Consider the following 72,089-nt stretch of genomic DNA (forward strand, 5'->3'; position numbering starts at 1 on the left):
TTATGTACTCATAAAATAATAAGTCCAACAGTTCCAGGAACTGTTTTCAAACCCTTTTAGTCTGACTCATAAAAGCCGACTTGTACACATCCACTAGATGTGCTCTATTTAAAAAACATTTGACTTTTGAATTTATACAGAAAGCTTTTTCAGTGTGAAAAAGAAGAAATGAAGGAGGGGGCTAGGGGGGGGTTACATTTTCCACAGAATAATTTGAAGTTTAATGCATGAAGAAAACCGTTTATAGTTGTTATATTTGTAATATTTCTACAGCTAATTGTGTTGATTATTAATGATTTTAAGTCAGGAATTGGTAATATATTGTTAAAGAATAGCAAACAGTAGAAGACAAAATGTGTCCTGCTGAGGTACTAGTGGATGAAATCCATCCATTCTGTCCTGTTCAGAGTTTTTGTGAGAGCTGAGTCTATCCCAGCCAGGGTTATAATATATATATTTGTAATGCATTTTGACTTTTGTTTTTGAAATTCAGTTACCGGTAGTTTGAATTCATTTCTAGAGCAGTTTCATAGCGACCGAGAACCCCCCCGCACGAAACTGCTTCATTTTAGTTGAGCGTTTATTAGATATAGTATTAGTTTTAGTTTTTTGATATGGAGTATTTGTTTAGTGCAAGAAAGAAAAAGCCTGTAAGTATTTTGTAGTAAAGTAAACTACAATTTGTCAAATGACTGTTTAATCTTCCATCTTTTGTATGGACATACAGCAATACCAAACACAACTCTGAAAGCTCATGTTTGATATTGACAAAGCTGAAAATAAAGGACATTTTCGCCATAATTATAGTTAGTTGTATAAACATAAAAAAAATGTTGTTAGTTTTCTCTTTTTTTTAAAGGAATTTTAATTGTATAAAATAAAAATCTAAGTCAAACTAAATCTTAAATTTCTAAAACTTACTAAAACTATTTTATTTCGTTAACGAAAATGTGTGTTTGTATGTGTCCCAATTTCCATCGTAGTTATTTATTTGTTTTTTATACTATATTAACCTTGATCCCAGCTGACTTTGGATGAAAGACAGATGCCATCCTTGATTGTTTGCCACTCAGTCACAGAGCACATGCAGAGACAGACAAGCATTCACACTCACGTTCACAGTGTTAAGTGGGAAGTGAACCCATGCTTGCCTCTATAGTAGTTAGGCGAGTAAACAATCATTATATTTCGTTGTCATTTTTCTTACTGTCAGTCACGTAACAGCTTATAATCAAATATCAGTCTATTTCAATCATATAACATGTTGTTGTTTTTTCATTAAACAGTATAAATAATTCTAGTCGACACATGGAACCCACTAACAATCCCTGCAAAACAAGACCTCTTGAGTCTCTCACTTCACGGTTCATTGCCATTACAATATGTACATTTTTGCCAAGGCTCTAAGCATTCTTAGTAATGAATGGATCAAATCCTTATCCCACCTTCACATACAGCTAAGTAGGAACGTTATAGCGACAACTATGTTCTCTGTGTGTTGTCTTTTTCTCCCCTACCTTTTCCGTCAGACTTGGCCAAGATGCCCATATATGTGTTTCTGCAGGTACTTGTTTACTCCCAAATCACCCAAACCGTTTTTTTAAGTTAATTGAAAACTCTAAACTGTCCACTGGAGTGAATGTGAGTTGTTTGTCTATACGATCATCAGTCCAGGGTGTACCACGGCTCAGGCATTTTGGAAGCTGAGATTGACCCAAGTTCTCCGCAAACCCTAATGATGACAAGCTGTATAGAAAATGGATGGGTGTATGTTTTACTGTGAAAAAATATTACTTCCCCCCACTACACACCACCTCTTTGTTAAACCATTTAGCGGAACCAGTTTGAGAGTGATATTTTGAGTGGGAATTATTCCTCCAATTAAAATACCTCAAATCTGTGTTGTTGGTGCCCTGAGACACATTTTTCATTAGCAGACTGAAATGCTGGACGTAAGTGTTTTTCCTCCTCTCTCCTTCTTCTTGTTTAATGATTTCCCTTTCAGGTGGGCTGTCAGCTATTTTAGCGACTCTGCTTTGGCACAAATGCCCCAATGAACACAGATTTTTATTATTTTTATTTTTAGAAGGAATCATCTGTGAAACAAAAGCACGAGTAGCTTACTGTTCTGCCTGAAGATTAGACTACAAGATCATTTATATCTGATGTGTGATTCATGAATGAGATATTTTTGCATTAATGTGATTTCCCAAAGCTTTTTATGCTCGCAAATATTTTTTACTATGATTCACTCTGGCACGAGTCTCCGGGAGGTACTTGGAATCAGTTCAGAAAAGAAGGAGAAAATGTGTGCTTTTGATGGCAAGTTGCAGTTTATTGTAAATTTCTCAGATGTAGTTTACTGGAAACTCAAGGCACTATTTTGGTCAGTAAGTTTACTTGTGCTTTATATTTTTGGAATGGTGTTCATTCTTATCATGTGTTTTATTATTATATTAAGACACAGGTTTTGCCTACCAAATTGTTTGTGTGTAGATATATACCGTTGATCCAGAAAAGTAATTTCGTGACAGATTATCAAAGAGGTGGGTCAGTTTGGATAATTGTTTTTTCAAGACTTCTGATTTATGGGATGATACTGAGCTCAGTAAATAACTAACAAAATCCCCGACCCCATGCCCCAATATGGATGAAAAATACTTCAGGCAAGTTAAGAGCTCTCGTTTCTCCCTCAGTTATTTATACTCATCATTTTCATTTAAGGAACTAATCATATGGAGCAGTTTAAATAATTCCCACAACTTCTGCTTTTTATGAATTTGTTTTGTCGTGCATTGGTGATATTCACCTCAAATGAGTATTTGGATAAAGTTTGCATTCACATCAAAAGCACTGTATTTTTGAAAGTGAAATCACATCAGGGAGTCAGTGCCACCATTTAGTTGAAAACTGGTTTAGCTGCAAATGTCCTAATGTGAGTGCAACTTTAGGATTTGATTTAAAAAAAAAAACTCTATATGTCCACAGGGTAGGAACAACTATTCGTTCATTAGTTTTTCACAGCGCTACTCAAGCATAAACAATTTAAATTAAAGCATTGCAGGATGTATATTACTGTAAACCAGTTCTAGTGGAACACAAACACAAGTCATCACTAACAAGACCCACACACCCGCACATAACCAATTCACACCTGATATTGTACATCACTTAGAAAAATAGACTATAGGCACTTTGCAGTGAGAGGGTATTGTAACCTGTGTTTAATCTCAGATTTTCCCAAAGAAAAAAAATTACAATCCATCTAAGCATGACTCTTGTACAATAACATAAATACTGTTGGAAAAATTCATTCCAAAAATTAGGCCGTTTTTTTTCTCCCCTTAGTCACTTTCTGTAAACATTGAAAAATGCAAATCAAGTCTTCTCATTTCTCAACAAGACAACATCTAAATAACAACAACAGTTCCATCTGTGAGGCTTGGCTGCCACACTCTGCAAAGTCTCCAATGGGCTCAGAGAAAATGTTGAACCTTTTCTTTTTTTTTCTGTTACGTTCACTTTTCTAATGTTAATGTTCAAAGGAGTCAACTTTGCTTTTGATTCAGCAGGGTGTAACCGAGGAAGGGGTGATTGTGGTCAGGCTGGGTCCATCAGAAAAGGCTAGTCAGTGTGGTCTGTGTCGGGCTCCTACACTCGTGGACATCCATGCCGCCTGCCACTGAGGTGAGCACAGAGGTTACTGTGGGCATGGTGGGGTTGGTCAAGTCTGTCAGGGTGGTGGGGGTGCTGGAGGGGCTCATGGAAGCATTTGAGATTTCAGAGGCCGGTCCTGACGGCGTGCCACCCTGCAGTGTGGAGCCGTCGGAGGTCTTGTCTGCACCGGTGCTTTCTTGTCGCAGAAGATTCCTCCGGAATTTGGCACGAGCGTTCTGGAACCAGACCTGCGAAGATGAGGACATTGTTACATAAAATCATTTGGAGGGCAGTCTAGTGTTTTTGATCATCACATTCACACTGGTTCACAATATTACAACGTGCAAACATACACATGAAGGGGATCATAAATTGTGTCTGACTGCAACTACAATTATTTTTAATGACCATATATAATCACAATTGATAGCCTACAACTGAAAAGTGAAAAATATTAAACCAGTTTTCAATTTAAATAAAACATGCATGTGTACATTTTGCAGCAAATAAAATCACATTTGACCAGTCGTGGATATGAAAGCTGATAACCTTGATAGCTGTAACTAGCAAATGAAAATACTTAATTCGATTTTTAACCATGTGTGCTTTTCTTTCAAACAAATAATCACCTTAAAAAACGGTTTGATTTTCACTTACAAAAGTACAAAAATGAAAACCAATTGTTCAAAGAAATTAATGTGTTGCTCAGTGTGTTACTATGCGAGCCAGATGAATGAAAATCCTTTACAGCAAGGGCTGTAATGTAAAATGGCAGACTGTTTATTCAAGTGTGAAAGTGTCTTCATTTTCAACACACGAACCCATTCAACCACTCAATGCATAAAACATCCATAAACAGCAGTATAGTCATGTAAATGTATCTTCAAATAATAGAAACATTTTCATGGCAAAAAAACCACAGACAATTAGCAACTAATTATGAAGCTTTTCAGCATCTCAACATTGTTCAAGTCTTCCATACCAGCTTTGCTTTCAATATACGGTAAGCCTCATCTATATGACTACTCGTCAAACACAAACATAATCAAATGCATGCATACAGTTGGCTAATATTGGACCAATGACATGTTATTGCACACTTGACAATATCGTTGTTCCAGGCCATCTGACTGCAGGCAGAAAACTCTTTGAAAACTGAAAGTCGTACAAACTTAGTCCTTAAATGGGAGTGCTGCCAATTTAAGTCAATTTAAAAAATGGTATTTAAAATAATGTGTTCTATGCAGCTCCACTAGTTTAAGCACAGTATTCTTATTAATATTGTGTTTGTGGAATATGAATTAAGATGCAAAATCCATCTCAGGGAGCGGCCATTTTGACACTTGCTGTCGACTGAAAATTACATTGCAGTTGCTCAGGGATCAGGCAATGACCAATCAAGGCTCAGCTTGTGAATGTCACATGGCCAAATTCAGAAAATAGGTGAACCATGATTTGTCGTTACTAGTGGTGCAATGGATCATCATTGATCCGTGTTCGGTTCGGATCAGGCCGCACGGTTCGGATCACGTTCGATCCGCGGATTGGTTGGTGGAGGAGGGAAAGTGCGCATTCACAGTCGATAGCATTCTGACATGTCAAGGAAGCTGAAACATACTCAAAACACGTTAAGCCTAACTTCAAAATAACGTTTGCCAAATACAGTAATACACTGACGGCAATACAAATATCCTTAGTACACTTTTACTTAAGTTGGCCCACGTCATGACGTGATGGCTAGCTTGACTTCCCTTCTTTTTTTACGTTTCTGTATCGTAGTTGATTGACATTGTAGCTGCGACCAACATCAACACAACGCTATCCCGAACTCATGTTCAATCGCTAATTAAGGACGCCAAGAAACCGCTAATTAATTACACCGTCATTGTATGATACGGCAGAGGTCTCCGACGTAAGTGGCTAGCGACTAGCTGTTAGCATGACCAACGAGTGTCTGGCTGCCGGGTGGTAAGTAAGTTTGACAGCTGGTACCTGGTTTACTTCTTTTTTTCAATATTCTGGACCAAGGCTACTTTGTAATTCACTCTCCATGTTTAAATGAAGGGAATGTGCCTTAAATTGCACGTTGAGGTATTTTCATTATTTAAAAAAAAAAGATGAATAGAACTTTGTCTTCATTTATTTCATAAAACATTTTAGCCCATTAAAAAAGAAAAACATTTAACTCAAAATGTCAAACTTAGCTGTTTAGATTATAGGAACACAACTTTAAGCCATTAATACCTTGTTATTTTACACATGAACTATGTAAAAATAAGAATGTTTCTCATATTGCACTTAATGTTGTGTTCCTACATCCTAAATTCCTATATTCGACATTTTGAATGGATTTTTTTTATTTAATGTTCTGTTCTAACTCAGGTAAACATGAAAAGGGGGAAAAAGCCGTTTTGAGACTTGTAGTATTGCTCTGTTGTGCAGTCCTTTGAAATTCCAACATGACTTTGACAGCCAGTTTTAATATACTAAATCAAAAACACTTGTTTAAAGTGAAAGATGCTGAACTGATTAAAGCTGGGGTTACCATCGTAGTGTCTGTGGGCACAAGGTAACCCCCAAGGACCACATGAGACTTTTCTAAAAAGAGCTCTCCAGATCGGACAATTGTGATTTCCCAGGAATGTTGTAGTAATGATCATTTTAAAATGTGAACAGTGGAAGATATATATAGAAATAAAATGTTGTCTATTGATAATTATTATATGGTCACTCTCGTCACAAACATTAATATCATTAATTGCTAATAATAACATATAATCATAACTAGGGCCCAACCAGTATGATTTTTTTTTTGCCTGCCTGTGACGTTTCGAATAATTGGCAGAATAAAATTCCGATAACAGATTAATCGGACAATTCATTTAAAACAATATATAATTAATTAAAAATACTTGTTTTTTTCTCCCTCGACACTTAGAACAATAAAGATATAAATTACAGGCAGAATGTTTGACTGCTTTACAATACTTTGCCCTTTATTTTTTTAACATTATCACAGAGAGGAAAAATGGCAACAATTGGCCATTTTTTTCTTTTGTCTGGGGGATGTTTGAACATCATTATGTTGTTTCATGTGTTTAAAAATATATATTAAAAAAGGGTAGAATTTTTTTTCAGACTTTTGACTATTTTTACAATAGCTAATATCAGCTGATTAAATCGATCAGGCCCTAATAATGCCATTATTAAAGGTAAATCAAGCAGATTAGTTTTGTCAAAAGTATGTGTAAAAATGGTAGACCTTCACAATAATCAGTACCCAAGAAATAGCTAGCAACTTGAAAATGTTTGCTGACCACTAGATTAAAGACTCAGAAATTATGACTGGTGAAAGGGAGTACATTTCCTCGTCATGGAGCCACAGACTGGATACTTTACACAGTTTAACTACACATGTAAGGTGGAATCTAAATTATTTTGGGACAAAAGGCAGGGTTCACCAACAAAACGTGTAAGAACTCCCTTCAGAAATTGCATGTGAACACTGAGATGTTGCGAAGTGTAAAGTCACATCAAAGACGCATGCAGTTGCATACGCGGAAAGGGTGATTCTCAAAATTCACACATATTTATTTATGCATACACTAGCTAATAAAAACTGTTTTTTGAAAGTAAATGATGTCAATCTTTCCAATGAAATTAAAATTATCTTCCCTTCTTTATTTTTCCTCATCATTTCTCCTAGGCATCAGCCTGTGCGCCGCTGAGTGCAAGTGATGGAATCCTGCTTGCAGCCGTGGGAAACAAGCAGGGGGAGCAGCACATCAGCTGGCGTGAAAACTTGAAAGCATCAAAGCAAAACGACTGCTTTGTCTTCTGCAAGCGTTAATTAAAACAGTAGGATGAATTGTCAAATTGTCTCGTCCCCGTGATGATTTTACTTTACTTGTCTGTGGAATTTGGTTGTAATCTCTCGCTCTTGTTGTATTAAACACTTCTTGTTTTTCATCCCTCAATTCTCATCACATCACTTATTCCCTTGACATATTTCATGCTTCCCCTTACAGAATATTGTTTTATGCTACAAAATGATACTTCAATCTAAATATAACAAACATGATTTGTTTTTTTGTTTGTTTTTTTATGGATGTCGCATCAAATGCTCAGAGTGCAGTTTTCCCCAAATGATGAGTAAATACAATGCTAAAGAGTTCAGATGGTTTTGCTTTTTTTGGGGGCGGGGGGGGCAAAACATTAAGGGCATTCATTAGATTCTCTTTCCCAGTTGATAAACAATTAGGTCCCGAAGTATTAGTAATTTGTTAAATAATCGATTTGTATAATTTTGCTTTTATATACCAACAAAATGGATTTGAAATAAATAGGAAAATCGAGACATAATGGGAGTGAAGACATGGTTTTAATTTAAGAAGTTTCACTTTTTTTTAATTTTTTTTACCATTTATAAATGAAAGCAATGTATGCAGATTATAGTACCTTTTTGGGGACTTTTAAGATAATTTTAAGACTATCTGTAATACTTGAATGGAAATTATTGGCAGCTTTAACTACAAACACAAAGACTGGAAGTCATGCATGGACATGGGCAACTTGTGAGTTTCATGAGTTTCACCTTGGACAGCTTTAACTGCCGAGACCTTCTTTCTGCTTGTCTTTTGCTGCATTCACTTTTTGGCTTCAGTAAGTGAAAAGCATGCTTGCAGGCATCTGAATATGTGGCATTGTATGAAGGTGACATTTTAAATATATATATTTTTTTATCTTCTGGACCTAACAATGTGCATGAATGAGAGTGTCTTCACCTGTAAGACTCGCTTGGTGAGGCCTGTCTTCTGTGCAAGCTGCTTGAGGTCCTTGGCGTCCGGGTTATGGTTGATGGCAAAGTAGGACTTCATGGTTCTCAACTGGTGGTGCTTGAAGGACGTCCTCATGCGCTTTGTCTTCTGACTGGAGCTATACTGGGAGTCGCGGTCCATGGACTCGCTGTCATTCTCATTGCAGCTCAAAGCTGCAGGCCAGCAGGGAACAAGAGGAATAGATTATTACGCAGCGGGAACACTGATCTGATCATTAATCATCGCCATTTGGATTTTTTTTTTATTCCTTTCCAGTGTCTAACTGCAATCTTTTAGTTTTTACTGTGACTGTGGCAGCACTTCTCTCAACAATGGGTGTTTATTCATTGACATCCCCTTAAGATTGGCACATCAGTGAAGTAACAAAAGACTAGAATATACAGTATTATAAAAAAAAAATACTGTATGTACATTCTATTATTTTCGTCTTTATGTAAATGAGAGGGTGGGGGCGACATGCAATTGTTTTTATAATTCGAATTACAGTATTTTTTATTTTCAAAATCAAGCAGCTCCAACTTGACACAGTGGCATTGAGGTTGCTTGCAGCTTCACATCCTCATTTCGGAACCTTGTTAGATGGCATCTTTTGGTCTGTCTTTACCAGGATGAGGTGCTAGCCATGCATGCTTGAGTACACACTCGGCTTATTTGTCCCAGTCTGCAAATTTCTTGGCAATGGCCGAAGTGTTGCTGCGTGCATAACAGTTCGCGTTCAATATCATAACGCTGCAAGATGAATATCAAGTGAAAAGCATCAGAATAACACTTCTCTTAATTAGTGCATACACACCACGCAGAACAAATGTTGCCTTCTAGAAAAAGCATATGCTGCAGTATTTTTGCTTAATCAGGAAGCAATCTGTGAATGTGTTCTGGTTGTCCCTCTAAATTCCTTCTACTGCGAGTGTGTTCAAAATTGAATTCACACGCGCCACGCGTGCCCACGTACGTGCTCTCCTGTACAGGTGAATTTGGATGTAGTTTCTGATTGACAACACAAGAGGGCGCGCTGCATCTGTAATCAAATCGAAGGTTCTGATCTGCCATAGTTTCTTTTGTTTATAGCATTTTTTTTAAGCTTTGTTAATAAGGATAGTCTATGACTGTAGTGTTATGTTATGTTATGTTGCGTTGCATAGCTACTGCACATGGGGAAAAAAAGGCAATAACTTGGAACCTCAAAAGCAAATCGTGCTGCATGAGCCTGGCGTCTCCTCCAGTGAAGAACTCCACAAGCACATCTTTTTGGTAACAAATTTTGTCCTGTCCCAGTTTGTGTGTGGGGGGGGGGGGGGGGGGGGGGGGGTTGGGGGTGGAACCAGACAAGTGGAAAGGGTGAATGCTGGCGGAACATGAAAAAAGTTCCCTTTTTAATCCCAAGGAGAACAAGTTACTCGAAGATGCACACTAAAAGTAAATGCTAACTTTAAAGGATTTCATTTCATATTAAGGTAGCATGAACTGTTCTTTTGAAGTTGCTTATGTCATAAAAATATATCAAATCAGTGTGAAAATGTGTTTTCTAAAATGTGTTTCATATTAATTTTACGTATAGCTATGTTGTAATTTAAACTGTAATCTGGTTCTCTTGATGGTGCATATCATCTATAACTTCCTTCCTCCGTAGACCGTTTAGACAGTTCGTCCATAACGTGACTTCAACATAGGCTGTTGCAATTTAAAAGGCAGAAGATGCCTGTTTGAGCTCGGAAATTGACTGAAAGTGACTTTATGGAAACATGGGCTCCACACAATATCGGAAACACGCCCCCTAATATAGGACGTGTAGCACCGTTATTTGACAAACATTAAAACTGTGATTATATTGCACAAATATAATTGTAATTAAAGAGATAAATAAACAAAACTGTATATATTTTGTTGAGTTGTCAGATTTTATTTCGACAACACCCTAAAAACAGATTGAACAAATTGACAATTTTTTTTTTTAAGTTAAATTTGACCAATCTAGCTGGTAGTTAGTTATGTGTCCCACAGATCCTTTGGTTAAAACGACCAATCTAGAATGGTAGGTGATTGGGCCAACCGATACAAATTGGGTCAGGCTGATATTTTTTCCTGTAACCCGCGGGATTCCCGAAAAAAAGTACCACTAATTGTCACACCCATCTAAGTGGGGCGAAATTCGTTCTCTGCATTTGACCCATCCCCTCAGGGAGCGGTGAGCAGCAGCAGGGGCCACGCTGGGGAATCGTTTAGTGATCTAACCCCTCAATTCTACCCTGTAATGCTGAGTGTCAAGCAAGGAGGCAAATGGACCCCATTTTTATAGTCTTTGGTATGACTCTAGCCAGGGATCGAACCCACAACCTAGTCTCAGGGTAGACACTCTACCACTATAGGCTAATGAGCTGGTTATGCCAAATGACCTATAGACACACATTCCCGTTTTTAAACACTATATTGTAATCACCTATAATAATTAATAAATATATTTAGAATACAATAAATAGATACAGTAAATATATTTCCATATGATCTATCTCGGTTTACTTTCTATTGTGACCAATTTCAGTGTCTGTTTGGCTAACCAATACAATTGGTATGCCCGTAACCTGCACCCGGAATGGTCAATGTCCGACCAATCTATTGGTTAATCAAGCCAATATGAGTTTAGTTTTTTTTTTTTTTTTAACCAATACATTTTTAGAGTGATATACTATACAAAATTAAATCACGTTGCTCCCCCCTAATAACCCCCCCTTCTTCCCACCAAAGCAGACCATGCATGTGCTTACCTGCGTTATACGCTGCCAGCTCTGCTCCGGGCCCAGGACTCTTCCTCTTCCTGGGCCGGCCTTTCTGCACTGTCCCCACGCCGTTGAAGTAGGCTAGTCCGAGCGTGTTGGCCGGGCCCAGGCCCTTGTGTGGAACCACGTCCGCGTGATTAAAATGTGTCTGATAGTCCCCTTGGATGAGAGTCTCAAAGTGCAGCCGACAGTACACCAGATTGTCCTTCATGCCAAAGTGGTCCCCGGTGGTCAGCATTTTGCTGCAGGTAGTGCAGGTGAAGCAGTTGAGGTGGTAGACCAGGTCCCGGGCCCGCATCACCATCTCTGAGGCAGAGATGCCGAGATGGCACCGAGCGCATCTCTGTACTGAAAATCTTCTGCGGGCAACACAGAACCCAATCAGCGGCTGGACATGCACCCGTGCATGCTCAGAGGCCCACTGGTCACCCAACACTCAAAAGTTTTGCGCTTTTTTTCTTGTCTTTAACACGGTAGAAATTTGCAGATTGAGACAAAAACAATTGTTTGGGTTTGAAAACAATAAGAAAATATTCGGGTAGATATTTATTTCTTTCTTTCTTTCTTTCTTTCTTTGTGAGTTTCACTTTCACTTCTGTATTTTTTTTTCTATATTGTATTTTAGACTATAGACCATATACACACATGAATGAATATATAACAGAGGCCAAAATGTTGCTTAAGCAGATGCTGTGCATTTAAAATGAATCGTTCAAATAGCGGTTTTATTTCATGCCGCCTTTCAGTCAAGATAAACTGCATGTGGAGTCTTGTGGGTGCAGAGTGCATGGCCGCAGGGCCCTCCTACCTGTAATAGTCCTCCTTGCAGTAGATGCTGCCGTCTTTGCTGAAGCAGGTAAGCTCCGACTCCAGGTTGAGTTTGCATTCGCAGCACTTGAGGCAGCGCATGTGCCACTGCTTGTCCACAGCCAGCAGGTAGTAGCGGTCTGCGATCTTCCTTCCGCAGCCTGCGCACAGGGCCACGCGCTCGGTTGTCAGGCACGGCATGGCCTGCAGTCAGCGTGGGACACACACCAGGACACAGCACGTCAGAGAGGCCGAGTGCTCTCCTTAAAAACGGACCTGCAGGACAACTACATGGAATCTCGTTCGATGTTCAATTTGCACTATTGTGAATAGATTAAAAAAATAATACATGTTGGTTTTAAAACGGTAATCATTCAGCATTTCAATGTCATAAAAAAGTCAGACGATAATAAACATGCCGTGAATCAATTTAAATACATTAATCATATTTCATAACTGCAGTCAATATTTACTGCTGTCATTATTATTATTATTATTATTATTATTATTATTACTGTCATCAAACAAACAATACACTAGCTCACTTTTCTATATCATTTGGAAATTGGATGCAATTCAATTTAACGTTGATAATTTTACATTTAGTCGTTTTATGAAATTGTTATGGCTATTCTGAAAGAAAAGTTAATGTACACGTAAAGTTAGCTATGTATTTTACCTCTTAGAAAAATTGCACGCACACAAATATATATATTTTTTGTTTCAATTTTGGGCTTGAATTATCTCGTTCGGAAATCTACACATGTAGCATTTCACACATTACTTTACTATTCAGTTATTATTATTATTATTATTATTATTATACATTTGTATTGTTCACTGGCTAATCTTTTAATTTATGTGAGTTATTACTATTATTATTATTATTATTATTATTATTATTATTATTTATTCATTTATTAATTTAGTCATTTTAGATTAGCCTTTCACATTGTTTTCGATGTTGAAGTCCGGGAGGGAGTTTGTTGCTCTCGAACTAAAGCACTACAGCATCAACTATTTATTTTTATTTTTATACCTTCCCCTTATTTATTCTAGATGAAAGTGCTTTTGTAGAGCGTGCAGTCAGGGGCTGCCATACACTGTGCTCTAACAATTGAAAAGAACGAACTTAACAGCTCCTACCGTCTCCGACTCGCCCATGTCGATAGCTGAGCTGATGGCCGCTGACTCGCTCTTTCCTCTCCTGTCGATTTCTTCCACCACGCTGTGGACGTCGCCTCCGGGAAGGCCATGGAAAAGCATCGTTGCCGCCGATGGGAGAATATTATAACTATTCTCTTCGGATCTAAAAGCCAAGATGTCCATCAGAAGAAAAACTCTGCGCAATAAAGCCACTTGCGGTTCTCTCCTTTATTTTCTCAGGTTTTTCCTAGTTGACGTGACAAGTTGAAAATCCAGGGGAAAATGAGGGGGAATTGGACACGTGTTCTCCTCACTACTTATCATCTGCCAATGCAAATTCTTTCCCGGATAGCATTCATTCTAAATAAGACGATTAATTAGCACTCAAACAATTTCTCTCCGTTGTGATATTTTTTATCTATGTGACCAACTGATCTTTCTAAAATTTCTGCCATAAATTAAACGTACCAAACGGTCAGGCTAGCTACGTTGCTCTTGGTTCCGATGTCTCCTCCACCATGCCAGTGAGTGAGATTTCATCAGTTTTCGACTGTCTCAAAATTTCTCTTTGTTCCAGAATACAAAATTACTCTGTGCAAGCGTAGACTCATCTCCCAATTAAAAAAATAAAAATAAAAATCCCAATGATCTGACAGTCTGCGTGAAGATTCCTCCTCGCTTCCTTCCTTTCGTTAGTCCATGATGTTATGTCAAGCAGCATGTAGGTGACATATTGGAATTTAAAATAAAAATGATTTGCATTGTCGAGTCCCCTGTGAGACAAGCGTGTTTTTCTCCCTTCACGGTTGCCTGTTTACGTTGCTGTTATGTCTCCTGCCAGAGAGGCCGCATAACATGTGCGTACAAGAAGAGGAGGAGGTGTCTCTACGTGTTTCTTCCCCCCTCCCCTAACCGCCGAGCCTCTTTCTCACGTCCACTTTGGACTCCTGCTCCTTATCAACGAGGCCCAGTTGCGTCATGACGCACTGGCTGAGTTCATTGGCTGGGCCGCCGTCATCCAAGTGCTCGTTGCATGGGAGCCCCTTGTCTTGTCTCGGTTAGAACGCGTGGACTGCCACACACACACTGCCAACTGGAGCTCAAATGCTGCGAAGAAATAAGAGAGTTGGGCTGTGCGCACTCAGCTGGTCTGTTGGGACCTTTTGGACTCGTGACGCACATCTGCGATAGAAGTTTCTACCAGCAACCTCACCATGGCAGCAATACTTACTGGATCATTAATTCTTCGTTCCTTTTCTTTTCTTTATAGACAATAGTTTTAATGTACAGTTTTATTTAAGGTTTCTATTGAAAACAATCAAACACACCTGCACCAATTTGAAATTCGCCTATATGTTATCATCGTCATTATTATTACGATTTCAGTGTTATGTCAAACAAAGAAAATTAAAAAAAAAAGTGGCTTAATCACTGAGCTATTACCGGTGTCTCAATATTTAGACGCGACTCCCCCTTCAAATTTCCCCTCACAAAACCAACGAAAGAAGGGGAAAAAACACTCACGTCCTGGACTTGATTTAATTGTCATTTGTGAGCAGACAGCAAGCAGTCGGTTTAGCAACAGGGACTGCACCATCGAGAGGAAGTGATACACTCATTCTAATTAGCTCTCCGCTCTTAATTGGGCGGGGACGAGTGGACCTGGTCGTCAGTGCTCACAAGGAGAGCCAGGGTAAAATGACAGGTTATCACAACACCGCTTTGTCTTTTATCCTATAATTGACGTCCATACAATTATTATTATTATTATTATTATTACATAGGCTGCAGTATTTTTGGCTCCCCGTTTCTCGGTTAAAACAATATTATAGTTCACAATTCAGTTTTCCAGGTGTTTTTAAATCCTTTGCTTTCCCTGGCCTTAAAAAAAAAAAAAAACTACTGTCACCCCCTCCACATAAAAGCTTGCATTTAGGCTATTGTGAGGTTTTATAGCACAAATATGATGTTAAGCTCCTAAATCCTTATGCAAAGCACCTGGTGTAATTCCCCTAATTGAATACATGCATATTTATCATCTGAATTTTCCAGTCACTATATGACTGGCTTTATACATTAAACATTGCGGGAGAGGGCATGTCTGCAGGCGTGTATGAAATATGATATTAAGTTGGCGTGGAGGATTTAAAGGATGTGTGGCGTTTGTTTGTATCGTAAATCAGTTCTGCTTGTTTTCGAGGATTACGTTTAGGATAAAAGGGAGGTCACGTTTTATAACAGTTATAACAGGCAAGAAAGATATCACTTATTAAAACTGTGATATGTGTCTGTGTTTCTTTAATAGAAGACACAACAGAATAACAGCATCAAGCTCGAGAAGAGCTGCATGAGTTTAGTGCACCGCATTTAAAAAGTGAAATCTCTCTCTCACTCTCTCTCTCTTTGTCGCGCGCGCACGCTCTGTAACATAGTTGGCAGTTGGCACTGTCGCCTATAACATATACACTGTAACAAATTTCTGTAAAATCTCCAATAAAAAATTACAGCATGCTCTTGTTTTTTAATTTTACAGTCTGTAACTGTATACAGCAATGTATTGTGGGTACAACAGAGTGCATTATGGGTAAAAACAAAGTACAGTAATTTGCTGTATAATTAGCTGTAAAATACTGTATATTTTACAGCAACTGTGTTTTGGCACATATATCTGTGGATTACATGTAAATACTGCAAAGATTGTTGGATTTTGGCGGGCCTCTCTATAGGAGAAGAAGCAAATGGCGGACCCTGTATTGTCACCGGCGCAAGGACAAAAATAATATTTTAGCGCAAGGGCAGTCTGCATTGTCTTCACATCGCATTTCTCCGTTAAACAGCCAAAATTACAGCTAATATTCGAGGTGAAATTTGCATGATCTCCCCGTGCCTGTGTGGGTTTTCTCCGGGTGCTCGGTCTTCTCGAACATTCCAAAGACATGCATGGCCGGTTAATTGAGCACTCTAAATTGTTTCTATAGGTATGGATGGTTGTTTGTCTCTGTGTGTCTAGCGATTGGCTGGCAACTAGATCAGGGTGTACCCTGCCTACTGCCCAAAGCCAGCTGGGATAGGCTCCAGCGACCCTTTTGATGAATAAGCAGTTAAGAATATGGATGGATGGATTTTACAACAACATACTGCATTATGTATTTACAGGAATTTAAATTTGCCAGTAAATTCCTGTAAATTAAGTAGAATACAAGAAACGGTAAATACAGTAAGTAACTGTCATTTATATACAGTAAATACTTGTAAAAAAAAATACGGTAATGTCGTGAGATTTTACAAGAAGTAGCTGGCAACTTTTTTTGCCTGTTATTTCCTGTAAATCCTACAGTCAATTCTTTACAGTGTAAATATATAAACTGTCAACAGAATTCATATCTGCATGTGTGATGTATATTTTTGGTCAACATAAATGTCAGAAACTGATTTTACACCACTTCTCTACAAATAAATAAAGAAATTAATTAATTAATTCTTCCATGCATGCATAAATAATATTTATTGTTTAGTCATGTAGAAATTAGACCTCCGCACTTAATGGCACACATGTGGGACCATGCAGGTGGCTGCTATAGGCCTATACCGTGCGTCCTGGGATGGTCTTGACCCAGCATCCCCTGCAGTGGCAGGTGACGGCTTTAACCGGACACGGCTGGACGGAGGAAATAATAGTTTGACATGTAGCCTATAAAGGGCTAGGTTTCCTATGAAATTCTGAGAATGTATGAAAGTTATTTATCACTTGTCTCGATGAAAGACTGGAATATTTATTCTTTTTGACCAATATAATTTTGTTTCCAAAATAGATGGTAACATAATTTTAATCATATTGCTTTCATTAAAATTGAGCTGTTGTTTAATATACACAATATACACAAACAAATATGTGTTTTCCCGCACGCATGCACGCACACACAAAGGCCACACAAACACACTGTGGTGGGGTCTTTTGCATTGATACCTATCAGAACGATCATTGTGTTATTAACTGGAAGAGAGATCAGGTTCACGAAGTTGTTTCCTTCAAGGCGTCAACTTATTATCTCTGTTTTCAGTTCAACAGCAAAAGTTTGTTGAAAAAAAAATCCCTTCAGCAACTAAGGCGACTCAGTTGATGGACTGTTCTCTAATAAGAAAACACCTTCCTTCTTTTGTTAGCTATCTGATCTGATAAAAGTTTCAAAAAGATGAGATGTGTTTAGTACGCTGTAAAGCTGTTTAATTGGCTAAATCTAAAAACAACATGCCAGAGAGCAGCAGCCCTAATGACCACTGTGAAACTAATAAACTAACAGCGTGAGCATCTATCTTAAAACACTTTGAGGAAACGTGTGTGTGTGTGTGTGTGTGTGTGTGTGTTGGGGGTGGTGTTTGGGCTTGTCAACGACTAAAAATGCTGATGCAGCTTATTACTCCTTGTCCCATAATGATTTACAAACAAGGCAGCCATCAATAGCACAAATCTGCATCTCTCAGAAAAACATCACCCTCGTCAGGCTCCTGGCATCTTTTTGATCTCTCCCACATTTTTAATTCTATTTTACATAAAGGTGGCAAGCTATCGGGTGTGTGGCCTTAATAGGATGCTGTTGTGGAAGTGGGGGAGAAGGTTACCCACTCTCTGAGGAGAGCTCCGCTGTAATTAAGAAGGGGAACAAAGCAGAAAAGACTAAAAACACATGAAAGGGAAAAAGCAGATCACCTAATCACTGTGCGTACAACATCCACACAGTCACATACACTTTGAATACAAGCATATAAGCGAGCTTTCATAAGCATAAGCACACAGCAGTTCAAACATCACACCTGTGCCCTTTCCACATCAGTGTAAGAGCAGTGTTGTTTCTTAAAGAGACACTGCATAGACAAGATGTAACATAACTGGCAGACAAGTTCATTTTGGGAGGGATAAAAACATTATGGGTTTGAACCTGTCAGGTCACTGAGGCTTCTGGTTCGGTATCTAGTCCTCTCCAGAAGGTCCACCGTTATTTCTCAAACCAGAAAAAAAACAAAACATGGGCAAAATACCATATCATCAATTAAGGACTACTCTGCTTGTCAATGCACTCAGTAAATGTTTTGAGGCTGTACCATTGCATAACTCTCATAATCATTGTCATATAATCACTTTTCTGGTCTTTCATATACAGTTGTGCTCTTAAGTTTACAAGACATTCAGAATTGCATGATCAGTCATCATTTCATATAATAGTGCTGTCAAAGTTAAATCATTAATTTATTGATTAATCACAAAAAATATCACATTAACCATGTATTAACGCAGTTTAATCACACCATTAATTTTGACCACAGATTATCCTTTATCTTGACAGTGGATGGCGACGTTAAAGGTAGCACAGGTTGTGTTTGAGCAGTAAAAATAACTACAAAGTAAAATAAAACATTTTAATGTTTGCGTTTTACATTCAGAATATTTGTTCCTGTCGTAAGTCTTTTTTTTTCAAGCATGCAAGTATTTAACTGAACAGAAAAATAGAGGATGAGAGTGTGCACTGGATCAAAAAATGTTGAAGACACCCTCATAACATTAGATGTAGAAACAATTAACACATAACAGGTGCTCTTTAAATCTATTGAGCAAAACATTTGCTAAAAAACCTTTTTAATTAAGTGATTAATCATGATTAATCAAAATTCGAAGATTAGATTAATCTGATTAAAATAATAATAATATTAGTTTGACAGCTCTAATATATACATGTATATGTGTTGGCACACCTTTGCTAAAGAGCAATTTTCACCAAAATAATTTAAAACTAATTTAAAAAAAATACAAATAAATACTGACAATTAACTAATGAAAATCAAGCATTGCTTTATTTTGTGATCCAACCAAATTATTGTTTAAAGGTGCATTGTCCCATTTAGAACGGTAATGTTAAAGCTTTTTCTACATCATGCATGCGCCACAAAGAGTACGAAGAGCCCTGACTGTTTTACTCTGACTGCATCTATCATATGTTATCTTCCCTTTATAGTAGAGTGTGCGGACCCAGCACACTCCACAGTTTCTTTGGGGAGGGGAAGGGCGGAGTTTTTCTTACCTCATTTGAAGTCATGTCTTTGTTTTTCAACTGTGGCTGTCGCTTTAAGATCGTGCACGTACTCACACGCGCACCATGAACGAACCTGACACAGATGCTGCGGTTACACTTTGGGCCAGAGGTGGCAGTTGCGAGTAAAAAAGTGACAAACTGCACAAAGATCCTTTTAAAAAGATAAATAACCATCATTAGGGATACACATTGCAAGGTACCTAGGAATGTTGGTTCGTAGTCTCATGGTTGCAGACTTACCTGCAAATTATTTATGAAATGAAGAAAAAAAAAACTGATATTAATTGTTGTTTTGTACGGCGCCCCTCTGGTGCCAGGGTATGATTTTTTTGTTTTGTTTCTCCTAATCTGTACCCACAGTTTACTAATCTGTTCCTACAGTTTAGTAATCTGTACCCACAGTTTACTAAACTGTACTCATAGTTTAGTAATCGGTTCCCACAGTTTACTAATCTGTTTCCACAGTTTAGCAATCTGTACCCACAGTTTAGTCATCTGTTCCTACAGTTTATCAAATTGTGCTCCGTAGTATACACATGGTTGTATATCTGTAATGGTACTTGCAATTTCATCTCCCATATGGTCTAGCGGTTAGGATTCCTGGTTTTCACCCAGGCGGCCCGGGTTCGACTCCCGGTATGGGAACTATACGTATTTTGTCTGTTATCTAAGACACGTGCGAAGAATAATGAAGCCCCTGCTCAGCTGTATCCATTTACCTTTTTTAGTACATTTGCATTTAATTGGTTTCTTTTGTGTGCAATACATTTTAATTGAAAGAGGGGCTCCGTATGTATCTATATATTCGAGTGTTCTTTTTTGTTTTTTATTGACGTGCTAAACTGTGGGTACAGATTGCTAAACTGTGGGTACATATGACTAAATTGTTGGTACAGATTATTAAACTGTGGCCACAGATTACTAAACTGTGGGAACAGATTACTACACTGGATACAGATTAGTAAACTGTGGGTACAGATTAGTAAACTGTAGGAACAGATTAGTAAACTGTGGGTACAGATTAGGAGAAAAAAAACCTTTTTCATATCCTGGCACCAGAGGGGCTCCGTAGTTTTGCGAAGGTTCTATGATGATGCTTTTTGTCAATGTTGAAATTGCACATAATGGAAGGTGTCTATAATTGCATTTATGTCCCTTTTGCTTTGAACATGTCTTTTTTTTTTTTTACAATAAAGTTGTAATGACTATTTTTATTAGAATGGGTGTTTTTTAAACTTTAATTTAAAAGTATTGAGAGTGGAACCCGAGCAGCTTCGGTAATCTGTAAACTACGTCAGTGCTTTACATCTTGCTGCCGTAAAGAATTGTGGGTAATCGTAATAGTTGGTCAGAAGTAACCTTTGCTAAAGGTGTCTTAAAGGTGGCATAAACAGCCACCTCTGCTAAAAATGTGTAGAATTTGAATGCTCCTATCTTCCAAGTAATTCCGGGTCATTTCGCTCTGATAGGATAGGAAATTTCCAAAACAAAAGTGTAACATTCAGAGGCTCCATGATAGTCTTGAGATGTCCTTGTGGTCTGCACAGATTCATTAAAACCTGAGCAAGATTTAGCAAAGATGCTCCAGTGTTCTTTTTTTGCAGTGTTTTTTTTTTTTTCACAAGGCACAGGCAAACTTGTACATACCTTCTTGAAGAACAAAAAGTCCACAATCGTCACTGAAATAACTGAAACTAATGACATTGGAATTTAACAAGCCACAATGTTACTCACTTGTGTGGATATTGCATGTTCTCCACATACTTGTGTGCAGGGACATTCCGGGAACAAAATTCGGTCAGATGATGGGTGACAATAAGTGATCCATATTCGTCAATTGTTGATGGGGGAGGGGGGAGGGATTGCGGTGTAGTGTGCAACTGTGCTCGGTGCATGGGGTGACCAGCCCGGAAAGGCTGTTGGGAAATCTCCCGAAATTTCTGATGGCCACCACATCCCTGCTTGTGTGGGTTTTTGGAGGTACTCCAGTCGTCTCAAACATTCCATAAACATACACGTTATATTTGAAGTCTTTCACACTCTCTATAGTTGGGATTCCGAGTGGTACAACATTTAACATCAATGATGACAACAATCATAAAATATTTACAGTTGTGTTGTGACCTGCGTTTTTGTTTAGATTTGCATGTGTTTTTTTTTCATGTTAAATCTTGTCTTCTTGTGGCACACTTGTTTTCCTCGTTAGGTTTGCTTTCTACCTTTGCTTGTCAAATCGGTCCCTTGTGTCTTCCAATCAGCTCCCTCAGCTACTCATGTCTTGTCCAGATGTTCCTCGTTGTCTCGTCAGATTACGTGTAATTAATCTGGTTTATTTCCGTCCTTGTTGGTTCATTGTCACTCTTGAATCCATTACTGTCTATGTTGTTGAGGTCATTGGTCACTGTACCCTTGCCAGGTCATGTATCTAGTGATGGCAAGATGAAGCCTCATACAGGCTTCAAACCATATCAGCAATTGGTTCGAGCTTCATGTGCACACGGAACCACCTGTTGACAGGCAGCTGTATCTTAACCACACAATGTGTGATGCATAGATGATTTTCACGTTTTGACTGAAGTGTTGAAGTTTTACTATAAATGTTGTCGACATAAAGTATATCGGCATAATAATTTAGTCTGTGTCTGTACTTGTTTCCCCCTCACCCTTTCACATGGTCACAGTGAATTGGGATGCAGTATATTGTTTCCTTCTCAGTGAGGTTTTGCTATTGTAGTTATTTCCTTGGAACACAAAGAAACCGTTACATAAAATACATGGTGAAAATTACATTTAAAAAATAAATAAATCAACTTAATGTGACACTAATTATATTGCCAAACACGAGACTTGAACCCCTCTTAAATTGTGCACTGATATGAAAGCTGTGTGCTTTAGCGTTACTCAAATCTAGCAGAATAATTTGAAGTATTTCCCGAAGCAGTCGTGGTACAAAAGCCAAGTGAGGCTTCAGACATCATTTTTGGCTCCTCCCCTCTAAATGAAGCAAGTCTCGATACACGCTTTGCGAAAACGTCCACTTCATTAATCATTATTTGACACAAGCCACAAATCCCTGGCACATCTCGTAACATCACTACATGTATCCATCAGTGTGTTTGTTTTGTGTTAATTTAATACAGTTTTTTTGTATTTGCACTACTTTAAATTACAATTTTTGGTTTGTCTTTGTGCTTCATGTGCCTTTTTTGTTTTGTTAAATAAATTCAATTTGAGACTCCTGCATCCAATGTTATACATTTATTGAAGAAAACATGACAAAACAAGATAATGTCTGTTTAACCTCTTAGACAGAATTCCCCTGAAGTTGTACAATTCACCTATGTAAATAAGGCTTGTAAAGTCATACTTTTTTTGTGATGTTTCCAGTGTTATATTGAAGCCAAACAAAAAAGGTGTGATGATGGCCATAGACCTGTAAACTGACTTTGCAATCTACCGAAATGGTGACCATGTTGTTCAGTGTACAATAAGTCAACTTCAATTAAAAACATATTTACAACAAAATTGACTTCCAAAGAAGTAGTAATCTCCCTCCATACAATTTGCGTCAGTCATGCATTATCAAAGTTATGGTTGAGTAGATGATTCATTGTTTTATAATAAAGCATTTTGATGCCCTGCAGCTCATGGCATCAACATTCAAAGATGATTCCCTGCAGTATGAGCTCACTGCTCCAGGCTCCAGAGCAGCAGCCAACAAGGTTACTACATTTATCATAATTACTTGTACGTAGTATTGTAACTCTCACTAATTGTGACACTACATCACTTTTGCATATCATTATAGAATATAGTTACAATTTACAGCTATCGGTGCCACTATTGCTCGATGATCTTAGGAGGCAAAAATCATTTCCAGTCATTGTTTTATTAACTTTACATCTTACTACAGGTTGCCTTGTTTCAGAATTTCTATCGTGACAAATGTTTCTTGTAATTTGGCACTAGGGTTGAAACGTGGAATTTTGTTGTAAAAAAATTGGAAACATTGTTTGAAAACCTAAGCAAACGACATCAGTGTCCTGAAATGGATTCTATTGCAGTTTCCTTTGATGTGACGAGCAAGCTTTAAGATGATTTTTTTTGTCATTATGCCAAGCTAAGTTAAGATTCTTAACTGTTTTGTTCTGGAGTCTTTAATGATGCGTTGGCGTTCTTAGTCGAGCTTCTTTCTTTAATGTGATGTTTCAATACTTACAAAACAATTTAAGTGAACAAATTAGCTCATATTTCTGCATTGAACATTTGAGATGATCTCTGTAGTGCAGGTCCATGAGAGCCCCTATCCAGCCTGGAATGTTTTCCTGTTTCCCTCCTCCAACACACTGGAATCAAATGATGAGCTCATCAGCAAGGTCTGCAGAAGCCTGAAAATGATCCTAATTATTTAATTCAGGTGTGTTGGAGGAAAACAGGCGGGATAGAAATAAAATGTATTATTATTATTATTATTATTATTATTTTAAAACAGAACAGAAAAAAAATACACATTTATTTTAACAGATGAAAAGTAATGGGTCAAGTACGCTGCACCTGCATCTAAATAGTCTGCCTTCTTTATTTTATGACATTAGAACAAGCAAGAAATCACAAGGTGGTGACCCAAGCATGTTAAGTGCAATGAAACGCAACATGCAGATATATATGTTAGGCTTCACATTTTTATTGATATAATTATAGACATTACATTTTCTTTCTGGAAGGAGATATGTAAATCGCTATAAATAATTAGCATTTTTTGTTTGTCGCTGTTGGGTTTTGCACTCCAGTTTTTCTGCTGGTTTTGTTTTGCACCTTGCTCCCATGCATGCCCCTGCGATCAGCCCCAGACTGCGAGGATTACAAAAGAAACTCATTCTGCCACAGGAGCCCCTCTTTGGAAAGTAATTCTAAAACTTACATGCCTCTTATTTGTTGGGTCAAAGGTTAAATTGCTGACCCTCCCCTCCATCCCTCCCTCTCACTCTCCTCCCCATGGCCAAGCTGTACCCGGAGTCTTATATTTACATGGATTAGAGTCCTTTCACACTGAAGAAAAGAGCTGGTTCACAGTCAAAGCTCGAGGAGCAGTCCATGCTGCCCGAGTGGCCACATTATTCACTGGTAGACAATGACCATATTGTAGTTATGTGAAAAAGGGAGGGGGGGAGGAGGAAAGCGAAATCCCCCCCTTTGCCATTGCAAAGTCCTACACTTGTGCCACAGAGAGGAGGGGCTGAGCCCCAGTCGCTTTTTCAAGCAGAACAAACAAAGGCTGCCCACTGTGAACAAGATGAAGATGTCAAAAGCTTTTAGGCTGGGGGGTGAGATGGGGTTTAGGGGATAAACCAACAAAACAAGTGAAAAGGTCTTTTCTCAAATAGATAAATCCAACTAAGACTACATTTCCACATCAGATTTACACTCTTCTGAACGCCATTTCACCTCCCACTCGCAATACTGCTATCCTAAGAAACCATATAGAACAATGAGGGAGGAAGTTAAGCTTTGTTGCTTATGAAGCACATCGCTATACAGCATTGCGTCGTATCTGGACATCTTTTAACATTCAACTCAACTCGGGTCTTTTTTGAATTTCAACTGTCCTCTCATATTTAGAAGCACGAAGCACAAAAACAAATGTTTAAATGACAGATTAGATTGCTATTGATAAACACTATTTCAAAGATCTGTAATTTTACTGACTTCAAATGAAGATCAATTTTATGTTTATTGTTATTTTTTTCTGACAATGTACAAGTATTTCTCGAAAACAACAAAACCAATCAATCAATCAATTCATGTACCTATGTCAGCATGACGCGTCAGAGGACAGAGGCCTGGGGCACTGTGGATTGAATGACAGACATAAAGAGACCTGGTATACAGCCCCAGCCAATTCATATGCAAATGCTTTGCCATGCACTGACTCTGATTAACTCCCAGTGAGTTGGTAGTTTCGCTGTTAACAAAGATTTAGCTCCTTTTGAGTGCAGCAGTACATTAAGTGGGAAAAGAGAGCGGGAAAGAGAACTGGTGGCGAACCTTACAGTAAAGCCCCCTCAGGACATAATGCAACCTTCTTCCCATCGGCCTAATCCGTCTTGCAGATGCAGGATGGATTCAGACCCGGTACAAGGAAGGAAAGAAAGAAAGGAGACAAAAGAAAGCAGCAGTCTTGTTTCTAATGCAATCCCAGCAGCAAAAGTCCTCAAAAACCCCATGACTGAACTGAGTGAATGACTTGGGTTTGAGCCAGTCAAGAGCTATGTGCCCAGTCGACCTTATGAATAAGAATGAGTCAAGCTGCTCTATAACACTGCCTGTATTTGCTTTTCAGGAACATTCATACTGTATTGCAGTAGCAGTGTTTGAACACTGGAAAAATGAATGAAAGTCTCTGTGAGCGTGCGTGTGTGTGTGTGTGTGTGTGTGTGTTTGACCTGCTCCTCTGTCTGCTCACCTTCCCCAATTGTCCTTTCCCACACCTGTTTCTTGTCACGCCCGATTACCTCAATTACCTCAACCTCATGTCTTATTCTGTCTTGCAAGCTCACTGTACTTCTCATGTACTTAACCCAACCTGTTTAACGAAATGTGTTTTTGAAACTCTTTCTGCCTTGATTCTTGCTTTTGGGTCCAATTTCTTGTACTGCTTACGACAGTTTGTGAAATCTCACACTCTCCTGTAATCAAATGTGTGTGATTAAATGCTGTATTGGAGAACGAGTATGCTACTTGTGAAACCCCCCAAAATTGATGCATTTTGCAGCAACAGCGAATCAATCGTAAAGGTCGAGGGAATTATAAACAGTTTCTAATACCAGTCACAGTTAGCACAAAACCTTCAGGCTTTTGCAAGAAAGCAATAAAAACTGTCGGGAAAAACCTACTAGAACTGCCCATATTTATTTGGGTTTAATCACATGCACTTTAAATGGTGGTTTGAATGTGATTGGTGGATTCTGAACAAAGCCATATAACCAATTATAAGATGGTGTTGTGCACACGGTATCTTAGTTTCTCCGTTGTTTTTGTTTTTTGTTTTGCTCCATTATATATCTTGCGGTAATTTTTTCATATCACAAAAAAATGGGCATTTCAAAATGGGTGTGTCCACTTTTTGGTTCCACTGTATCATGCTTTTCCATTTTTAACATTCTTAACTGTCACACGTGTAAAACTAAGTTAAAAGTAAAACCATCAAAATACAAAAACAATTAGACATGGAATGTCAGTTCACTTTATGTAAACATTTCTAAATCATCTTTGAACTTGAACTTTGAGAATTGTATAATTTCAGCAATCGGATTGCATGTGTAGAACTTTAGCCACATTTATCATATTTAACCTTCAACCTCATTCATGTACAGCTGGTATGCTGCCTCATAGACACAACGGGATGCTCTCGCAGGTGGTATACATATCTAGAGGTGTCTAAAATGAACTGGCTTTGCATGTGACTTTGTACTTTTTGTATAGCTTTGCTTCAAAGGCCTGGTCGCTGAGCCAGCCTTAATCAGCAGCACTCTGCTTGCTCGCTAGTTCTCCGCTAGTGTGAAACCAAGAGAATGGCCTTTTTCAAGGTGTACTCGCTTCAATTCGCACTCATCTCCCTTGGCATTGGGGTGTTAAATTATATGCTCCAGAGGACTCCACTCATATATTATTAGGCAAACGGACTCAGCACATGTCCCCTGCTATGACAGTTTTCACAGTCAAGGATTTCGACCTTTATTCCCAACGAAGTACCTCCTGCACTCTGCTTTGCACCTCATGTACACCCCCCATCATCCTTCACCAATTCCTGCTCTCATCGAAAGCTTCTAAGTCGGTGGCTGGGTGTGATCACAGTATAGTTGCTGGGGGTGTAAGACACCAGGCATCACACGGCTTTGACAGCACAGCCTTCGGCTCTCTCAACTCTCAGATGGCTTTTCTCTGGCCTCTGCTACCAAGCTAAGGAACATTCAATCAGCATACTGTCACTGACGTCCTTTTCTAATTTTGCAAAAACAAGGTGTTTCAGCATCTTTCTCATAAAAATAAATGCTGATTATTTTTGATCAGTTTTTCATTGCTCTTGATTGTCAGATGATTTTTCTAAGACACACCAAACCTTCCTCTTTAGCGCCGTGTTAACATTGATCTATCTATTTTCCATACCGCTTATCCTCAGAATATCGTAGTAAAGGTAACCTAGACTTCATATCTTGTTTATGTACCTCACTAACTGCATTGTCTCTGATAGCAGGTTTGCTTGCCTCCACTGCTTTTGCCATTAGCGTATGATATTGAAATTAGTTATATAGGTTTATTAAAGGAGACATATTGCCCTGGTTCTGTAGTGGTCCTGGTACATGTTGCTACCTCCCATGCAGATTGTGTGGATTTGATCCCAAGCCTCTGTTGCATTACCAACCAAGGCTGCATGAAAAAAGTGTGGCTTGAGTCAGGAATGGCATCTGGTGTGAAAACTGTGTCAAACTAATCGTGCTAGTGACTTGCTGTGGCAACCTCTAATTGAACAAGCCCAAAGTCGCAGGACATATTATGGAAATTTCACTTTATTTTTTATGTGGTTGGATATAAACACAGTGGGATCTCAACTTGCGAGTTTAATTAGTTCTGTGATGAAAACTCATGTGAGACTGACCACCTGGTCCGGTGTCTGGCAGTGAGCCCAAACTACAGTTTTTTCGAGGTCTGACCAATAGCCCAACTCTCCTTTTTTGTAGACTTAAACAGTTGATATTTTCAGGACGGCTAAGGAGCTCGCCCTTAATCATTAGAATATACCCTGCATTTCTCCTTCTCTAAAAGCAGTACTGTACCTCCAACCCAGTTTGGAGATCCTGAATTGTTATCCCAGACTCCTACACTACATTGAAGTTGCCAGTGGGGCCTCAGAGCTGTCCTCTGATTAAAGTCGATTCACATTGAGCAGAAATGATGGCCGCCAACGATAATCGAGAGTGCTATGCATCAGCCACTGTTGTCACCAGGCAAGCTTTTGGTGGTGGTTACAGTGTGGGCAGGTGTGTCCATTCTGTACAGGACTGCCCTACACTTTGTGGATGGTACAGTGACAAGCTCATACTACCTGAATAACATCATTAATCCAGTGGTTGTGCCCCTACATGAACAACACAGGTCTAATTTCATCTTCATGGATGACAATACTCTAGCTCAGGGATCTCCAACTGGCGGCCCGCGGTCCGGACCCGGACCCCGAGACCATTTTATCCGGACCTCCAAGCATTTTTTGTTTTAAAGTACGATAATACGTTCATTCTTAACAAAAGCCATTTTTGAATAGGCGCGCGCGAGGGCAGCTATGATTGAACCGGGGTCCTTTGACCGGCAGCATGCTCTTATTTACATGGGACAGGCTTTACTATGGGAAAGTCAGTGAACTATGGCGCTGTCTAAAGTTAGAAAAGTTGACTCTGAAAACCGAGTCTTTAGAGATGAGTGGATTGAAGCTTACGCTTTCATTTTGCCAGAAGCGAGTGCTACAAGGCCAGTGTGTCTTATATGCACGGAGTCTGTTGCTCTTGTTAAAAGCGCCAATATCAAGCGGCATTACGAGACAAGACACAAAACCTTCGTCGCAAATTACCCGCCAGGATCAGCGACGAGGGCACAGAAATTACATGAACTGAAAGGACAGTATGAGCGTGCAACACGGGTAATTGCACAGACGCTAACAGCACAACAACGAGCATACGAGTGTTCACTACGTGTGCAGTGGATTTTGGGCAAGCACAAAAAGCCTTTTAGTGACTCCAGAATGATCAAAGAGTGTATGGAGGCGATGGCAGAAATGCTATTGGAGGGAAAAGAGGGACAGCAGCTTAAACAAAAGGTCCGACAGATTCCACTATCATCCACAACTACAACAAGAAGAGCCAAGCTGCTATTCGAAGATGTGCAGTCCCAGCTCGACAGCGCCATTCAAAGTGCCCCATGCATCGCATTAGCTGCTGATGAATCAACTGACGTGAGTGACAATGCACAACTTTTGGTATATGTCAGATTATATCATGAAGAGAGTAAAACATTTGTAGAGGACATTTTAGGCATCACAGCTTTGAAAACACACACAAAAGGAGAGGACATCTATTTAGCCATAAAGGAAATGCTGACACAGGGGGGAATAAATCTTTTTTTTTTTGTCTCTATCACTACTGACGGGGCACCATCCATGATGGGACGAGATGGGACGAGAAAAGGGTGCAGTTACTCGACTGAAACATGACCGCTCACGGCTGACCAATGAGCATGTGCATGTATGCCTGAGAATAGCTTTGACTGCATTCCTTCCCAGATTCAAGAGGTTAGCTGCCAGTGCTCATGCAAATTTCTCACACTGAGCTAAATAAGCGTGTTTTGCAGTTTATGTGACTCTTATGTTCAGAAAGCAGTTGCACTTACCAAAGTTATTTTTTGAATGGTAATAATACATTTATTTTTTATTTTTTATTTTTATTTTATTGAATGCTAAACATGAATAATTTGCAACCCACTGTTGTGGTCTGTTAACAAAAAGTTCAGATTTGCACTAGATAAGTGAAATGCTTTTTGAGGCACATTAATGTCACCTGTTGCACTTTAAGTGAAATACTTAATCACAATGTTAAGGTTTGTGCAAGAGCACACGCATTGCACTTCTAGGCAGTATACAAATATAAGAATAGGAGTTAGTTAATGCACAATACATTTTTGTTACACTGTAATTTACATTCAAATATATTTGCACTAAAATGAATGAAAGAGAGTAAGTTTAACAAGTTGTATTATTGTCAATGTAACAGCACGTTTGCAATTTAATAAAATAACAGAAAAATGAATTATCGTCTGAATGTTGTTGCATGTTCGGACCCTGGTCTACTAGGCTGATGGAGTTACTGGACCTCTTGCCGGTTTAGTTGGGGACCCCTGCTCTAGCTCATGGAGGTGGCATCATCAGGGCTGTTGTAGACTGGTGCACCTCAAATGGAATGCTCTGCACTTTTTCCAGACCTAAATCATACTGAAAACCTGTGGGATCAGCTGAGTCACCATGTAGAGGCTCGAAACCCTGCACCCCAGAACCTCAATGACCTGGGGGCCCTTCAAGAAGAGTGGGAGTCGACTTGTGAACAGCATGAGACGTCGTCGTCAAGCTCTAATTGATGCTCAAGGGCACATGACAAGGTATTGATTTTTTGTTGTTGTGGTGTAGCCAACCATTGTTGTTAAAATATTCGTACAATGAATTGTTTGAAATGAGGAAATCACCTGTAGATCCTTTTACTTAAATGTCCTCCTTTCATGATATGATGTCTCTGTAGCATGAACTTTTGACATTTGCCACAAATTTCACCAGAAAGCCAAATATCCCCAACTTTTTGTGAGTAGTGTAGCGATTATTTGGGTTGCCGTATTGGCTTATGAGAAATGTAGACGGTACTGAGGGGAGTTGTAATTTCCTCAGCAACCTCTGGGGCACCACGTTGACTTTGCTTGTTTGTAGGAGCAAAATAAACTATACAAATCCTATTATCAAGTATTCATAATCTGAAGTTGCTACTTTAGTTCATCATGGAGTTCTTTGCTTTCATAAGAGAATTACTAATCCACTCAGTAAACACAAATGATTCGGCAGAAATTGAATTTGTAGACAACAAATTTATTTAGTAAACACATATATATCAGTCACAGCCTAACCTATTAATGAAACGGAATAAAAATGTGAATCAAAGATAAAAAGAAAACTTGCAAGCTAACTAACTAAGATAAAAAAGGGTAGATGAAAAAGGTAGATGGGGGATAAAGATGGAAACTTTTGACCTGTCAATTCTTTTATGTTTAAATAAAAACGTTGCACCAGTAGTATATGGTCAGATTGCAATGCAGGCGCAACTCACAGACTGGTTCAGTCACACGGGAGAGAGAGAGACTTGAGCGTCGATCCTCGTTTGAATGCTAGAATGCTGCACCAGGTCTCCGGTTGGTGGCGAGGTGCACGCGTGGCGTGGAGGCCGCGGCCGGTCCTTGGCTGGCGCACGTCCAGCTGGAATGCTGCCCGGGAGTCTCTGGCTGCTGGTCGGTGATGCACGTCCATGTGTGAGCGGTGCGGGGCGCCTCGGACTCACGGCTGGAACAGACACGCACGCCTTGGGAATGCGCGTGATGTTTGCAGTCCTTGCTTGATGCATGCTTTGGGACGCGCGCTGTGGCTCAAAGGAAGAAGCCGTGTGGTCACCCTCAGCGACCACGTTTCTCGTGATGATCAGGAAAAGTTCATGGGGCCAGACGTGAGGCGGAGAGAGGGTGGAGGAGTTGCAGGAACGGGAGAGTCCTTAAGCAGTTGATAGGGCGAAGGAGAGGGGAAGAGACTTCAGGAAAAGAGAGCCCTTGACCAGTTCATGGGGAAGAGAGTTCAGGAAAAGAGTTCCAGGAAAAGAGCGAGAAGTTCCTTCGCGCGCTGGTTTTAAAAACTGTGTCCCAAGGGGGTCCGGGCCGTAGCCCCGCCCCTTCCGTGCGGATGAAGCAGACTTGGTCGACTGAGACCAAGCTTTTGGTATAGTATTTGATAATTTTTGATCAGAATTGACAAGCCAGATGTTTCATTTATCATTTTGAACACATTTCAAACATTACCACGATCATAAAGTTATTGAATCCGCTAAGCTTACTAATTAGCTAAACTAGGCTCCAGAAATTACACACATCATTCATTTGAGTTAGACATACAGGTTGTGTACAAAGATAAACAACAGTTGTTACTTCATGTCAGTCAAGTATATAGAGTCTGTGTATGTCCCGAATTATGTAGACTTCAGATTAATTAGGAGCGGCAGGATTCTTGAGGATAACCGATAGTGACCTTTGGAGGGCACTGTTGTACCATACACCGTCCAAGGAGCGGTGTTTCCCCTTATGGATAGGCCAGACCGATGATCAAAGATGGTCTGGGTACTGCTTATCAGACAGGATTTCAGGTCTGTCGGAGCTGTGATATGCGTTTCCTGGGGCTTATAAAACGAAGTCCAGTCCCTGCTGGAGGGAAACTCAAAGAGTCTTTTTGAACTGAAAACACAGAGTTAAGACACGCACACACATCCCCCAGGGGGAAATGTTTAAAAAGGCACATGAAATGGAAAAATTGAGGGTGACGGGCAATATTCGTTACAGTAGCATGTGCACACACTGTACAAACAGTAATAAAAGAGTGTAGGCATGTTGGTACATATTGGCCACTGCCAAGCCCAAACCCGGAAAAAATGGCTGGGTCGCATCAGGAAGGTCATCCGGCCCGAAGCCAGCTGGGATAGACTCCAGCCAGTACACAATTTAATTTATTGAGATGTTTAGTTTAAATGAAATTAAAATGTAGAAATGGATGTCATTGTTGTCAAGTCAAATTTATTTAAATAGCCCTTTATCACACAAGAGTCTCAAAGGGCTTCACATGCCCTCAGTTGACAAATATCAACGACATCCCCTAATCAAACCACAAGAGGGCAAGGAAAAACTCAAAAACCCCATCGGGCGAAGATGAGAAACCTTGAGAAGGGACTGGAAATGTGTTAATTCCAGGATGATCAGGCTGCAATGGATGCTGAATCGGCAACACTTTACATAGCTTGTGGTACTAAACAATATAAACTAGAATAGTGCAAAAGTCCATTGAAGAAGTTGAAGCACAGCAAGAAGACGTCGTCAGGGAAGTGGGTCCTCATCCAAATCCAGCCCGGTTGGTCAGAGCAGCTATCTCCATGGCGGCTACTTCAAGGTGATGGTTCGCCCCGGATCTCATCCCGGTCAACCAGCACAGAACCCGCAAAGCAGCATCCAAATCTGTCATTGACACCTAACTCCCCCTCCAAGCTGTGGAGAAGGGAGGGGGGAAAAGCTGCGGCAGTCACCAGGTACACATCATTCAGCCAAATGCAAGAGTATAGAAATGAATCTTAAGACAACATTTTAACGTTTCTACAGAGGTAGCGTCTCTGACTTTCGAGGGTAGGGCATTCCAGGGCACTGGAGCCCAAATCGAAAACGCTCTAGAACCGCGGACTATTAGTGATGCTGTATTTTACAACACAAAAGAACACAACCACGTTTCATTCCCATTTTGATTTTCAGAATGAAACACTTCCTGAGTGAGTGACAAAAACAACATAATCCTCAGTGCAGAAAGTACACATAGTCCTCCTCTCATGTGAGTACTGTATACGGGAGATCTGCGTCCTTGAGATCTAACTTTTAAGCATCAAACGCACTGAAAAGTCAAACTAATTGATGGCGCATCTGATTAAAACAAGCGGCTAATGAGAATCGAGTCAGGAATAATGTGAGCGAAACACTGTTTAAGCTCAACTTGTAACCTTTCTGTTGGAGGGCGAACCACTTTGATGTTTCATGGTCTTTTCATCACTCATTTATTTATTTTTTTTAAGTTATGAAAGTCCATTTTCAAAGTACAAAGACAAGGTTCACATTTGTAAATTGTCTCCTGCTCAGGAACAAATGGTTGTCTGAAACAGTTTATTTTGCAGATGGCTTCTTCTTCTTTTCCTTTCGGCTTTTCCCTTCAGGGGTCGCCACAGCAAATCAGTTGCCTCCGTCTAATCCTCCCCGTACTTGCATGGGTTTTCTATGTTTCATATTACTTTTTATATCCCGTATGTTTTTTCTTTAATGTACTTTCTTTGGGTAGTGATTTTTGCAACTTCAGTTGTTCCTCGACTCCACAGGGTAATTTATACTATGAGCACACTCGTAACTCAAAACAAGCATATCTCCAATCAACTTTAATAATTTAAATTAATGGAAATGCACTCTACGTTTTACTTTTTGTAAACTTAGTAATAACATATAGTATATAGCAGTAGAACACAGACATATGATGAAGTGTTTCACATCCAAGTTTCTCAAAGGATAAAAACATTTGCCTGTAAGTGTGTTACATTGTTAGTCTGCATGTTTTGCTGCACCACCAGTGTTTAAATATCTATCGCTTAAAGGGCTAATTACTTGCATACTGATACTAATTTTCTTAGCCTGTCGTTCTGCATTGTATGTTAGTGTTAAGATAGGTGACTTTTGTAAATTATGTACTTTGGTTACACACAAATTGTGTAAAGGCCTTTTTTACATTGCTCTTTGCAGAGTGCAGTGCATCTTTATCTCTGCCACACTGAAGCTGTCAGGTTGGCTGAAAGTGGTAGAAGCATCAGACATTCGCACAAGCTATAATATAGTATAACCAAACGTATTTACTTGTGTTTAAAGAAACTTGGAACTTGTATTGAAAGCCGGGGCTTTCATTTGTGATTACTTTAGGTCCAAACCAGCCACAAAAGGCACCCGGTGCCACCTGTTACGAAGATTTGCAACCAATGCCAAATATGAACAAGATTGTGTCATCATGCTTCCTCCATCCTGTGCTCTGTGGTGAACATCACAAAAAACAAGTGCAGCGTGAAAAGGGCTGAATTATTTCTGTTTTATTTTTAAAGGGACAGCAACGTGAACAATTAACTTTTGGGAGCTTTTAGCCATGTTAAAATGCTAATCACTGAAGTAATGTTTTCCTCCATTCGCTCCTATGAGAAATTATAGGTCATTCTGCTCTCCAAGCACCAGCCCCTCCCAACCTGAGAAAACTAGCTGTTGTCACTGTTTGACGTCATTAGGAGCAGATCCACCCCCAGCACCGCCTGTGGGGACTAAACGCTTACCCACTTTCTCTGAGACCTCCATGGGATAGTGACAAAAGTAGCCTTTATCAGTAAACATTCTGTCCAAATGAATTCAAAGCAATCAATTATCCTTCACATTTGCAATGCCAAAGTGCAATGACAATTGACCGTCTTAAAATCCCAGAAAAGGTTCTGGCTGACACTTGTGTAAACTACAAGTAAAACCTTTGCACTGCTGAACTTAACTGAACGAATTGCGTAATGTTAGCGCGTTCGCCAAATCGCCATCACAATCTTGTGTAAACTATAACTAAGATTTTTGCACTGGTGGACCTAACTGAAAGAATGGTATAGTGGTTAGCGCGCTCACCCTGTAAGCAGAAGGTCCGTGATCCGTGACCTGCTCAGGTTTGGATTTTTTTCCCTCCTTCTTCTTTCCTCTCTCTTCTTCCCTCTCCTCCCCTCCTCCTCCACGATTTCTTGCGGCAAGGAGCCGTTTTGTTTCAAATGTTTATTGAAGAATTCATGGCTTGTGTGGCCAAACGCGTCACCATTTAGATGTCAAAGTCTGCCTTACTGGTATTGGCCTTGACAGCACAGGAAATAATTGGTAGCGTCTGAAAAAGTGGTTATCATGCAGGACTAAATTTCATTACATGTCCGTCCATCCATCCATCCATCTATTCTTTTAACACTTTTCTTTATTATGGTCGCGGGTGAGCCACAGCCTCTTCCAGGTGACTTTGGGCGAAAGCCGATGTACACCTGGACTAGTCAACAGCCGATCATGGCATTGCTTTAATAGTTTAATATTTAATAAATGTATTACCTCCTAGCTACTTTTTTTTACAACAGTAGCTCGTTCAAAGTCACAGTAGTTGAACAAAAGAAGACAAAAGCATAAATGCACAAAATCTTTGTCATGATTGGTTTTGTGCTATGGATAATTCTAATATATGGCAACATTATTGTGAAGCAAGTATATGTTTTATACAGAATAATCAAGTAATTTATCTAAGGTGGAACAAGCCACTTACTACAAATGAATGCAAATGCTGTTATGTATTACATGTAAATGTAGAAAACAGATTTAAACTGCTGTATCTTACGTTCATGTGTTCAACCGTCCCTCGAGTCTGTTTCCCCCTAATATACTGTATGTGCATGTATAGTGGTACACAGCGTGATGTGCAGCAGAGGAAGTAGTTTACTGTGGGTTTGGCTGGGCATGGCAGATGTCTGCAACACTGCTCTGCTCTGAGTTGAGGGCTTCATTTCAAAGGCCTGTTTACTGGCAAGACTTAATAGGAAGTGATCTTAAAGTGTTCCTTTAAACGTGTTGGAGGCTAATGGTTTAATATGCTCTGGGTATTTCGCTGTCTAATGAGATTTATTGCTATAATGTTCTCAACAAACATCCAATAGAAATACAAATGGTTTCCTCTCTTCCTTCATAACTTCATGGCTCTTAACATGTCACTTTCTGTTGCGCAATCCCTGCTACATTGCAATGTATTTTTCTAGTCACATTTTTATTACTTTGGATGCCCAGAAGAGCATGACTTTATTTTCTTTTTCTTTTTTGGCTGCATAACCAACTCATCAGGTTCATAGCGCTGGTAAGTTATTAGTAGGTAACAAGGCCAACAATTTATGTGGTTGGTTTGACATGTAAGAGTGAGGTCATGTCCCCATGTGTGTATGTTGTGTGTGTTTCTGAGAGCACATGCGCAAGGACAAAACAAGAGTGCTTGATGTTGGACTCAATAGTGATGGATGGGGTCCCACATGTCTCTGGTGTGTTCATTTTCAGAGTCCAGCCGGTAGCTCAGGTCATGCCAGGGATCAAAGGCTATGAGTGGATCACAACAGCATCCCTCCTTCTGGTCCATTGGCTTATAACTGCAGCCCTTTCTTGGAAAGAAGACAAATAGAAATATATAGTCTGCCATTTGACAGCTTTTGGAGAGTCACTATTATCTATTTAAATCAACTCTATACCCTATATGAGTTGCACTAGAATTTGTATTTTAACATTAATTTAATTAGTAACCCAAGTCTGTATGATTTAAAGCCGCTCAATGCAGGAAATTTAATTTCAAATTGCTACTGCCATGTTTCTTGCAGGAGTAACCATTTTGAACGGCCAAAGCAGAGGTGCCCATGTCCGGTCCTCAAGAGCACCTATCTATCCTATTTTCCATGTCTCCCTCATAAATGAAGTATGATGACATCCACCACATCTATTCATGGAGCTCAGAATATGATTGTCTGCTCCTAAGTCAAATCCACCAAAATCGCATTACACCACCTGTACTACGACTTAGATCTTCTTTAGATAACTTTTGGTCATCAAATTGCCAGATGCACCGGAGGCATGCAATAGAGTACAGCATGAATATCGAATCTATTAAATTCACAAACTAGACTTGCCCCAACACGAAAATGAGTTGCGGCACTTTTTACGCCAAGCAGTCTACTTTCTGTCACCAAATTGTCAGTGCATGGGCCCCTTTTTATGAGCACATGTCTACAAAATGGGGCTAGATTACTAAATAATTGATATCTCAGCCCCTGAAGCAGATAGAAACATAATTCCAAAAACATTTTGAGAGCTGCCACAAACCTAAGTTCATTGTTATAAACATTAAATCTATATATTTTTAAAAGAGATCCAATAAAAAAGAATAATGTGTGCATAATACAGTTTGAATCATTGTATATTGTTTTATTTTATTTCCTTGTGTGAAATTTTAGGGTTGATGAAAAAAATATAATAATGTGTGAAACCCATACTGATAAATAGTCCAATATTTTTTTTCATCTCTTGCACAGTTGCGTGAGACCACTGATATTTTTATCCTAGACGAAGTGTGTTGGCTCGGGACACCATGAATGTTGGTTTCAATACTGAGGTACGCCCACAGTTCTTCAGTAAACATTTAACAACAGTGTAGCATCTGCGGACATATTTACCTTCAACATTGGGGCGCTGTTGTAATAACCTCGGGATATCGAGTGTAATTCGTCCTCCATTCCGTTTCAAAGCCTTCGACATTCTCATTGTATACAAACATATGTCTTCAAAAATAGATCACTGTTGACTGGTTCTACTGGTTTGAAGTCCTCCAGAGCGTCCTCTATTACCCTAATTTATTTAATAACTCCTGCGCTATGAATCTACTTCAGCCATGAATGCACAAAATAAATTCCAGGACATGCTACGAGGCCCACGTCACCCTCACGTGTTTATTCCGATGCATTTCCTCGGTTGAGAGGCCGACAATTCAAAACAAAACAAAACAAAACAAAAGGACTTATCCGCTTGCCCGGCTTTAAAGGTAGAGGAGCTACAGCGCTCCTGGTTCTAATGGTAGAAACGCAGTAATGCGCTCCCGGCCAAAATGGATTAAATGTTGCGCATATAGTGATTTGCTGGTTGAGGTGAGCAAAGTACATTTTCACAAATTTATTATTATTTTTATTATTGTTATTGTTCTATCTTATGGTCGATGTACAGCATTTTGTTAAATCTGCGGTTGTTTTTTAAAAGTGCTCAATTAAGTAAAATTGAATTTAGTTTAGAGCTGACTACGTTGCATTAGTTTTTACCAGTATTTTTGACTGTAACATTCAACATGATATGGGCTCCATATTCGTTCCCATATTCTCTCTTATAAGTGATCTGACTGTTACCTATTTAAATATTTAATATAAACTTGAGATGATGTCACTAAAGTCTAAATGTACAAACATATACAATAATCAAAAGGACGGGACGCTCGGAAGAACATTGCATTGTGCAACTTGGTTGAGAGATTTAATTAGTAAACTCCATGGGACTTCAACAGTCCTCGGGAATTTTCTCATCAATTCCCTGGTTTATTGCCGTCTGTTTCCATTCTTGCCAAGTAGGGTATGAGAGGGGAGAGATTCTGTGGATAAGCTCTTCTAGCTAAAACTCCATGAAATGGTGCAATGGGATTTACAAGTCCATGCATAAGTCGCAGACATTCCTCTCTAAATACATTTGTCCTTCTTCAATAACCGTTTTGATCTCTTTGTGTTCTCGTGCTATTGTCTTAAATCAATGTCGATGATGATACAAATTTATTTTGTACAATACTTATTCTACATGTATCTAGAATGGCCGTTTCTGCACTAGTATTCAGAACCCAAATGCCTTTGCCTGAGATTCATAAGTCACAAGGACAATTAAAAAATCTGGCTATGGGTCGCTATAGTCTTACGTAGAACAGAGTATTTTTCCTGTCTCTGGCCACCTCCTCCAGTTTCAAAACTACGTATTGTGCCAATAGCCAATGACAGTGTGAAGGTGGATCTTTCAATTGACACAAGTCACACAACCATGATATTCACTGCAAAGCATCCAACAACCATCCATTTTCTTAAGCACTTGTCCTCACGAGGGTCGTGGTCATGGCCTATCCAAGCTGTCTTCGGGCAGTAGGCGGGCTACACCCTGAACTGGTCGCCAGCCACTCAAGCCAGCGCACATATGGACGATCAAAGCATCCAACAGTTTCAGGTAATTATTACATTCATGCACATTTTCTACAACTCCCCATAAGGATATGAATAGAGAGTGACTGAAAGATTGGCTAATGACCATGTTCAGCGTGTAGTCCATGACTGGTTTGTGAATAAATCCCATACTGACACATTTACAGCCATACAAGCATATCTTCTGTTCTGTCACAGTGTTTTTTTTTATTTTGTATTCAGTAAATTTATAATTTATTATAATACTACAGTAAATAATACCTGTGTAGGTGAAGGTAAATTAATAAGAGCAAAAAGCTCTTACAATTGATGGATTACGCTCATCAACAGACATTTTAGTGCCAGAATAGTTTCAACGGTTTTAGGGTATTTTGCTGTCGCTGAATCTGAAAATGTTTATTTAAATGTTTCCAAATTAGCTCGTTTTGGAGATATTCATATTTTTATTTAAGAAACATGCTAAGAATGTGAGAATTATGATATTGGTATTATTCACTTTATGATCAAACTGGCTGTCTTTTCAAGTATGTCCAACCGGTATTCTTTCATTTTTTATGTGATATTGCAGACGAAAGTAATAATTATCGCAGATAACCTTCTATCTGTCACAGTTTTGAGGCAGAGTGAGAGATGTGGACCTAAATTCGAGGAGACACAGTGATCAAACAGAGGTAATGAGTAAATGTAGCATGATTTATTGACAAGTGGACAGGAAAACCAAGACTTGAAGTGACTGGACCGGATTTGCCTTAACGAGGAATGACTTAGCTTGATTTGACTGGCTGAGGCTTGGCTGGCTGTGGAGTGACTATAACCCCGGGATTACACCGTATGCGTGTGTGTTGCGTCTCCGCTCCGCCGGCGCAGCCAATACGCTTCCATTCTATCAGCTTGTTCAAATTACACCGGTTGCGTATGCGCTGCGGATCGACTGTGGACCAGCTGCGTTGTGCCAGAGCCCGCCGCACGGATAGACCTATTTTCTATTTTTGTCGGTCAACGCATCCGTCGGCATCCGTCAAATGGCAAACTAACACAGAACACATTGAGTGGGACAGGAATTAGTTAGTTTCAAAATAAAAACTTCCGGTAACTTTTCAGAATAAAATACCCACCAGTTCCTATTTCAGCAAAACGTCATAAGGCTTAATTCACCGTAGCGAACATGGACGAGTAGAGATTTATAATGGAGGTGGTTAATATGACACGGCACGTCCTTTTTATTTGAAAACCTAAAAAATTATGCCACAAGGAACGTCATAGGCAATTTCCCTTGCCTGGACGTGAGTCAACGGGGCCCTCCTCTGGAGCAAGGCCTTGAGGCAGGGCTCGAAGGCGCACGTCTGGTGGCCGGGCCTATAACAATGGGGCTCAGCCACAGCCCCAAAAAGCAGTGTGGATCCCCCTTCCTGTGGGCTCACCACGTGTGGGAGGGGCCAAAGGGGTCGAGTGTGCAGTGAGCTGAGCGGCAGCCAAAGGCGGGGACCTTGGCGGTCCGACCCCCGGCTACCGAAGCTAGCTCTGGGGAAATGGAAGGTCACCACTCTGGCAGGGAAGGAGACCGAGCTGGTGTGTGAGGCAGATAAGTTACGACTAGATATAGTCTGACTCGCATACACAGCTTGGGTTCTGGTACAAATCCTCTCGAGAGGGGTTGGACTCTCTTCCACTCTGTTATTGCCCACGGTGAGAGGCGCAGAGCAGGTGTGGTCATACTTTTGCCCCCGGGCTAGGCGCCTGTACGTTGGGGTGTTATCCCGGTGGACAAGAGGGTAGCCTCTCTCCGCCTCCGGAGCAGTGTGGTTTTCATCCCAACCTTGGAACAGTGAACCAGCTCTACACCCTCGGCAGGGTGCATGGGAGTTCGCCCAACCAGTCCACATGTGCTTTGTGGACTTGGAGAAGGCGTTTGATCGTGTCACTCGGGGAATCCTGTGGGCGGTGCTTCGAAAGTACCGGGTAACCGACAGTACGCAGTAAGTCGAATTTGTTTCCAGTGAGGGTTGGACTCCGCCAAGGTTGCCCTTTGTCACAGATTCTGTTCATAACTTTTATGGACAGAATTTCTAGGCGCAGCCGAGGCGCTGAGGGGGTCTGATTTGGTGGCCTCAACATTGCATCTCTGCTTTTTGCAGATGATGTGGTGCTGTTGGCTTCTTCAAGCCGTGATCTTCAACTCTCACTGGAGTGGTTCGCAGCCGAGTGTGAAGCGGTTGGGATGAAGATCAGCACCTCCAAATCCGAGACCATGGTCCTCAGTCGGAAAAGGGTGAAGTGTCCATTCCAGGTCGGAGATGAGATCCTGCCCTAAGTGGTGGAGTTCAAGTATCTTGGGGTCTTGTTCACAAGTGAGGGCAGGATGGATTGTGACAGGCAGATCGGTGCAGCGTCTGCAGTGATGCAGACTCTGTATCGGTCCGTTGTGGTGAAGAAGGAGCTGAGTCGAAAGGCAAAGCTCTTGATTTACCGGTTGATCTACATTCCTACCCTCACCTATGGTCATGAGCTGTGACCGAAAGAACAAGATCCCGGATACAAACGGCCAAAATGAGTTTCCTCCGCAGGGTGTCTGGGCTCTCCCTTAAAGATAAGGTGAGAAGCTCGGTTATCCGGGAGGGACTCAGTGTCGAGCCGCTACTCCTCCGCATTTAGAGGAACCAGTTGAGGTGGCTCGGGCATCTGGTTCAGATGCCTCCTGGACGCCTTCCTGGAGAGGTGTTCCGGGCATGTCCCACCAGCGAGAGGCCCCGAAGACGACCTGGGACACGCTGGAGAGACTATGTCTCTCGGCTGGCCTGGGAACACCTTGGGATCCCGTCGGAGGCGCGTGTTGAAGTGGCTGGGGAGAGGGAAGTCAGGGCTTCTCTGCTAAAGCTGCAACGGCTTCCACAAGCTTTTTTGGGCTATCGGCTATCCAGTAGTGTATATACAGATCAGTGAGATGAACACAGGAGAAATGACAATGGCGGGTAATTTCAGTACAACATCATGCAAAATATTTTGCTGTAAAAGCTAAGGAGGTTGCGCAAAATTACCACGACACCGCTATCCGCCATTGTTGACAGACTGGCGGTTCGCGCACAGTCGCGCAAGAATTGGCGCATACGTCATCAAACTGGAGGAGCATCCTGCATGTGGTGTCCACATTGGAACATACGGGGAGTGTTTTGAAATCTTTCCACTCTGGAGCCCAGTTCCAAAAGTGATCGATTTCAAGCTCTGAAACGGCGCCGCCTTGTGGACGAACTGCCCAAACGGTAAGAAACTTGTGCGGATACATTGAAACGGGCTTTCGTGTAGATGGGGCCTTAATGAGACAAGGGGAGAGACTATAGGAACACATAAAACACTAATCACAGACCAAAAGACAACAATCACACCCCAAAAAACAAAAAACAACCCCACAGAACCGAAACATGACACTATCCACCTTATTCCTACGCACCATAAACCTTTGCGTGATTAATGCGCTCGACTTCTGGAATTAATTGAAACCGCTTGTTTGCATGGAAACTGTTTGTGCGAGTCCATTTTCTATGACTTACAGATATTACCAATAAACGCCAGTTGTTGCAGCTTTAGGTTCCTGGTAATGTAGCAGGGTAATAGGAGGCCAGCGGCAACATACAATGCGATGAGCAATTTCAAAAGTTCTGAGGCCTGTCAGTAACTACGCAAATATAAAGTTGGTGGCGTTTTGTTGAAAGATGTTGGACACAGTCTTTTTTTTCACTTAAAGCAGACATAGGTACCAGCCAAACCCACTCCTTCCCATTCTCTCGTTACCGGCCGGGGAAGTCTAATGCTCTACGTAAACACTCCACTTGATGTCATAAACTGCAATGATTCTTCACCATAATTTATGTGAGCATCTCTAATTATGTCAACTGCTGCAAACCTCTCTATAGGCGCTCCCTACAGCTTAATGACAACAATTCAGAAAATTAAGCAATATTAGTAGTAAACCCAATTTTGCAATGCAAGAACAGATGACGTCAAAAAGCAAGCATTACTTTTAGTAACAATCAAAGTAAATTTCATAAATTGCCAAAGCAAATTAATTACATTGATCTGCATCCAAAAGATAAACATAACATGACATAAATATTTTCTAATCTAGATAATGTTATTTGCACTGTATGCAGTGGTACCATTCATTTTGCCCCATATGCTCCAGTTTTTCTCTTACACGCAATGTGCTATGTTTCTTTTCAAATATTGTTTTGTTTTGGTAGACTAGGTAGGGCACTGTAGCCTGGCAATAGCCAGATTGATTTGTGCTTCACTCAATACAATATCAGTCTGGGACTGCTCCGCGTTGATTTGCTCGGGAAAGGCGGGGCATGCTGTACAACATCAACTTCGAGCCTATTAGACGAAGCAGAATCGTGTGCACGTCTACCTAACTTTTGTTTCGACCAATCACGGCAAAGGATGAAAATGGTGTCACCGACATGCGACTGTTGTGACTAGCTGATATCATGGCGTTGAGTTTATGTTGTTGGTTTTGTAATGTCGATATGCGGATACAAGAGACTAATTCAGCGAGAACAGAATTAATTGCAGCGTCCACGCATTCGTCCACCGGTGTCGCCATGTTTGGTTTGTTTCTTCCCACAGCTTCGGCGCTTTTTGTTTTCGTCACAGCTGCATATCCCGCCCCCAAATACAATGTCACTCTGTGATTGGTTCGAACCACCAGTGGTTTGTATCGGTTGAAATCAATGGGAGCGGTACAAGATGGATTCTCAGGAGTTTGTGAACTTTATGAAAAAATATGAGATAATTGCATTTTACATCTGGAAAATGTTATTGGGTTCTTTATTTATTTATGTATGTATTTATTTATTTATGCAGACCAGTGCTATCAATCAATAAAAAAAAGAGCTATAAGTTATGTCAAAAACTAGAGCCAATTCAAAGGTATAGATGGAATTTACAGACTCTGCAGTCCAAAATTACAGAGCAACCAGTTCATTTGTTTGGCACAAAAAAAAATGTTGGCCAGTCTTATTTCTCTGTTGTATAGGGGAAATCAAATTAATTACCAAATCAATAATGGTTAATTATTAAATTAATAATCAATTTACTTAATTAATTGGAGGAAACTCAAACTTAATATTTATATTAATTCTGAGTTAGCCTGCAGGGCACCACTTCTATTTTGGATGATTTTTTATCAGGATAACAGATGAGAACTTTGTTGAATCAGTCATTAAAATGGAGGTTGTAACCTTTTACAATTTTGTGAGTTCTCTGTTAAGCTTAGAGGTTAAGAAAAAATTATAAAACACACACACAGTACACAATCAGGTTTTGATTTTGTGTATGTTAATTTTATAATCTAGTTGGGAAAATCTACTTGGAACTTAAAAGAAGAAAAACTCTAACTACTGTAATAGGAAATAGAAACAAAAGCTAAAATAATCCATCCATCCATTTTCTTTATCGCTTGTCCTCACAAGGGTTGCGGGGGGCGCTGGAGCCTATCCCAGCTGGTTTCGGGCAGTAGGCGGGGTACACACTGAACTGGTTGCCAGACAATTGCAGGGCAAGCTAGAACAATAATTAAAGAAAAACAAACAAACAAGAAAAGAGAAACGGTCTTAAACGAGGTGATGGAATTTCCTAATTTCTTGCACCAGTTTGTACAATCTGGTTCTGCAAAGTTGCACTAACAGATGGTCTCGTGTTGGCCCCAGACGCAGGACTCTGGATTGGAAATTTGAAGAACAGCCGAAGAGCCGTTGAAGAACGGGGTCTCAAAGCGTGTTTTTGCCTTTGCGGGGACCAAAAGCAGCATGTTTCGCTGGGCCTGTCGCAGAGCGATGGCAAGCTGTGCGGTCTTCGTGTGCTAGCCCACTGCTAGCAGCCGTGCCAGATGAAGAGTGGACATCCAGAGAGCAGTGTGCAGAGGGTGCAAAAAAGGGAGCAGCAAAAAAAAAGTACAAGCAGGGAGCCTGCCTTTTATACAGTAGTGGGCTGGGCCAGTGTCCTCACCAGGGTTCAAGTTTACCAGCTTGGTGTGAATTTGGTAAAACTCATCAGGTTGCATTTGGATCCCACGTTAACCGAGATTCTGAGGTCAAAATTCAATCAATGCAAACACGTACAGTTTGACACATCAAAATAAATGTTACTGAGCTTACAACTGTTAAGCGTGCACACAAATGAAAATTAAGTGGAGGACATGCCACTCAAATGAGACATTTTCACGATACTTGGAGGCAATTAAAAAAAAGGGTTTTGAAAAGTTTTTTTTTTTTAATTGTATTTAATATTGGCAATATTCGGGTTTTGAAAGGCCATGTAAATACGCGCAATAACCGGAAGCCCCTTGGGTTACCTCTTTCATAACCGAAATACTGGTTCATATAAACGCAATCGGAATACCTCTCTCCCTCTGCGCAGAGCGCATATCGGGCTTTTGAAGACGTATGAATCGAATGCGTGCGAATGAGCGGTCACAGTGCAGATGCATCGCATACATATCCGATTTATATCCACATATGAAAGAGGCTCAGGTCGGGTGTGAAAAAATTCTGAATTGTACCGTTCACATCTGACATTTGTGAAAAAATCGGATTTGAGCTGCAGTGTAAAACAACTCATAAATATTGGTCAGATCCTTTACTTGGGTAAAAAAATTGGGACATTTTGTATAAAACAACGCAGAAAGTTGGGTCAAATTGACCCATTAAGTGGATCGGACCATTTTTTATCCATAATTGGGTTACTTTTGTCCGAGCTGTTTTTAGAGAGTGGCTATGGGCTGCTTGTGGCTAACCTTGCTCTGCAAGATGAATCCTCGCAATATTTGTTCACAAACTCCAGAGAATACATCTTGTACCGAGCCCGTTGATTTCCATTAATCCGAACCACTGGTGGTTTAGACCAATCATAGAGCGATATTGTGTTTGGGGCGTGATATGCAGCTGTGACAAAACCAGGAAGCGCAGACACCGGGGGAAACAGACAAACCTAACATGGATGAATGGACGCTGCAATCAATTCCGTTCTTGCAGAATTACTCACTGTTTCCTTGTTGAATGTTGAACAGCGAGAGGCGCTTCGTAAATTTTTAGCTGGTAAAGATGGTCGTGCTTTCCCCCCTCTTTTGACGAGAACAAAGACAACATTTTCATCCGTGGCCGTGATTGGTCAAAACAAAGGTGTACAAAACGCTGCATCGTCCAATCAGCTCGAAGTATTGAACAGACCAGTCCTGCCTTTCCCGAGCACCGTGGAGCAGTCCCAGATTGAAATTATGGAGAACTCCCTTTTTTATTTTATTTTTTATTTTTTAAAGAGCTCAGTATTGTTCATTCGGAAATGTCATCATCATTGCTCTTTATTTATTTTATTTTATTTTTGTATTTATTTTTGTATTTATTTTTGTATTTTTATATATATATATATATATATATATATTTTATTTTTATTTTTTTGTATGTGGGTGAGTATGTGTATGTGCGTGCGTGCGTGTGTGCGTGCGTGCGTGCGTGCGTGTATTTGTTAGCTCACCAAAAACCTATTGGAAAAAATCCCATACCGAACACCGCCGTCAGGAGACCCGAGGGGACCAAAGAAAACCAAGGAAGGTGAAATCCAGCACCGACCAGACACCACCCACTGGGCCACCCACCAGAATTCTTCCCCAACCCAAGAAACATCTAAATTCCAACAAATCCAAAAAATAAAAAATCAGGGAGACCTCAAGAGACCGAAGGAGAGACTGAGGGAAGGAAGGAAGGACAGACGAAGCCGAGTGAGATCCACAGACACCAGCCTCCACCGATTCAATGACCTGAGGAGGAAGCAGATTGTGTCTGAGTTTTGGTAGATGCTGGTGTGGTGGAGCTGGCATGCATGAAAATCTCCACCAAAGAGGGGAGCCGTTGACCCCTGCCAGGACAGAGCAAGCGCAACACCTCAGGGCCCCCCAGGCCGCGGTAGCGCCAAAGGGGGCGACCCCCGGGCCCCGCCAGGGCCACCGGCCGGAGAGCAAACCCAGGAGCAGGAGCGCCCCCCACCCCAACACGGCCCGCGCCCCTGACCCAACGCAGCAGGACGGGCACTGCAGGCCCGCCAGGCACCCCACCGGCCCCCAACCCCCGCACCCCCCACGACCCCCCCCCCGCCCCCCATCCACCCCCGCCATCCACCCCAACCCAGCCCCAGCCGCCCCCAATCCCCCAGACACCCCCCACCCCCAGCACCCGCCCACCCCGCAACCGCCACCCCCGACCCCACCCCGACCAACCGGCAGCCCCCCAACCCCCGACCCCCAGCCCCCGGGGACCACCCGCACCCAGGCAGGTGGGGCCGGACAGCGGAGCGGAGAGGGCAGCCGCGCCCACCCCACCCCCCGCCGCGTGGAGGGACGGAACACCGGGGGCAGAAGGGGAGATGGGGGCACCGGAGGACGGCCGACACCCCCGAAACCCAGTTCCAGCGGGGGAAGGCCCCGGTCGTCACCCCAGCGTTCTTTGTGAAAGTTAACCCCTGTTACTGAGTCCGCCAGCTCGCCGACTGGCAAACTCTACCCCTAAACCGTGAATGTGACCCCACCCAGTGTATATACAAGTGTGTGTGTGTGGGGTGCATTAAAATTAGGAGCAGGTGAACCGGAGCCGAGGGAAATGATATTCCCACGCTCCGATCCACCCGCCTCCCAAGCCAAGCATGTTACTGAGTGTATGTGGTGCATTAAAAAAAAAAATAGATAGGGGGGGGGGGGACACGGACAGGGGACCGCAGCACTGCTCTATACCGCGGTCCCCAACCGATGGCACCCCCACAAGCCCCCCCCCCCCCAGTTGTGTGGTGCATTAAAATTTGGAGGGGAGTTGTAGGGTGAAGACGGTGTTTCCACCCTACCCCACCCCCCAAAGTGTGTTATGTGCCCTATATGTTTATAAAAGTGTATTGTGCAAACCTAGTGTAGTGAGGTAAGAGGAGCGACCAGCGGGGTCTCCCCAACCGGGCGGGGGCAGGAGGCGCACCCGCCCACCAAGCCCCCACCCACCCCACCGGGACCCCGGCGGGCATATGGGACCAACCCGGCGGGGCGATAGGGCTCGCCCCCCGGATACTGGGTCCCGCCCGAGGTGCCAGGACGCCCACCGGAGCGGGGCGGGCATGACATCAAACCCCAGCCACCCCCGCCGGCCCCTGGAGCACCGAGACCCGGGCCATGGATGGAGCCCCCGGCCCAGGGGAGGGGAAGGAAGGCGTACCGGGGAGGGGGAAGGGAGGGGGGAAGGAGACAACAAGAAGGGCAGGGGGCAGTGGCAGGGCCGCAGAGAGAGGGGGAGAGGAGGAGGAAGGGTGACGAGGGAGAAGGGACAGGGAGGCGGAGGATGGGCGGGGAGAGGCGAGGAGGGAGAGGCAGCAAGGGGGAGGGGAGAGGGAACCACCGGGCACCCCGGCGGCCCACAGGCCCCAAACCGCGTCGCCGGGCCCAGAGCGACGGACCGCGCCGGAACGGCGCCGCCCCAGACACCAGAGAAAGCCCCGCAACGCAGCACCCCCCAAGAGACCCAGGGAACGGCCAAGACGCAGCCGCCACCCAGCAGCCAACAGAGGGGCAGACCCGCCCACGCCCAGCCAGGGGGGACAGCACCCACAGAATTAACCCACTGGCATGCCGTGAATCCGAATATCAACCCCTGGTGCCCATCGGAGGCGAATCCGCTCGATCCCGCTGGCAGCAGCCGGGTTCCTGACTATAAAAACACAACCATTAGTTACAAATTGCCAAATACAGAAACATCAATGCAAGTTATCACGCTGCTGTGGCTCTCGCTAACAGGCAGAATTAAGTAACCAGGTTTAGGTTAAAAAATTCTATATACGTAGACCATGTTTCTTTAAATTTTGACATTTGGTTTTTATTTGAGGCAGATATTTTTTCCATTAAAATGTGATTTATGAGGAGGTTAGACCATTGGTCAATATTCAGAGTTTGTTTATTTTTCCAGTTAACAAGAATTGTTTTTTTTGCGATAGTAAGGGCTACAAGTATAGATTGAAATTGTTTATGTGGTAAGTCAGTTGTTGTTAAGTCACCTAGCAAACACAAGTTTGGAGAGAACGGTATCCTACAGTCCAAGACAGCGGAAAGTTTTTCTAAGACTTTAGTCCAGAAACACATAACCGGAGTACATAACCATAAAGCATGAAAATAAGTGTCTGTAGTGTTTTGTAAACACTGGAGACAAATGTCGGAGTCTGAGAGTCCCATTTTCTTCATCACATATTGAGTAATGTATGTTCTGTGAATAATTTTATATTGGATAAGTTGTAAATTTGTGTGTTTTGTCATTTTAAAAACGTTTTCACAAACTTGAATCCAAAAGTCAGATTCCGGAGCTATAGACAAGTCTGTTTCCCATTTCGAGATGGGTAAAGACGTTTTATCAGTATATGAAAGTAACTTATATATTTTTGAGAGTTTTTTTGTTGTTGTCGGAGAAAGCTTGGTAATATCTTTAGCTAAAACAGGCGGTTGGAGCGTACCCTGAAGTGTTGGAATTTGTTTCTTTATCATACTTTTAACTTGCAAATAATGTAAAAAGTTTCAGTTTTTTATTTTGTATTTTTGGAGCAAGGATGTATATGATATAAACATATTATTTGAGAAGAGATGGTGGAGATGTGTAATTCCTTTCTGCTCCCACACATTCAAATAAAACGATTGGTTGTTAATTTGAAAGTCGGGGTTATGCCATAGGGGAGTAAGCCCGCAGGGCTCCACTTGGGCTTTTGTCATTTCTAGTGCCTTCCACCAGGCAGTCAGGGTGGCGGAAATCATTGGATTTTTAAAGCAGTTATGTCGCTTAATCGATGTTGTAATAAAGAGTAAATCTAGGAGTCTGAGGTTATTACAATCCTTCTGTTCTCGTTCCAGCCAACAGTTAGTATCTCTATTGGGTTGTGCCCATAAAATAATATATTGTAGCTGGTTTGCTATATAATAGTGCATACAATTTGGTGCCTCTAGACCTCCTTTGGATTTATTTTTCTGAAGAGTAGATAGACTAATCTTTGCTTTTTTTTTATTCCAGTAAAATTTTGTAACGGCTGAGTCCAACAACTGGAACCAGTTAGCCGTAGGTTTAAATGGAATCATTGAGAAAAAATAGTTTATTTTGGGTAAAACTTTCATTTTAATAGTGGCTATTCGTCCTATTAGAGAAATAGGAAGATTATTCCAGCGCTCCAAGTCACTATAAATGCTATCCAGAAGTGGAGTAAAATTTAAATTAATTAAATCAGTTAATTTAGGTGAGATTTTTATGCCTAAGTATTTTAAATTACCTATGGGAAATGAGTAGTGTGGGTCCTGGCTTGCAGGGTTCCATGAATTTTCTGTAATAGGTAGAAGTATTGATTTTGTCCAGTTAATAGAATAGTCTGATATCTGTGAGAATTTAGTTATTAAGTTAAATACTTCCCCTAACGAAATAGCAGGCTTTTCTAAATAAAGTAAAATATCATCGGCATATAGATTAATTGTATGTTCTGTTACCCCAGAGTGAATTCCTTGAATCCTTCTTTCCTGGCGTATGGCTAATGCAAGCGGTTCAATAAATATTGCAAATATTAAAGGCGACAGTGGGCATCCCTGTCTTGTGCCTCTCTGTAGAGTAAAACTCTTAGATATAATCCCATTAGTAGTAACAGTAGCTTTAGGAGAATCATATAATACTGACACCCAGTGAATAAATGACTTCCCAAAGCCAAATTTATTTAAAACAGCAAAGAGGAAGGACCAGTTAACTTTATCAAAAGCTTTTTCTGCATCCAATGATATAATAACTGCCTTTTTATCATGCCGCTGTGACATACTAATAAGGTTAAAGAGCCTTCTAATATTATTAGTAGAGTGACGCTCTTTAATAAAGCCTGTTTGGTCGCTATGAATGATTGTCGGGATTACTGTTTCTAATCTAGATGTAAAAGCCTTAGTGATAATTTTAATATCAGTGTTAATTAGTGAAATCGGACGGTAACTTGATGGAAGGGTGGGGTCTTTTTCTGGCTTTAATAAAAGTTTAATTGCTGCTGTATTCATGTGTGGGCGTATGTGACCATTAGTTTTAATTTCTGTTACTACTCTTAAGAATAGTGGAGCAAGCATTGACCAGAAGTGCTTTAAAAATATAGCCGGATAACCATCCGGGCAGGGTGCTTTGCCATTTGGCATACTATCTAGAGCACTGTACAACTCGTTTATAGTAAGTGGTGCATCTAACATATCTTTATATTCAGTAGTTAACTGAGGTATATTTAAGCTACTGAGGAATGCCTCAATATGCTCTGGGTTAGGCTTATTAGTTTCTGAGTATAGGTTGTGATAATAATTATAAAAAATTTGATTAATTTCTTCTGGTGATTGTGTACATTCACCAGTTGTCCCTTTAATAGCCGTTATAAGCGATTTTTCCCGATTACGTTGAAGTTGGTTTGCAAGAAATTTACCTGTTTTGTTATTATATTCAAAGTTGTTGTATCTCAATTGTTGTAGTAGTTAGAGTTTTTCTTCTTTTAAGTTCCAAGTAGATTTTCCCAACTAGATTATAAAATTAACATACACAAAATCAAAACCTGATTGTGTACTGTGTGTGTGTTTTATAATTTTTTCTTAACCTCTAAGCTTAACAGAGAACTCACAAAATTGTAAAAGGTTACAACCTCCATTTTAATGACTGATTCAACAAAGTTCTCATCTGTTATCCTGATAAAAAATCATCCAAAATAGAAGTGGTGCCCTGCAGGCTAACTCAGAATTAATATAAATATTAAGTTTGAGTTTCCTCCAATTAATTAAGTAAATTGATTATTAATTTAATAATTAACCATTATTGATTTGGTAATTAATTTGATTTCCCCTATACAACAGAGAAATAAGACTGGCCAACATTTTTTTTTGTGCCAAACAAATGAACTGGTTGCTCTGTAATTTTGGACTGCAGAGTCTGTAAATTCCATCTATACCTTTGAATTGGCTCTAGTTTTTGACATAACTTATAGCTCTTTTTTTTTATTGATTGATAGCACTGGTCTGCATAAATAAATAAATACATACATAAATAAATAAAGAACCCAATAACATTTTCCAGATGTAAAATGCAATTATCTCATATTTTTTCATAAAGTTCACAAACTCCTGAGAATCCATCTTGTACCGCTCCCATTGATTTCAACCGATACAAACCACTGGTGGTTCGAACCAATCACAGAGTGACATTGTATTTGGGGGCGGGATATGCAGCTGTGACGAAAACAAAAAGCGCCGAAGCCGTGGGAAGAAACAAACCAAACATGGCGACACCGGTGGACGAATGCGTGGACGCTGCAATTAATTCTGTTCTCGCTGAATTAGTCTCTTGTATCCGCATATCGACATTACAAAACCAACAACATAAACTCAACGCCATGATATCAGCTAGTCACAACAGTCGCATGTCGGTGACACCATTTTCATCCTTTGCCGTGATTGGTCGAAACAAAAGTTAGGTAGACGTGCACACGATTCTGCTTCGTCTAATAGGCTCGAAGTTGAGGTTGTACAGCATGCCCCGCCTTTCCCGAGCAAATCAACGCGGAGCAGTCCCAGACTGATATTGTGGAGAACTCCCTTGAGTAAATCACAATATCAATCTGGCTATTGCCAGGTTAGCTCGCGGCTCTTGTTGCCGACAGCCCTCCTTGATGGCGCTTCCTTAGTCTGCCCTGTGCTCAGCCTCGCCTCAGCTACGTACTTAATGATCTTTTAAACTGCACGTACTTTGGTGTCGGACTACCGGTGGTTGGGAGGGAATCTGTTTGTGTTTTTGATGGGGTTTTTTGTGACACACTTTGTGTTGCTTTTAAAGTATGAAAGGTGCTATAACTGAAATCAAGGTCATGATGTGAAAGCTGTTCCAGCCTGGCATTCAACTTGACGGTGATGCTGTCCACTCAGGTGGAATTGGACTCTCCTCAAGATTGAAGGATAGTGTTGAGCTTTTTGATGGTTTGCGAACTACATGGCGGTCGTTGACAATACATTCATAGGTATCAAGATCTGCATCTCCTGTTCTGATTAATTTGTCACCACAACATGAATTTTTCTGTGAGGTGAGTGAGAAGGCAATGCAACCAAGTTGCTGTTTACACACAGGCAAGGCAGTTTTTTTTCTATAGCACATTTCAGACACAAGGCAACTCAATGTGCTTTACACAAGTAAAGACACAACACCTACAAGCATCAACAAGCACAACAGTGAACGGCATTCAGAAGCAAAGCAGAGAAAACAAAAGTAGCTTACAAAAATTACGAAAAGAAAATGCAATTACAACGTTAAAACACATTAACAGAAAACTTAAAAAAAATAATAATTAAGAGTAAAATAAAGACATAAGACTAGTTTTCTAAAAAAATAATTAAAACAAAACAAAAAAAGATTTAAGAATGTTTAGAAGACCTTTCATCAAAGGTATAGGAAAAAAAGCTACTTTTGTAACCTGGATTTAAAATTATTTACACTCGGGGCTGACTAAATTCAGCTTCACCTGCCGATCTCAGGGCCTTACTGGGTTTATATCCAATAAGTATTTATTTAAATCATTCAGGACCCAAACCATTTGGTGACTTATAGACCGGTAGCACAATTTTGGCATTCTGAAGACTGTTACAATAATCAAAGCGACTGAAGATAAAAGCATGGATAAGCTTCTCTTGGTCTGCTTGAAGCATCCAGTCTTTCAGTATGTTTTAAATCTGTTTTAGTGATTGACTCGCTATGATTGCTTAAAGTCAAGTCTGAGTCTATCAGCGCCCCTAAGATTATGACTCTAGGTACACACCTTGAGTTTCCCCCTTCAATTTAATTACCCTGCATATCTAACTGTGAGGTCAGTTCTCTGCAGCCATTGAGCTTTTTTCCTACACACTTTTAAATACAGTACATATCCTCTATGTCAAGTTGTCAAGCAATGAGCAAAGTGAGTGATGATGAGATGAATGAGACCAGACTGGTTTGGCAGTCATCACCAGTGATGGGTTTTGAATCTTCAAGTACTCCCCAGAGAACAAAAGCTGGAGAAATCAATGGAAGAGTTATAACATCGCCAAGGCTGAATAAAGCAAGACGGTAGAAGTCCAGAGTGAAAGTTATGTTAACTGTATTCTTCGATGTGAGGTGCATTGTCGACCCGGCAAGTTCTTGCCACAGGGCCAAATGATAAACCAGAACATCTAAAACGACAATGTCCAGTGCTTACTTTGTTCAGTAGGTGAGAGAAGGTGGGATTTGTGGCAGGACAACTTGTGGCTGCTTCACCGTGACAATGTGACTTCGCAATGCCCTGAGCATCCTATAGTTCCTTGCCGAGAAGAATATATTTGTGCTGGAGCAACCCCCTTACTCACCTGTACATGTGATTGTTTTGATTTCCATTCCCCAAGCTCAAGGTGGTCATCCAGGTGACCCGTTTTGAAGAAGGGGATGACATCAAAATGGCAGTGATGACATAGCTGCAGATGATCCGGGAAGAATCCTTCAAGGAGTGCATGAAGGCATCACATAGAAGGCTTGCGAACATAGTTGCTGTGAACTTGTAGCTTGTAGTTTGGATTTGAAATATTTCCTTTGTGACATCAATTCTGGAACTCTTAGGTCTGCTTTTCCTAATATATCTGCCAGAAGGTGCTCTCTCTCTTATACCCACCTCAGAGAATGAGTCTCTAAGCTACTACCCTTAACTCCTTCTATCTTAAAATTGAAATATTGTGATTATTCCCCTGGTTGAGGAGAGGATAGCAGTAATTACCAGACAAATGATGTGGAAACCAATAAAAAGCCACTCCCTGGAGACTCTTTTAGCTGGCCGAGTGACATGGGCCATGAGGGATACGAGCAGCTGATGTGTCTATGGAGAGGGATCCAAGTTGGAGCAAAGCGGAGCTGCACTGCTTAAATGAAATTTGACTAAACAAATGGCAGCATATGGTAAATGAGAGAAAGCGGCAAGTGGAGAAAGGGTGAGGTGGCATTGTTGTCAAAGAGAAAAGGGAAAGAGAGTGGGTGTTGGGAGTGTAAGGTCCTGCCTCATCCCCCTTCAATCTTTCATTATGTTGTCACACTAGCTGCGTGCTTCCAGTAACACTTTAATATGCCTCCGTGAGTTTAATTGTGCGTATATGTCTGCCAGCATGTTGTGGTGCGTAAATCTGTCTTGTTTGTTTTCTTTTTTCCCCCACTATGTGTTCCACTGCTGCTGCTGTGGGAAAATAATTCTCTACTGTTAATTTTAGCCTGATTTTGTTGTTGTTTTTGTTTGGAATTTTTAATTGCTCCACAGCTCCTGAAAAAGAGTTTGTGTTTCACTGGTATGTGTAATTTCAGGGGGTAAAGGTCAACAGGTAAATTAAAAATGTATTATCTGGTTCCCTTATCAAAGTTTTTGTGGCTACTGGCTGCATTTACATTTCTGGTGATAAAAAGTGAGCACATATTTGGATAGTGTTTACATGATTTTGTGATAAAAATCTGTATATAAGAGAATACCTCCCTACATCATGTGCACTAGGGTGGCAGGAGCCTACTGGGCAAAAGGTGGAATACATCCTGGTCTGTTCGCCAGCCAATCGTATAGTACACAAATCAACACAACAACAACACAACATTCAGATACATTCACTCCTAAGGATAATTTAGAGTCTTCAATGGTGTTTTTTTTCTTTTCGCGCAGAAGCATCATGCAAAAGCACAGGGAGAAAATTAAAACTCCACGCTGGAAGACCAAGGCCCGCAATCAAACCCCCAACCTGAGTCCTCAAGTACAACCTCAAACACATAGTAACATGCAATAACAATCCTGATTGAAATGGGGTTTTTTTTAGAAAAAAAGGGACCTCAGTGCGTAATCATTACAGCATCACTTTCAAAATTAACCTACAGTAATTACGTACATAGTTTATTGCAGCACTAAATGAATGATCACAGGTCCCATTTTCATACATTCCACAAAGGCTATAAGGTTGAAAATCAGTTGGAGCAAAGATTTAGATGCTTACAAAAGTTAATCAAACTAGACTCCATGAGCTAATATTTTTGACTGACACAATTTATAGACAAAACAATATAATATTTGAAATATTATCAATATATCAATATTATTAACACGGTTAACACCTATATTGTTTTGGTGAATCGCATGACCTTTTTTTTTTATTAGCGGGAACACACTATTGAATTTGATTCAAAAAGACCTTCATCTATACTAATCATGAATGAGTGTCAATGCCAACAGAGGACAGGCGAAGTCTACATGATAATACACTAGTCATTGCAGTGTATATCTGACAAGTGGGTATAGTCAAGTCAGCTTTTTTCATGCAAGTGCAACTCAAAGTGCTTTAGATTAAACAAACAAAACATTTTTTATGGCCAAGTCTTATTGCATTGTTCATCAGCTTTGAAGATGCTCTTCTACTAACAATACAATTCATTGTAATTAATGTTACAAACAAATATGTTTATGCATTCTTGATCAGCCTTAAATGAGTGTTAAAGGGATACTTGACTCATTGAGCCATTTTCAGCAGTAAAAAGTTCATATTTTGTCCAGGATGAATTTGATAACTTCGTTATTTTTGATGCACAATTAATACCTTAAAAAAGTGGAAAAATCAGTTGTTAAAGGTATTACTTACATGAAAAATAATGAAGTTATCAAATTCATTCTGGACAAAATATTAAATGTTGACTGCTAAAAATGACTCAGTGAGTCAAGTATCCCTTTAAAGGCCAAGTTTTACCCTGCAGTCTTGTTGGAGAAAGTTTTATAACTGTTCAGATATTCAGAAAGTACTTCTAAATTTCATTCTTAATTATTTGATACTGAGTGGGCTGACAAATAAATAATTTAATTTACAGTATGGTTATAAGGAAGAAAAATGACATTTAAAGGGTTGCTTGACTCATTCAGCCATTTTCAGCAGTAAGAAGATCATATCCATCCATCCATCCATTTTCTTAACTGCTTGTCCTCACAAGGGTCGCAGGGGGCGCTGGAGCCTATCCCAGCTGGCTTGGGCAGAAAGCCAGCCAATCGCAGGGACACAGAGACGAACAACCATCCACACTCACAATCACACCTATGGACAATTTGGAGTGTTCAATTAACCTGCCATGCATGTCTTTTGGAATGTTGGAGGAAACCGGAGTACCCGGAGAAAACCCACGCAAGCACATTATCTTTTTACTGCTGAAAATGGCTCAATGAGTCAAGTATCCCTTTAAACAAAAGACAATTTATTGATTAAACAAATGTAACCAATACATTGTGGAAGGCTGAAATAAATGAAAAAAAACGCAACATTTTAGCACAATGACTTTAAAACAATTGTAAAGCAGCACACACACACAAATGTTATTATAGCCACTGGTGGACGCTGTGACATGACCGTGTCACTAAAATGCACCTTCTTTAAAAGCATTACCTGTCTTTTATCTTGATAGGACTGTCTCATAAAAACACCATAATATCTTTAGCTGACTAGTGGACCATCTCTAATGAAAAGGGGAAAAAGCAGTCAAAGGGACTCCGGAAGTCGTTTTTTTTCCCTCCCTTGTTCTTTATTCTTTCTGGAGATACAAGGAGCTGGCAGTTTTCTAGCAATGGGAGCTTTTAGCAGCCTGGAGCACAGGAGCATAAAAACCACAGTTGTGCGTATTCTATGGAATATGTGCGTGTGTGTTGTTACTGCTGGTGCTATTACGACTTGCCTCTGTCTCCTCGCTTATCTGGCCTAATCAACAAAACAGCCTCAGCTGCCCCATCGGATCCCCTGCCAGGGTCCCTATCATCCTCTGATCAAATATTAATGTGTGATACTGAGCTTGCTCACTAATCCAAAGCCAATTAATATTATCTGTCAATTATTTACAGATCCTGAGGTGCAAAGCCAGATCCCCGAGGACTACATCGGCCAGGTTCAGAATACATAATTGACTTCCTCTTTCTGTACCCTAACACCCCCCAACTACACCCCCCGTCATCCTCGCCTCCCTTTCTTTCTCTCCCCTTCTTGCTTTCTGTCACTCTCCCTGCTCTCTTTTCATCTCTGCTATTTTTTGTTTATGTGTGTCTTTTAATGCCTAAATGGCCGTCTTTTCATTGGTTCAGCAAGAGAGGCACAGGATGCTGCCGATATATCTGACATTGCAAGATGGGAATGTGTGTGCGTGTATTCCTGCGTGTGTGTGTGTGTGTGTGTTGGGTGGGTGAGGGGGGTATCTGGTGTTTTGGGCTTTGTGCCTCACTCTCGTGCATATACTGTATGCACTGACGTCAGGGAATGATTTTATCGGTTTTAATGATCACCACACCAAGTGACTTGGGTTGTTAGCTTGTTATTAGGGGTGTCAAAATTAGTGGATTAATTTTGAGTTAATTTAAAGTTCCTTTAACGCCACAATTATTATTTTTTTAAACATGCTATTAATGATCGCCCCTTACTTGGAAAGCCTGTACTGGGGGAATTTAGCAGTGATACATTTAATAATACTGCATATATTTGTGGAGACTGCGGTCAAGTTGTATTTTACAATGTTAAAAATGTGCAAAATTTCACAAGTTACTTCATGTTAAAGATTAGATAGCTCTTAATATGAAAAGAAAAATGCACTGAAAATGACCGCAACACAAATCAATATCACAATTGTTTTTTACAGTACATCTTTTTAATTTTAATTTTATTTTATGAACTTTTATGAAATTACTGTATCAATGACTAAAAGATGCAGGGATATTCCTATTAGTTTAACATTTTCTTTTTCAACTTTTATGTTAACTAGAGTATGAAAACTTAGAAAAAATATGTTTTGTAAATTTGATTGTACATTTAAAACATAAAATTTGTGATTAATCGTGAATTAACTATTGAAGTCAAGCAATTAATTACGATTAAAAAAAAAAAATCGCCTGACATCCCTACTTGTTATGCAAATAGACAATAAGGTTGCTTTATTAGACCTTCATAAGAAATGGGATTGTAACCGAAAAATAGATAAATACATAAAAATAGTGGACACAATTGTTTTTATTTTGTACATGGCAATGCCTATTTCAAAATCAACTAATTAGTCAGCTCAGGGGTGCAAGAATCATTCGCAGATTTCAATATAATACACCCGTTTTATTCTTGACCATATATTTCGTGAAATTAAAGTGCCTCTGTTAGCTTAATGCTCTGTACAGGGGGATGATGGTGAAGGGGTGTGGTTCCGGGAAGGAGTGATGGTGGCGGGGTGGAGGCCGGACCGGCATCTGAGAGGGAATAATGACGGCCGCTCGAGTGAATCCCTTAAGCTACAAAGCTCGCTCCTCTCTCCGCTACAGCCGAGAGAAGAAAGGCGAAGGAAGAAAGGAACGATGAAAGGAGAGGGAGTCCGTCTCAGTGTGTTTGTGCCGCTTCTAAACTCCCACCACCTCCCATAATGCACTTTGACCCGCCAGGGCCTCTAATTGGATAGCTCAATACGGACTTGTTCAGGATTCTGTGTATTTATCTGACTGGGATTTTTCTCAAAAATAATTCGGTTTGATATTATATGTTTGTTTTTGTTGTACGAAGAAGCCTTCATCAGCTCTTCTGCTTGCTATTTCTATAGATGTGCTCACATTATCCCTTCCATCAATGGTGGGCAGCAAGGTAGTTCTCTCGTTAGCATGCCTTTACAACTTATGTTTGTTGGAGCAGTTTAATTTGATATGTAAATATAGCGTTTGATTCAAAGCGATTGTTTAATGAGCACAAACGTCTGTTTCTCTCTTTCCCGCTCAAGTAATTACAACAAAGCTTGTTTGGGCTTTTCTCTTCCAACAACTGTCTGTTCTGTCTTTTCTTTCTCAGTCTGACGTCCTTTCCTCCTTTCACTCTCTTGTTCGCTGCCTCTTGTGTCTCCTCTTTGACACCGGCGCAGCTCAGTCTTGATTTTTTTTTTTTCATCCTTTACATTTGGCTGCTGCAGAGCGGTTATTGTGAAGTATGTTTGTCATATTGGGAATAGGATGTTTGAAGCCAGACTCTTTTGGAGTGGTTAATGTGGGGCTGGTTTAACTAGAAGGCAAAAAGAAGGTGCTAGCCTATGATGGAAGGAATATTCAAGTAACTGACCTCTAGAATAACAGACCCAACGTAGTAAATGAAAAGGGAAGGTGGTGTGTCACACTTTGCTCTGTGCTTTTTGTCCTCGTTTTCCTATAATATCAACTGTTTGGGTTTAAGACCTGCGTAGTGAAAAACATGACAAGTGTGTGTGTGTGTGTGTGTGTGGGTGTGTGTGCGTGGGGGGGGGGGGGGGGGGTGGGGGGGGTGTAAATTAAAAATGAGTCCTTATTAATGTGAAAAGAAAAGGAATGTTTGCTTATGTCATTACTCCATGATAAAAATACATTTAGCCAATAGTGAAGTCTAAAGGATGGTATCAAATAACTGGTTATCAAAAGAAAAAGCACTCAACGAAGATTCTTGTAAACAGTGCTAGAAAGACTTCATTCAGCCTAAATGTATATGGATCTCATTTCAAATTATTTTGTTACTACTCATTCAGTCTTCCCATATCTGTTTTTCTTCATGTCTCAAAACAATGTTTTTAAGTTCATAGAGAAAATACATTAATGGTTAGGATTATGTTTTATGGTTGTGTATATATATGGTTTAGCCACACAAGAAGTGTGGTAGCTTATTGTGGGTCAGGACACAACAGATAGTATAAGCGCTTATACAGCAGTTTTTATGGGGTCAGGAATTGCTGTCGCGTGCTAAAAATGTGGAAAATTGCTGCCTACATTTCAGGGACCCTGATGCTTTACTTGCTGAGCAAACATTTCATAAGCTAATAAGAAAATAATTATTTAAAATGCCGGAGTGCCACTACATGGGAGTGTCAAATCCTTGTTGACGACAAGCTAGCATTGACGGGTTATATCCAATCTGTCCATTTATGCTATGATCGCATTCAACCGAATCCAAAATGAGGATACACGAGACCACACATTTCTTTTTTCTTTTTTTAATTCTCTTTATATTGCCAGAACTCATATCCAAATTGTGCCACTTGGGGGCAAACATTTTTTAATTGTGTGACTTCAACCATGTTTAAAAATCCAGCCATAACAACATTAAGACGGACAATTAGACTTCTAACTTGTTAGTATACATTTAAAGAATCAGTCATTTAATGTTTATATTTCCAATTGTCAATCAAATAGCTTGTTAACAACCACAATCATTCTGCGTTTACCTATCTGTCAAATGAGCCATCAGTCCATGCTGCACCTGAATGCTTTATTGTAATCCCAAATAAATCTCAGCAGCAATCATGCCCTCTAACAGGTGCATTTGTGGTTGGAGAGGCAGTATGCTCAAAACATGTACATTTGTATGTTTAACAGTTTAAATGAAGAAAGTATTTTTATTTGTTGAAGGAACTTACTTATATAACTTACGCCATATCATATAAAGGCACCAATATAGTGGGGAATTGATATTCCTGACAAAATGATTTACCAAATGAATACACTTGAGAGGGTAAAATAGACAGCAAAGAAGAGCACATGACCCAAAAAGTCTTGTCTCTTTGATATTGCATATTCAACTTCTGTGCTATGTTGACTTGATATTCTCCTAATTAGTTTGTCTGCAGTTGGGTTACCTTGATGAAAGATTGCATTCAGAGGGAGCGAACACCTGGTAACATATGCTGCGGGGACTGATTGCAAAGCATCAGAGCGCCAGCTGCATCTAAAAGCCAGGACGATTCAGCAGATTGTGTATATGTTTTGAAAAGAGGACATACATGCACATTAACACGCTTCCAAATACACATCATCTTCGAGTTTAGAACCATTAGGGCTTGACATCCTTTATATTTCGCAGATATAGTATCTGGGAAGTGGTGACTGAGGAAAATGGCCTCTAAAGGCCTCAATATACCATTCCGATGTCAAAAGTCGGAAAATGTCTGGGCGTCGATATAAATCACCGTGGTAACATTGGATCCCATTGGGGAGCGTTTTGGCCGCATTTGACATGTCGAATTGGCGTCGGCCCTTCGTGACATTTGATCACTCTGATTGGCTGTACGCTAGCGAATCAGCGCATGGGTCAAGAACAGGACATGACGAATGTGGATAAACAGTAAGCGATGAAAAGCAATTACAATTTCGCTCATTTTGCACATAATCGCCCTTCGCATTTGGACATAATTATAAGAACACAAGACACATTCATCACTACAGTATGATTCAAGAGGGTGGAGTGATGAAAGTCAAATGATGGCAAGACATGGAGACGCAACTGGATATATCAGGTAGGCTTTATTTTTATATTACCGGCACACAATACTCTGTAAAGAGCCTGAGAGTGCGCTTCTTGTGGGAAAGCATTGTGTTTACTTGCCTTTTTCTCCCAATGAGGAATAATTACTACCGACGCAGATGGTATAGTGGGGGATTAGTTCTCACGCATGTGTAAATGTAATAAATGGCGTCGGTGTTTGTTGCGGTGTGTACTTCTGTCAGTTTTCCGGCGTGACGTGTCGACGGTCATGCTGACGCCACAGGCGGTCACATTTGGCTGATGTTGGATTGGTGTATCGAGGCCTGCATGCCCAAGGTTTGACACTACTTAATATGGGATATGTCTTGTCTCTGCGCTCAGGCTTGTTGTGTTTTGTTTCTGTCCAGCTTGATTGACGGTGGGGGGATCCTCTAGCGATACACCTGCAGTTTGTTTGTAATTAGGTTGCCATAAGAGGCAGCTGAACCCGCTTGTTAGTTGTCATACTATTTGCTTACCTCACCTCCATGTACCAGTTGCTAGTCTTGACTCCCTGTTCCTGGTTACCTAACCTACCTCTACCAAATAGACAGTGGAAAGAAGCAATCAGCGAATAAAGGACGTGACGTCAAAAAAGCGACGTGGAAGACAAGCAGTACTAAAGAATAGCGGAGATAAAATAAATTCAACATGGTTAGTCGAAGAGAGACGGTAGTGATTAATGACTGTGTTGCGGTAAAAACTTGATTTGGAATGTTATGAGGAGGACAGACTTCGTTCCAGCGACGGAGAATGATGTTGCTCACAAAGAATAGCACGGCAAATAAACAAATTTTATTTGTTTGTTGTTTGATTTGTTTGTCTGTTTCGAGCTGGGCGGAGTCGCGGTTAATGGCAGCCTTTCTAGACTCACTTTCTGTCTTTCAAGAAAGTGGGTGTGGATTGCCAGGCTAGCAACATAACACATTTCAACTTCAAATAAGGGTGTGTATAGTTCTGAAGCAAAAATGTGGAATAATCAGTGGACATTAATAAATTCTGGGGGAAAAAAATATTTTATTGCATTTTAATACAAAATAGTAGAAAAACAAAACTCTCTGTCCAAAGCTGAACCAAAAGTAAAAATGTCATTATTGGACTTTTTTTCAGGATGATATTGCCTCTTAATTATTTCTGCATGGCAATTGAAAATTAGATCATATCTCAAGTATGATATAGTGCAACGTGCAATATAACTGTGTGCATGAGTGGACTTCCGGCCAATCATAGCGGCTCACCTCATTTGCGTTAAAATCAGAGCTGTCCGAGCTTGACATTGTGGAAGCAGAAATAGACTAGCATTACACGCAATGTGTGTTCATACAGGTAAACTTCAAAATCTTCTATTGATGTAGTCGGACGTGTATGTAAAGTGGGCAGTTGGAGACCGCCACTGTGCATCCTTGTGCCTACCCTCAGGTAGGCGCTATTGAACCATGCACACAAAACTGAGTAGACATTCAAATAGCTTCCTCCCTCTTGTCGTTAACGCCCTTAACAGTTGACTAACAACAACAACAGTTGATGCCATAGTCGCTTTTTGCAAAGGTGTATCAATTCTATCTGCACATCCTAGTCTGACAGTGTTGCAATATTGATTATTGTTGCTTCAGCTCTATAAATTTGTGTGACTGCTGTTGATTATTATTCCACACCACTGGTCACTTTGAGTGCTCCAGGAATACAAAGTACAATGTGCATAGTTGTTATATTAATTAATTGCACTATTGCTCCCTTAACATTGTGCGACAATTCTCCACTTCATGTGCAAAACTGTCATTGCATGCACCACCTTTCACTGAATTCAATCGATTCCAATTTCAATATATTCCAAAGATTCATGCTATCCAGCCTACTCATTTTCTATTCCTACTAAAGGGGAAGTCAACCCCATTTGTATTGTTTATTTTTACAATAATACGTTCTATGTAGCCCCACTCACTGGTTTAAATATGGTATTCTGGTTAATATTGTGTTAGTGGAATATGAGTTAAGCAGCAAAATCCAGCCGTTTTTATCCATCTCAGGGGGCGGCCATTTTACCACTTGCTGTTGAGTGAAAATGACATCACAGTTGCTCAGATCTTAGGTAACAACCAATCACAGCTCAGCTTCAGAAACCAGATGAGCTGTGATTGGTTGTTGCCTGAGCTCTGAGCAACATTGATGTCAACTTGTCAACAGCCGACAGCAAGTGGCAAAATGGCCACCCCCCGAGATGGATACAAATGTCTGTATTTTGCTTCATAACTCTTATTCCACAAATGCAATATTAATCAGAATGTCATGTTTAGACTAGTGAGGTCACATTATTATCAAGAAATGTTCAAGGTTGACTTCCACTTTAAGTCAGTTTTCCCAGAATTCAACATTTCAACCAAACATTCACTATTCATTCCCAATAGCACATTCAACAAAACAGATTCACATCACTGCCATTTGAAATTCAAAACATAAATCTTATTTATTTCACCTTGGGAATGATTTTCAACACGATAAAAATTCTCATTCACCAAATAATTTAACATTTTCACCATTAAAATACATAGGTCTACATAGTTAAAAGCAATCTGTATTAATTCCCATTCCACATCATTCTATATCTTTCTGTATCATTCAATATCATTCCACATGTTTTCATATTTTTTTATTCAAGCAAATGTGCAGTTACCAGTCTAGTTAACAGTCATGTTGTAAAAGCAAACCTTGATATACCCATATTTTTGTCATTCACAAGTCAATAAATTATTGGACAAACCATCATTCCGCACATATCAACAGACAACTGTATTGATTACACTTGAGTGCTGAACATTCACGGTTAGATTTGTGTCAGCACAATATTGAGCAATGAGCCAGAGCTCAACTGGGGTCCGCGGCTGAATCCCACTATATGTTACAGATCCTGTGAGGAGCGCCCCAGCAGCTGCCCTCCTTCATGCCTGTTTGTCAAGAGTTGTCGATAAGTCCTGCACTCGCTCCACAATAAATGGGGGGTGGAGTAACGGCTGAAATAGGATGCTTCCTGCCCTTTAACATGCCAGAGGCTTCGTTAAGGGAACCTGTGAAATCAGTTTAATAGGCTGACATCACCCCTGGGCCTTTGTGACCTGGCTCTCTTGAGACCCTCTTCTCCTTTTCTTGGACTTTGTCGGCTCTTTAACCAACTTCTCTTCCCTACGCTCTTTTTATTATTTTATTGATTGTCCCCTTCGTTCCTCGCCCATTCTCCTTTACTTTCCCTTTTTTTTTGTCATCACATCTACTGTCTTTATTCTTGCCCCTTGCTCTTACTCCTTAATTGTTCCTTTTCTTTCCTTTTGACTTTTTTATCATCTCATTGTCTTAAATCTTCCTCTTGATACATTTAGCCTCAGCAGCAACTGTAACAGGGATAACACATTTTTCCTCCAGCTGACCTGGATGAAAAAAGGGGATGAGGTTGGTCTATGGACGACCCTGAGTGTGCCTGAACTCACCTGACATTAGTGAATAAAATATAGCATGGACCTTCTGTTATGAATGGCTACTGAAAAGGAGATCACTGCACCTCTTATTTATTCTCTTTACCTCTTTCTTCAGACACTAATGCCGGGAATGTGACAGTAATGTGCCTACTGGCTGTTTGAACCATTGAGCACAGGTCAGCCACTTTAATAGAGAGGTTCATGCTTCTCTCAAAGGGATAGCAGCCTGACGCCTCCATTAATGTAGAGCAGGAATGTAACCATAAAACAGAACTTCCTCATGTAAGGCTGCCCTGGAAGGTGCTGGGTCCATGGTGTTTTATCCTTCATCCTACCAGGCACTGCAGTTACTGCGGTAGTACTGCAGAATGAAAGCAGAAAATAATTACTATAATTCTTAACCATTTTCAGTAGGGAGGTTCCATATCACTATTTTTCAGACCAATACAAGTACGAGTACTCAACCCTTGAGTAGTCACCCATACATCATTAGTATGAAAATGACAATGGCACATAATTTGAAAGAAAGTCTCTCTCTCTCTCTCTCTCTCTCTCTCTCTCTCTCTCTCTCTCTCTCTATATATATATATATATATATATATATATATATTAGTGCTGTTAAAGCGTTAACTCATTGATTAATCACAAACAAATTATCGCATTAATCATGTATTAACGCAGATTAATGTCACTATTAATTTTGAGTGCAGATGATCCTTTAGCTTGACCGTGGATGGTTACGTTAAAGGTAGCATAGGTTGTGTTTTGAGAAATAAATATAACTATATGCATTAAAGTAAAGTAAATTTTAAATTGTAAAATATATATATATATATATATATAAATTTTTAATGATGCAAGTAATTAACTGATGAGAAAAAGAAAAGGATGAAAGTGTGCAGTTGATAAAAAAATGTTGAAGACGTCCTCATAACATTATATCTAGAAAGAATTAACACATAACGTGCTCTTCAAATTTGGCATTTTAATTAAGTGTTTAATCATGATTAATCAAAATTGAGATTAAACTTAATTTATCGTTCGACAGCTCTGATACCGATACCTGGTATCCGTACTCACCCATCTCAAATTTGTATTATGTGTTTACAATGATTTGATGTGTGTTTGATATTTTTTGTGTCAGACTTTGAAAAACATGTTGAACTATATCTGCAGTTCTTTTCCAGAAGGCTTCTGCACCATATGTTGGTTGGTTCTGTCTTCCTTTAATGTTCAGGGTTTTTGTGACTATTTATGGGCTGTGAATATTTTGTCTTGTGGATATGGTACGAAGATTGCATTCAAGTGACGCAAGAGAGCATTGAGGGTCCTGACACTGCCTGGATGTTTAGGGCTGCCCATGGCAGTGGGCAGGCCTTGGGGGTTGCAGGCTCTCTCCTGATGGGGATAAAAGCAGGAGGCATCTGGCTCCAGCGGAGCTCCAAAAACCCAAAGTAGCCAAAGAGCCCCTCCCCTAGTTTAGCCAAACAAGCTGGACTAATCCCAACTATCAGGGGATGCACTGTCAAAACAAGCAGCAGGGCCCTAAGGCAAGCGATCCACTGAGCAGTGAAGAGCCGCGCAGAGAGGAAAGAAGGCCCCCCTATTAGCATAATGCCTCTCGGTAGTGAGCTGGTTTGCTGGCCTGACAGTCTGAGCACAGGGCACCGCGTCTTACAGAGGGTTTGAGCTCAGAGACGGGGCAGAGGGGGCAGCAGTGGAGATGTGGGAGCTCCCTGGCTTAAATCGGCGAGGGTCAAAACCCAGGCTGGCAGCGCCTCTTCTTTCTCCAGCTCAGTTTCAGTGATTTCTGCTTATTTTTAGCAGCCTTCATCCTCCAAAAACAGGTTGAGTTCTCTTCTCTCTGAATATGCAGTCTTGTGCCTTGGGCTTGCTACTGCTCATCCTATTCAGCAACTACATCACCACAAAGCTATTCTCGTTCTCCTCACTCTGCGTTGCGTTGAGGTTTGAAAGCACTGGTATATTTTTCAAAACAACACAAAGCAGACCATAAATCTCACTCTTCTTAAAAAGGAATATTGATTTACCACACCCATTATACTACATAAATCTCTTTTGATATCTGAATGAGTTGCTTTTCTTTTTTTAATGACGTCACAGGAGTCAATTGTACATTAATGAAGAGAGACCACACTCAGTCTTCTTTTGTCAACATCCAGTGTCATTTAATTTTGTGGTATGTAGAACGGCCAAATGAAACAAATGAGGTCGCTGTTTATGTTATTACCTCTAATGGGAACATAATGGGGTTAGCTCAGGCCACGTAATAATGACTATCAATACGAGCCGGCCTTTTTATTAAAGCATTGCATCATCTCTTTGACAACTCAGTTTGAAAGCGTGTTAAAGGCAGCTGGGGGTATAGGTTCCTTGCGGTGCCTTACTTGAGCAATAAGTATTTAAACCTCTCAAATGTTTACAACTGGCTCAAGGTCAGGGTTGTTATAGTTTTGTTTTTTAAATTTAGTTAGTTTTAATTAGTTTTCAGGGTGGTTTTAGTTTTTTTTTTTAATGCTTAGTTTTAGTTAGTTTCAGTATTACTTTAATTTTTTTTATGTGTATTAATTGTGCGCAATATTTCATGAAAATGAAAAAAGTAACACATTTCTTACCTAGCGTTGCATTTTTGGTTAGAGTTAAATGGAGCCAAAAGTCAAGCAGGCAAATTTGTCACCAAGGAGTGACGTCATCTGAAGGTGCTTTTCTATTGGCTGCTGCTAGATGACATCACTTCTGTGTGACACACTTTCAAACGTCTTTATTCCGGTTAATATACTTAAAAATACATTTAAAATCATCCCTAAAGGCTCATATATTAAATTAACTAATTCACTCCCAGCCATTTTCACTGAAGCGACCCCCTTTGCTCTTGGCTGTTTTACTGGATTTTGACTGATTTTGCAAGTGAAGGGAAAAATAACCATGGTTTGATATGTCCTCATGAAACCTCTTATATAAGGATATATTGTTGTCCTGAACTGTTGTACGAATCCAGGTGCCCAACAATTTGTAAATAAAGGGCGGGATAAGCCTGGGAACTCTTCCTTGTTTATACTACAGCCTTCCCTGCTTCGCAAATATGTTTTCGAGAGTGTCTGGGAGAGGGCTTGGACAGCCCGGTTTCTCACGCTCACAACTTTTTGCTAACGAATAAAAAACGGAGCGGCACACGGTCCGGACGGAGTCAGCTGTGGAACACGTACGATTGCCCAGCCGTGGTTGCAGCTCGCTTCACCCGGACCGTGGGCTCCCCGGTCTAGTGTCAAGGTAAGCGCTGATGATGATCATATTATGCTGCTTAACGTTGTAGTGTATTGATTGCTGTTTGCGGCGAATAAAATGTATAATAATTCTAGCAAATCGAGTCGTGATTGTTGTTGTTTGCGGGAAATGAAAGGTATAATCATTCTAGCAAATCGACTGTTTGCGGGGAATGAAAGGTATAACCATTCTAGCAAATCGACTGTTTGTGGGGAATGAAAGGTATAATCATTCTAGCACAGCGCAGGTGTTGATTACTGTTTGCGGGGGATAAAACGTACGATTATCCTAGCACAGTATAAATGTTGATTGCTATATGCGGGGAATAAAAGACACAGTTATTCTAGCAAAAGTATATCAAGACTCTGTGTATTCATTGTTGCCGCCGACCACTCACGATCCTGCATAAAAATATAAAGGTGAAGTAGTGTTTTCCACAAAACAGCAAGGCCCACAGAATATTGTGTTCTATTGCTATAAAAAAAAAATACCAAAAGAAAGATTAGAGTCTCTTCTTTCATCAGGAAAAAAGTATATTTCACACTGTTTCCGTTTTGCAGCAATTAGCATTAGAATATAGCAAAATGTCATCATTATTCACAAATCTGTTTAAAAGTGTGGGGAAAAGAGCTTGTTTTCAACATGGCCCTGGTTGATCTCTTCTACTCTGCTGCCACCTGCTGGCCGTTTTTGTAATAACTATCATTGCTTCAAACGTTTTGTGCAGTTGAAAGGCTGCACCAAAGCCTTCTGTATGCTCTAGCATTAAAAAAAACAACACAAAAAACGAATAAATATGTCTTTGGGACACTTAAAACATTTAAAATACAACATATTTATATGTTTTCGGGAGCAAATGAGTTGATTACCAAAGACTAGAACGAAGGACATTTTCGCTATAATTATAGTATAGTTTTAGTTAGTTTGGTAAACATAAAATGTAGTTTCAGTTTGTTTTCGTTTTTTAAAAAGCGTTTTAGTTTTTATTTTATCTTAACGAATTAGTTTTTTGAATTTTTGTTTTTTTCTTTCGTTTTCATGAACTAAAATAACCTTGCTCAAAATTCATTCTAATCCATTCCAGTGTGGTGATTTTGATGTATTATTTAATGGCATTATCAGCACTTTCAGTTGTTCACGTTGATGTCTCCTGGCTGTTGAAAACTGCAGCTCCAAGGTGCTCTTAAAAATAGGAAACCCTGTCGTCTGCATCGCGCCCAGCTGGTCCTGCTGGGATTGTAGTTGGACTGGATCCAGTTGATTATCATTTCAGCTCACTGTCACTCATAGTGAAGCAGGTTCCCGGGCCCAATTATCTTTGAAAACACAACCACAGAGGCTGGATGTGATCAATGAGGCCGATGCCAGCGTCAATATGCTCCGAGTCAAGACTATTGATCAGTGGATGTGTATAGACAGATGTTGTGAGCTGTATAATGTCAGAGGGCTGGTGGGTGTGAGGTTGATGGGGAGGACTGGAGAGAAAGTGCGCCGAAAAGGGTGGAGTTGGAAGGCGGTTGATGGGGGGTGGTTAATCCAATGGCGAGAGCACCAGGAGTCTCAGGTGTGCATCGTCAAGAGGAAGAGGTGACTGTTTGCCGGGTCCTGATCCCCCTGGGAGGGGATCAGGACCTGCCCTGACTCCCAGGCTCCCAGCTCACGACAGCAGGGTGACGAGGCGCCCCAGCGCCCCCCCTCCCGCAACTGCTACTGCAATTAAAAGTCTGGCTCAGTTGCTGGCTAAAGCACAATATAATACAGAGCACAACAACCCTCTCACCTTACGCTCTGGGACTGGGTCACACACACACACACGTACAGTATGCTCTACTCTGAAAGAGATTCCGATTCCGTTCAAATCAACTTCTGATTTGTGTCTTCAATGCTTCTTTCAGCCTTCTCACTAAATATTACCAGCAGCTAAGTGCCAGTAAGAGAAATGGAAAAAAAGCTTATTTATCTAAATGTATGTGCTCTATTAGTTTGGCCAGATATAACATAAAAAGATTAAACCCATGTTTCTTACAGTAATTTTTTGAAAAGCATTACGTCTCCTTTGTTGTGCTTTCATTCGTAAGTATACAATAATGATGGTGAATGGTAATGATGTATCAAGACTGTAAGCCCCATTTATTAAAATTTACATTTGTCCAATTATTTCCCATTGAGTTGTCAGCAGTATTTATTTTAATGGTTGTTTTTATGTTTGTGAAATTACACACGCACAAAATCTGCTAAGAAGAATGCTATACACAAAATCACACCAAGGCCCAAACTCAAACTAGCTTTATTACAGCCACAGCTGTACCAGAAAGCTGTACACAATAACAAAAGTGAAAACAAAGTATACTGCATATTAGATCTGCACCTTTAACTAGACCTGCTTTCTTCTTTAGCCCACCCCCAAGCCACACATGTTTAGTAGGAATG

The 72,089-nt window shown here is 40.4% G+C and overlaps 1 protein-coding gene and 1 non-coding gene across 4 annotated transcripts; one reads left to right on the top strand and one right to left on the bottom strand.

The window, feature by feature from the left end:
- Nucleotides 1-3,194: 3,194 nt before the first annotated feature.
- Nucleotides 3,195-14,293, bottom strand: lhx2b (LIM homeobox 2b). Of its 3 annotated transcripts, XM_086076871.1 has the most exons (6): nt 13,691-14,293; nt 13,223-13,385; nt 12,078-12,280; nt 11,258-11,628; nt 8,442-8,647; nt 3,195-3,905 (listed from the first exon to the last, which is right to left on the bottom strand). In XM_086076871.1, the coding sequence occupies exons 2-6, from the start codon at nt 13,340-13,342 to the stop codon at nt 3,615-3,617; spliced, it is 1,191 nt and encodes a 396-aa protein (XP_085932997.1). In that variant the 5' UTR covers nt 13,343-13,385; nt 13,691-14,293; the 3' UTR covers nt 3,195-3,614. The 3 variants fall into 3 exon arrangements, with proteins under 3 accessions (XP_085932997.1, XP_085932996.1, XP_085932995.1); XM_086076870.1 differs by having other exon boundaries at nt 11,258-11,625; nt 13,223-14,293; XM_086076869.1 differs by having other exon boundaries at nt 13,223-14,293.
- Nucleotides 14,294-19,881: 5,588 nt separating this feature from the next.
- On the top strand, nt 19,882-19,953 carry trnae-uuc (transfer RNA glutamic acid (anticodon UUC)). Its single transcript has one exon. It is a non-coding gene; the product is annotated as a tRNA-Glu (tRNA).
- The last annotated feature ends 52,136 nt before the right edge of the window (nt 19,954-72,089 follow it).

Source organism: Leptonotus elevatus, chromosome 5 (genome assembly GCF_054856555.1).
Source record: "Leptonotus elevatus isolate MCC_2025b chromosome 5, RoL_Lele_1.0, whole genome shotgun sequence".
In the NCBI taxonomy this organism is placed as follows: domain Eukaryota; kingdom Metazoa; phylum Chordata; class Actinopteri; order Syngnathiformes; family Syngnathidae; genus Leptonotus; species Leptonotus elevatus.

Coding starts and splice junctions, on each gene's coding strand:
- lhx2b (XM_086076869.1), bottom strand. CDS start 13,405: ATGGACATCTTGGCTTTTAGATCCGAAGAGAATAGTTATAATATTCTC. Junction 11,629..12,077: donor TGCAAGGAGGACTATTACAG/GTAGGAGGGCCC, acceptor TGTTGCCCGCAG/AAGATTTTCAGTACAGAGAT. Junction 3,906..8,441: donor TCACCAAGCGAGTCTTACAG/GTGAAGACACTC, acceptor TCATCTTCGCAG/GTCTGGTTCCAGAACGCTCG.